This window comes from Arachis hypogaea, chromosome 17, assembly GCF_003086295.3.
Source record: "Arachis hypogaea cultivar Tifrunner chromosome 17, arahy.Tifrunner.gnm2.J5K5, whole genome shotgun sequence".
Lineage (NCBI taxonomy): Eukaryota > Viridiplantae > Streptophyta > Magnoliopsida > Fabales > Fabaceae > Arachis > Arachis hypogaea.
Window position 1 is genome coordinate 69,654,387 of NC_092052.1, and position 72,089 is coordinate 69,726,475.

Below are 72,089 nucleotides of genomic sequence, written 5' to 3' on the forward strand. Positions count from 1 at the left end.
AGCCATGTTGATCTCCTCTACTAAAGAGTCAATAAGATCAACTTTCACGTAGTCTTTTGGTGTGTCTGGATGCTGCATGGCTTTGACAGCATTCAACTTAAACTCATCCTCATTGACTCTCAGGGTTACTTCCCCCGTTTGGACATCAATGAGAGTTCGTCCAGTTGCTAAGAAAGGTCTTCCTAGAATGAGAGTAGCACTCTTGTGCTACTCCATTTCCAGCACTACAAAGTCAGTGGGGAAGGCGAATGGCCCAACCCTGACAATCATGTCTTCAATCACGCCTGATGGGTATTTAATGGAGCCATCAGCAAGTTGGAGAAATATCCGGGTTGGTTTGACTTCTTCAGTTAAACCAAGCTTTCTGATAGTAGATGCAGGTATTAGATTGATACTTGCCCCAAGATCACATAAAGCTGTCTTGGTGCAATTACCCTCTAATATGCATGGTATCATGAAGCTCCTGGGATCTTTAAGCTTTTCTGGGAAGCTTTTCAGAATGACTGTACTGCATTCTTCAGTGAGGAGAACTCTTTCAGTTTCTCTCCAATCCTTCTTATGACTCAAGATCTCTTTCATGAACTTGGCATAAGAAGGTATTTGCTCAAGTGCCTCTGCAAACGGAATCTTTATTTCAAGAGTCCTGAGATAGTCTGCAAAGCGAGCAAATTGCCTATCCTGCTCCTCTTGGTGGAGTTTTTGAGGATAAGGCATTTTGGCTTTGTATTCTTCAACCTTGGTTGCTGCAGGTTTATTTCCTACAGAGGTGGTTGGAGAAGCCTTTTTAAAGGGGTTGTTATCAGCGCTTGTGTGTGTCTGATCTCTCACTGGCATTTGAATGCCAGGGGTGGAAGCTAGATTGGCATTGGACGCCAACTCCTTACCTGTTCCTGGCGTTTGAACGCTAGAACTGAGCTTCCTTTGGGCGTTTAACGCCAACTCCTTGCTTGTTTGTGGCGTTTGAACGCCAGAACTGAGCATGGGTTGGGCGTTTAACACCAGCTCTCCATCCTTTTCTGGCGTTTGAGCGCCAGAATCATTCCTCTCTGAGCTCTTACTGTCCTCAGAGGGATTTTGGATGATATTTTGCTCATCCTCTGTCAGTTGTTCTTTCCTTGGCTTTCTGTTGCTCTGAAGCGAGGTATTTAATGTTTTTCCACTTCTTAATTGAACTGCCTAGCACTCTTCTGTTATCTACTTTGATAACTGCTGTTTTGTCTGATTCAATTGTGCCTCCATATTTTTATTAGCATTTTTAGTGTCTTGTAGCATCTCCTTGAATTCTGCTAGCTGTTTTGTTAGAAAGCACAATTGTTGATTGAGTTCAGCAACTTGTTCTGGAGGACCAAGTTCAGTAGATACTGCTTTGGCTTCTTCTTTTATGGAGGACCCATTACTTATGTACAGATGCTGGTTTCTGGCAACTATATCAATAAGCTCTTGAGCCTGTTCAATAGTTTTCCTCATGTGTATAGATCCACCAGCTGAGTGGTCTAGGGACATCTGAGCTCCTTCTTTAAGCCCATAGTAGAAGATGTCTAACTGCACCCACTCTGAAAACATTTCAGAGGGGCATTTCCTTAGCATCCCTCTGTACCTTTCCCAGGAATTATAAAGGGATTCATCATCCTCTTGTTTAAAGCCTTGGATATCCAGCCTTAGCTGTGTCATCCTTTTTGGAGGGAAATATTGATTCAGAAATTTGTTTGATAACTATTTCCATGTCCTTATGCTTGCTGTGGGTTGGTTATTTAACCACCTTTTAGCTTGATCTTTTACAGCAAACGGAAACAGTAACAGTCTGTATACATCCTGATCTACCTCCTTGTCACGTACTGTGTCAGCAATTTGCAAGAATTGTGCCAGAAACTCAGTAGGTTCTTCCTGTGGAAAACCGGAATACTGGCAGTTTTGCTGCACCATGACAATGAGCTGAGGATTTAGCTCAAAACCGCCTGCTTTGATAGAGGGTATACAGATACTACTCCCATATGCAGTAGTAGTGGGGCTAGCATATGACCCCAGAGTCCTTCTGGACTGTTCATTTTCACTTAGATCCATGACGGAGAAAGGGAGATGATGTGAATTGCAAGTAAAATATATTTTTATTTTTATTATTATTTTTTTGTTTTATTTAATTAAAAATAACCGAAAAAAATGAAATAAAATAAAGTAAAATAATTAGAAAATAAAATATAGATTTCAAAAATTAAAAGAAAATAAAAAGAAATTTGAATGTTGAATTGACTAATTAATTGAAAAGATTTGAAAATTTTTGAGTATGATTTTTGAATAAGATTTTGAATTTTGAAAAGATTTGATTTTTAAAATAAAAATCTGAATTTTTAAAGGTAATTTTCGAAAAATCAGTTAAAATAAAGGGAAAAGATATTTTTGAATTCAATGAGGAAAGAGAAAAACAATAAAAAGACACAACTTAAAATTTTTAGATCCAATGCTCCTTATTTTCGAAAATTTTGGAGGGAAAACACCAAGGAACACCAAACTTAAAAATTTTATACAAAGAAGACTCAAGAACACCTTGAAGACTCACAAGAACAACAAGAACAAGATTCAAAGATTCAAGAACATAAAAGGGAACACCAAACTTAAAACTTTTAGAAAACTAAGAATAACTTTTCGAAAATTAAAGAAAAATAAAAAGAGAACACCAAACTTAAAAGTTTGGCACCAGATTTAATCAAAGAAAAATTATTTTTGAAAAAGTTTTAAAAGGAAAATTCCTAATTACCAGGAACATAAACACAACGCTCTAGCCAATTGAGTTATAAATTTAAAGTGTTTTAATAAGGTATTTAATGTATAAATTTTTTTTTGAAAACTGATATTTTGAAAAAGCACAAGAAAAACAAGAAAAACTAAAGATCAAATAAGGAAAATAAACAAGAACAACTTGAAGATTAAGAAAGAACAATGAATATAAATTCGAAAATTTAAAAGAAAATAAAAACATGCAATTGACACCAAACTTAAAATATGAAACTAAACTCAAACAGGAAAACTCAATTATTAGTTTGTAAAAATTTTTGAAATATTTAAAAAGAGAAAATAAGAATTAAAAAAAAATTGAACCAAAAACAATGATAGAAGACTCTAAACCAAAAAAGAAAAATTTTTCCTAATCTAAGCAACAAAATAAACCGTCAGTTGTCCAAACTCAAACAATCCCCGGCAACGGTGCCAAAAACTTGGTGCACGAATTGTAAATCACACTTTTCACAACTCGTACCACTAACCAGCAAGTGCACTGGGTCGTCCAATTAATACCTTACATGAGTAAGGGTCGAATCCCACGGAGATTGTTGGTTTGAAGCAATCTATGGTTATTTTGTAATTCTTAGTCAGGATATCAATTATAATTATCAGTTTGGATTGCAAAAAATAAAAGAGCATGAATTAAATACTTGTTATGCAGTAATGGAGAAGATGTTGGAGTTTTGGAGATGCTTTGTCTTCTGAATCTCTGCTTTCTCCCAGCCTTCTTCTTTACGCACGCAAGGTTCCTCCTATGGCAAGCTGTATGTTGGTGGATCACCGTTGTCATGGCTACTATCCGTCCTCTCAGTGAAAATGGTCCATGTGCGCTGTCACCACACTGCTAATCATCTGTCGGTTCTCACTCATGTTGGAATATGATCCATTGATCCTTTTGTGTCTGTCACTACGCCCAACCTTTGTGAGTTTGAAGCTCGTCACAGTCATCCAATCCCTGAATCCTACTCGGAATACCACAAACAAGGTTTAGACTTTTCGGATTCTCAAGGATGCTGCCAATGGATTCTAGTTTATACCACGAAGACTCTGATTAAGAAATCCAAGAGATACTCATTCAATCGAAAGTAGAACGGAGGTGGTTGTCAGGCACACGTTCATAGGTTGAGAATGGTGATGAATGTCACGGATCATCACATCCATCATATTGAAGTGCAAATGAACATCTTAGATTGAAACAAACGTGTTTGAATAGAAAACAGAAATAATTGCATTAATTCATCGAGACACAGCAGAGCTCCTTATCCCCAACAATGGAGTTTAGAGACTCATGCCGTCAAAGAGTACAAAGTTCAGATCTAAATTGTCATGAGTTACCAAATAAATCTCTAAAAGTTGTTTAAATACTAAACTAGTAACCTAGGTTTACAAAAAATGAGTAAACTAAGATAGATAGTGCAGAAATCCACTTCTGAGGCCCACTTGGTGTGTGCTGGGGCTGAGACTTGAACTTTACACGTGAAACTAATAAAAATATACTAAAACTAACTAAAACATGCTAAAAACTACATGAAATTACCCCCAAAAAGTGTATAAAATATTCGCTCATCAAGTGCCAGGCTACAAGATGCACTCTGGGCATATAGAACAGGGTACAAGACACCCATTGGGATGTGCCCCTTCCGCTTAGTATACGGAAAGGCTTGCCACCTTCCAGTGGAGGTGGAAGACAAGGCTTTCTGGGCTGTGAGGGAGTGCAACATGAATTTTGAGGAAGCTGGTGCTGAAAGAAAGCTGCAACTAGCAGAATTAGAGAATCTTCGCCTAGAAGCATATGACAACTCCAGGAGATACAAAGAAAAGATGAAGGTTGTCATGACAAGCATATAAAAAAGAGAGAATTCAGACCAGGGGAGTTAGTTCTTCTTTATAACTCAAGACTGAGGCTTATGCCAGGTAAACTGAGATCAAGATGGGAAGGTCCCTACAGAGTAGAAAAGGCAGAGCCATACAGAGTTTTCACCTGCGTCATCCTTCTAGCTCCAAATTTCTAAAGGTCAATGGACATCGTCTAAAACTTTATCATGGTGAGAAGACAAAGGATCACAAGGAACTACAGGTCTTCCTCTTGGAAGACCCACCAACAGAAGCAGAATGAGTCTGAAGAGCGTCAAACTTAAGGACGTAAAAGCAAAGTGCTAGGTGGGAGGCAACCCACCATGGTATGATCATTCCGTTTCAGTCTTAGTTTTATTTTACTTTATTCTATTTTTGTTTTTGTTAATGACTCTTCTTATAATTTCTGCATATAGCCTGCATTCACATTTGCATTCGTATTCTACATCAAAAAAAAAAAAAACGCAAGCGATGTTTAAGCGTCCGCGTTATAGTTGCGTTAGGAAGAAAAGAGAATTGAGCAGAAAGTCACGCGAAAGCGTGGCCGGCTACGTCATTTTGAAAAATAGCCTGCCACGCGTCCGCGTCACCCACGCGAACGCGTGCCCCGAAAAAATCGACGTAAAAGAGATGTATGGCAGCAAGTTACGATGGAGCTGGGCTGGAATGATGCTGGAAGCACCAGCCCCATCACGCGACCGCGTGCCCCACGCGGCCGCGTCATCCTCAAAATATGGCCATTCACGCGATCGCGTCACTCACGCGAACACATCACCCTAAATGTTGGCAAAATGAGTTTGAAACAGAGAGTCGCCCGAACACGAGGCTGCACTCGCGCCAATCGCAAAAATCAGGCCACGCGATCGCGTGTTCCACGCGTCCGTGTCACCTGACCTTATCGCACAACACGCGACCGCGTGACCCACGTGTCCGCGTCACATGCGGCACACAGCTTATCCAAATCAGCCAAATATCATATCTTTTCTTCCCAAAATCCTAATTTTTCTTTTTCCCTTCTTTTTTCTTTCTACTCCCTTCTTCCCTCTTTACTCTTTCTCACCTTTTACTTTCTCCTCCCTTATTTTTCACATCTATTATCACGATTATTTTCATTCTTTCTTTACTTTTTACTTTTTCTTTATTATTTTTATTTATGTTTTCTTTCTCTTTTCACTTTCATTATCTATATTTTCCTTTTCTTTATTTTCTTTTCTTTTAATTCCTTTAATTGGTGTTAGAATTTTAAATTGGGTGATTATTTTCTTCTATATTTTGCTTGTGAGTCTATTAAGGAATTGTTTGACAATCAATATTACTTCTTAAAGGGTTACTTGCATGTTCAATTTAATATTTTCAATAAGATATTTACTATGCACGCTATGTGTTTATGAAAAAGCCCGTATGGCATTACGCATTATTTTAAATCTTTTTATTCTACTACTCTAATGCCTGTTTTTTACAAAACCCCTTTTATATTTTATTAATTATATATAATTGTCAATACAAACATATTATTAGTTTGAAAGGCTTGGTAATCTAACTTGGACATTGAATGCTTGATCTATGCTACTCATGCCTTTGCCAGCATGCCAATAAACATCTTGCATTTAATTGCCATCACATGCACTTGCTTTATCACCTTTGATGAACTTTTCACATGTAGTCTAGACCATGTGTTAATGACATCCTTCTTTACCGTGCATTGATTATCACCTATAATGTTCGCTCCCTTGCTCGAACCCTTAGCTTTACATATTACTTTCTCTTTCCTTTTTCAGGATGGCCACCAAGAAAGGCAAGGAGAAAGTTACTCCCAAACCACCAGCAAGGAGAGGAACAAAAATAGCATTAGTGGAAGAGCCATCTTCAACAGCGGTGAAACCCTAAGCAAAATGAATCAAGAGGATCATTAAGGTCGATGAAAAAGAAAAAGCCTTTCCAGTAAAGGACACTGCGCGGTTCACTAACCGCTACTGTGAGCAGATGTTCCCCATCCTGGCAGCAAGGAACTATAACAATGAGCACCTTCTCATCCTCCCAACCAACATTGCTAAAATTGTTGAGCCCCGCATCGAGCAAAGACAATGGGGATTCCTACAGAGACAGTCACGGCAGGTTAATCTTTCATGGGTAGTTGAATTCTACTCCAATTTTCACATGCCAACCATGTAGTCTGTCTATGTCCGTCAAAAGCAAGTCCCCATAACCGAAGAAGCCATTCAACAAGCTTTAGATCTTTCCCCTGCTCCAGAAGGACTGGACGCATTTTAAGAAGCCTTATTCAAGCGTCAGACATACCAATTTGACTAGGACACCGTTCTCAGAGTTATCGCACGACCTGGCAGCATATGGATCTACAGATACCATCGTTCCCGACCTAAGGGCATATTGGCTTCCGCACTCACCTTGGAGGCTTGAGTATGGGCACAAATTATGTCCCATTATGTCTTTCCGAGCACTCCCGAATCCTCCTTCACTGCAGACATGGCTGTTTTATTCTGGTGTATCCTTACAGACCAGCACCTCAATTTACCAAGACACATTCGGCATGATATGGGACACGTACAGATTGCGGGTAACTTACCTTTCCCCACCTTGGTTTCAGATCTAGTCTCGGTAGCCGGAGTCTCCTATAGAGCTGGGGACACCAAGGCCATGATTCCACGAGATGATCAATACGTCCCTAACGGGAAGTATATCAGACCTCCAGCAGCCACTATCAATCGGAGCATAGAACTAGCAGAAGATACCCCTTCTTCTTCCACATCACAAGCACCTTCCACATACCAACTGCTCTATCAGATACTTGAGAGGTTAGACCGGCTTGACCGGAAAGGAAAGCAAAGAGAGCGCCGTAACAAGCGCAGATTTACATACCTCAAGGAGCTACTTGTTGGTAACCACCCACCTAACGAAGACCCAGACACCCCGGACTCCACTTCATTTACCAGCACAGGGAGCCATGACGGTCCCGATGGTGGAGATGCTGCTACCAACCCCCCCTTTGTTCCTGACAGATGGCACCGAGGACAGTGCAAAGCTTTAATTATGGGGAGTTCGGTCAGTACCTAACTTCCGGAGGTAATTTCTCTTTCCTAAACACCAATAAAATAGGATACTTAGTTAGTTTTTCTTTAGGATAGATTGCATAGTAATAATTAGTTGCATGCACGTTCTATTTGGTTGAAAAATAATAAGTTTCTCTTAAGACCCTAATTTTGAAAAAATTTCACTAATTTAAATCAAAACTTTTGTGTTAAATTTTTTTGAAGTTGTAATTGGGACACAGTTTAAAAAGCTAAGAACACACAACCTGTGAGACTTGAGCCTAATTACATGGTTACACTATTTAACCATAATATTTTATTCTTGTGTGTTTTCTTTCCTATGATTGTAATCTTTATTTTGTTCCATCCTATATGTCCAATGTTTAATGTGTTATATGCATGCATATGATTGAGGCCATCAATTGTTTAGCTCACTTATTCCAAATAAGCCTACTCTTTAAATTACCTTTATTAGCCACTTTGAGCCTTTTAAATCCCATTTGTTCTATATTTTACCACATTACTAGCCTTAAGTGGAAAAATAATTAAATATCCCAATTAAATCTTTGGTTAGCTTAAGATAGAAATTTTGTGTTAATTGAGTATGGGAAGATTGTGGGAACATGGGTTAAGGAGGGAATGTGTCATGATAAAATAATGGGAATTTGGGTACCTACTCGTGTGAAACTAGAAAAATTGAAAAATTCATGTGCATTGATAAGCTATGTTTATTTTTCTAGTTAAAAAAAATATTCATTACATAAATAAATAAATAAGGGGACAAAATTACCCCAACTCTAAGTTAAGTTAAGTTCAAGGATCAATGCATATGTGATAAAAAATTAAAAGAAAGTTGATGCATGAGTATGTAATGTAAAAGTGGGAAATTATGGGTAGCTAGGCATGAATTAGAATTAAATAGAGTATGTGTATGTTAGGTGAAAACTTAGGTTAGTCAAAGATTCATATTTTAGCTCACTAAGCCATATATATACCCTCACCCTAACCTTAGCCCCACTACAACCTTGGAAAAGACCTCATGATGTTGCATTAGTACATTAATTATTGTTGATTGGTTAGGTGAAGAATAAAGTTTAGAAAGCATGATTAGAGAAGAGTAGAGTGATTACCCTATACAATTGAGAGGCTAGAGTGTATATACACCATCAGTGAGGGTTCAATGCTTAATTTCTATGTTCCCTGCTTTCATGAGCTATCTTCTTACAATTTTACCTGTTTTTACTATATAATTTGAATTACTGGAATTTGATTTATGTTTGTCTTAAAGAACTTATTTACTTTTAACTAAGTAGACAAAAATCATATAGTTACATTCATATATATAGGTTGCATTGCATTGCATGAGTCTTACATTTCCCTACTCATTTATTTTATCTCCTTAAGCTAAGCATGAGGACATGCTAATGTTTAAGTGTGGGGAGGTTGATAAACCATTATTTTATGATTTATATTGTGTTTAATTGAGTGGTTTTATCAAGTCTTTACCTACTTATTCATATGGATTGCATGATTTTATAATTCCTTCCTAGTATTGTTTATGGTTGAAAACTTTCTTCCTAGAGACCTTTAATTTGTAGATTTTAATTCTCCTTTATACCATTCGATGCTGTGATCCATATGTTAAGTGTTTCAGGCTTCATAGGGAGGGAATGGCTTAGAGAATGGAGAGGAAGCTTGCAAAAATGGGAGGAACACAAGAAACTAAGGAGATGACTAGCGAACACTGACGCGAGCGCATGGCTCACGCGAGCACGCGAAATGAAGAAATCGCAGCGACGCGAATGCGTGCCTGACGCAAACGCGTGGAGTAGAGTCTGCACGAATGACACGAACGCGTAAACGACGCGAACGCGTGACAAGAAAAATCGCTGAATGACGCGATCGCGTGAACGACGCGTACGCGTGACCTGCGCGATCTGCAGAAATTGCAGAATACGCTGGAGACAATTTCGGGCCGTGTTTTAACCCAGTTTTTGGCCCAGAAACACAGACTAAAGCTAAAGAACATACAGAGACTCAAACACGCATCCACACGCATTCAGATACATTGATATTAGGATTACTTTTAGTTTTAGATCAGAATCTAGATTACCTTTACATTGATAGTTTATGCTTTTGCTTGGATTTCGGATATTGAAGAGTCATTACCTCTGTGAAGACATCACTTTAGTTTGTTTCCATATTCCTTTACTCTTATTAGTTGCTCATTGACCCTATTCAAATAAGTATGTTGCATTTAGGATTTATTAATATATAGAGTTACTTTTATTTTTAATTAATTTTAAATCTCTATTTTATTTTATTTAATTATGTCTTATATTTTTATGAGTATTAATTCCATGTCAATGGAGTAGATTTTCTACTTGACATGGGGGTTGATTAAGAGGAGACACTTGAGTTGGAATGCTCAAGTGCTTAGTTAAATTGGACGTTGTTGGCTAATTCTGTACCTACTAACGCTAGACCTTCCCAAGGGAGAAGACTAGGATTTGCGGGTAAGAGTTAGCTCAATCACTTGACTTTCCTTTATTTAGTAAGGGTTAACTAAGTGAAAACAACAACCTCTTTACACTACACTTGAGAAGATTCCAACAAGGATAGAACTTCTAATTAATCGTTCCCCCAATCAAGGCCTTTTAATATTAATAATTATTTTATTTTAATTACTCATTATCCAACTCAAACCTTCTGGAAAATTTCTGATTAATAAATTAGCACGCTTTCCTGCAACTCGTTGGGAGACGACCTGAGACTTATACTCTCAGTATTTTTATTTCTAAAATTTGTGACAACTTTTCTAAATTGACGAGGCGGATCTTAGCTGGTTAAGAACTATACTCACAACGTATTCCATGTTTTGATTTCTTAATTAGCCAACTTCTGCCTGCCGTTCACTTATGCATGCATGAAACATTTAATTAATAATGCCAAGGAATGAACGCTAAAGATAAGCAAATGGCATTACTAATTAAATTAGGAAAATGAAAGCATGCATGCATTTAAATTAATAATGCCAATTAAGAATGAATCTACGTAATTGGCATTAGGAATTAATAAGGCTTGCATGCATGAATCATTTAATTAATGCCAAGGCCAAGTGAAAAGGAATGAATGCATTGGCATTATTAAAGCCAATTGGCATCAGCGCTGCGTTCAAACATAAAGAGAGCGCTACAAAGCCAAGGAGCAAGCGTTTATTAACCAAGCAAGGGCGCTACGTTGAATGTCCCAACTTACCGCTACAAGGAAGCTCAAAAACAAGGCACCAGCGCTTAAACCAAAGGAGCGCTACATTAAAATATTTCAATGTTTTCGTGGCCTCAACAAAGAAAAACAAGGCGCGGCACTCCCAAAGTGAAACAGCCAAGGTTCAAAAAGGGAACCTCACACCAAGGGAGCGCTATGTTGCAACTTCCAACTGAGCACTATGGGCAAAAGGAAATTGGCACAAGGAGGATCAGCCAAGGCTCGAAGGGAGGCACACAAGGAGCATGTAGCACTACGTTGATAATCCTCACTGAGCGCTCCGCTGGAGCCTCAATAAACACACCCTGACCCACCTGATCCAAATTCATCCAAGGCCAAATCCAAATCAATCACTCTTCTTCAAGCCCAAAGCAAGCAAAACTCATGGACATCACTCAACGGAACAAGACACAGAGAAGCTAGATTAGGAATTTTATTTTATAATTTGTTTTGAATTTCAATTTTATTTTTATTTTTGAAAAAGCCTATAAAAAGGCATCTGTTCTATTTTAGAAGGAAGGCTGGCTCTGCTAGAGAGCATTAGGAGTAGGGTAGAATAGAAATTCCTCTTTGAAACACTTTCAATTTTCTGCACTTTTACATTTCAAGTATTGAATTCAAATTGGCTTATGCAAGTTTCAAATTCCTTCTCTGCTACAAATCTCCCTTTCTGCAATTTTACAATTCAATTTACATGAGCTTGATTTTAATCTTCTATTCTCATTACTTTCTGTTCTCATTGCTCTCAATTTACTTTCCTGCAATTTAATTCCTCTGCAATTGTTCCATGATCTACTGCTTCATTTAATTTCTAGCACCCAGCCCCCCTGTACATTTTGCTGCAATTTACTTTTCTTGCTCTCTAAACTTTTGTCCAATCTACATTCTGCTGATTTACACTTGATGAAATTTACATTTCTTGTTCTTTAAGCTTCATCTAATTTACATTCTGCTCTTTACTTTTATTGCAATTTACTTACTGCATCTTTAAATTCCTAGCAATTTCCTTTCTATTGGTTACATTTCACTTAATTCACCAATGTTATCTTGACTAAACTAATCACCCACTAAAGTTGCTTGATCCATCAATCTCTGTGGGATCGACCTCACTCTAAGTGAGTTTTACTACTTGATGCGACCCGGTACACTTGTCGGTGAGTTTTGGTGTGGAAATTGTCTTTCCACCCATCATAGAGAGAGCTCACATCGCCATCACTGCTGCCGTCGCCATTGCAGTTTATCGCCTCTCCAGATTTGGTTGCAACGCCCAAGCCTTTGAGGATGTTCCGTTACGACCTCCTCGACGAGATGCAGAACAAGCTCGATTACATCCTCTCTCTCACCGTCGAGAACTTCCTTGAACGTCGCCTCCATATTCTCGTCTTCAAGTCTGGTATAGCGAAGTCCATCCACCAACCTAATTTTCTATCACTCATGTTTCGTTGTTTTTTTGTGCTTCCTGTAAAGTTTAGAATCTAACTTTCTAAACATTCAAGTAGTTCAAAATTAAAGCCGCAGAGGAGGTTGATTGAGCTGGAGGCTTTGGAGAAAGTCATACATGAAAGAATAGGTTTGCTACTTGCTTTGGACATCTAAATTGAAGCAATGTAGTTGTACTAAAGATACATGAAAGAATAGGTTTGTTGTCTGTCATATAGCTCAAAATCTTACATATGTCAATTTCTAAGGTAATTGTCTTGCAAATAAGTATCTGTATAAATTTGCTGCTACTGACTATGTAACCCTGTTGCATTCTACAGATGCTCCCGGAGCACCTAGGCAGTGGTGGTTTGGCGGGGGGATTGACTTGACTCCTTACATTTTCGAGGAGGATGTTAAACACTTTCATTCGGTATATTCTCAATGCAAAAAATTATTAGTTCATGACATTTTTGTGATTTAGATTTAGAGAAGTTGCAACACACCTACAATGAGCTGGTAGAATATAAGCTTATTTTGGAGAAGGTAAGGTTTGCTAAGTACAACAATAATAGATACAAATCGTCATCACCAAATTCGATATGTGCTTCTATTTTTGAATTATATGCATATTGTAAGTATAGATGGAAACATTATGCTTAGGCTCTTTCTTATCCTAGGTTGAATAAGGCTACTGATGGCAAAAGCAGGTCTGTATTTTTGTTTATCATTTCAGGTTGGTAAATTTTTCTCTTCAGCACAAAACAATGCTGTAGCTCAACAGAGGGAGCATGATGTCCAAACAACTGTTAAAGGGTCGATTGACAGCCCATTATTACTAGAACAAGTATCCTATATACCTTTACATATTCAGATTATTACTTTCGTGCTCTGTTCTAATTCTCTTGCTGGTGACACTTGGAAAATTATGTTTTGTAGGAGACAACAGTGTTTTTGGCTAAGCAGGTTAAGCTGGGTTTTACCAGTGGTCTTGTTCCGAGAGAAAGAATATTGTTTCAAGAAAGACCACATTTGTGAAGAGACATCTTACTGGTGAATTCGAGAAGAAATATGAACGTGAGCTAGCTAGTTTCTCATTTCTTATTTAATACAATGATTTAATTTAAGAATATATGTAATACTTAACGTAATATTAAATATTTTTTTTTGAACAGCAACCATTGGTGTGGAGGTCCACCTATTGGATTTTTTCACAAACTGCGGGAAGATTCGTTTATATTGCTGGGATACTGCTGGCCAAGAGAAGTTTGGTGGTTTAAGAGATGGATATTAGTAAGTTCTTTCTATCGACTTCTCTATATGTGAAATTTAATAAACATCCCCTGGAGTCTGAATAGTGTTAAAATTGTTTTTTTGTAAGGTTGTGAAATTCTATGTTGCTTTTTAATGCTTAGAAGTAAATTTAAAGATGTAGGTTATATCCATTTACTTGTGCAAGGATACTTTCACAGTTTGTTGTCTATGCTTTTGAATTACATTTTCTATGGTGACTTGATATGGTCATGTTGTGGTACTTAGATTTGAACTATTAGTTAATTTTACAATCTCTTTTTTCTTCATCATAATTGATAAATTAGAATTTGTTAATTTCTTGGTCATTCTTTATTCTTCTATCTTCAGTTTAGCTGTTATGCATGCCAATTATTTTATGTACACATTTAAATGAATATTTTATTCTGTGTTGGAATTTAGCTTTTAGGAATGGTATTGAAATGTTAATATTTTTTTCCTACCAGAATATTTGTATAGCCTTTGTTTTCTCCCTTCCATTCTACTTGTACAGATTTCTCTTTGTTTAGGTATGGGTTTTGTTCCCTTTGTGTATTGTGTTTAACATAGTGTGTTATGTTTTAGTATCCATGGGCAATGTGCGATCATAATGTTTGATGTCACTGCTCGATTGACTTATAAAAATGTCCCTACTTGGCACCGTGATCTTTGCCGATATTTAAATGAACTTTGTTAAACCCTTTATTTGCTTTGTTTCTTGTCATTTAATGCCTAGTCAGAGTACCTTACTTAGTGCTTTCTTTGCTCATCTGATTTTTTATATTCCAAAATATGCTGTGTTGAATATGGTTTGCTGGACTTGACAATTAGTGGGTCTATACGATTCCTTTCTAGTTAGAGAACTAACATTACATGTAAGCTTGCCATTATGGAGATCATATCTCTGTAGGATTTTATATGTTTCTAGGTTCCATGGTTGCTAAAATTTACTAATATTAATGTTCCAACTGATTTGTTTGTTGCAGGATTATATTGAAGAAAGTGATAATTTAATCTCTCTCCATAATCAAATTCGTGATGTCACATATGAAAACTCTTCTAAGTGGATTTCAGGTGTGTTGCTTGACTCTTTGAGAATTTTAAAAATTGTGTTTATTTTGGATACATGTGACAGAATCTATTTTGAGTACTGCAATTGGTAAACAGTTTATTTCACCCATAAGGCAGTTGCATTAATCTGGAGGTGTCATCTATGTTATCTTGCTTATATTAATTTTTATTACATTAATTGATTGCACTATATAATTGTGATGATTATCTACAAAAGTCTTTGAGCATATAATGGCAAAAAAATTATTGAAATATGAGATGGAACCATAGTTCAACAAATCGGCTAAGTGCCTGTAATAATATGGAGAACTTATTCAACTGTTTGAAGTACATGCTCTGTGGATATTGAATATTAAATAATGAAATACTTTGTGCTCTTTAATCAGGCTGAGATTGGTTCCATGATCTTTTAATTTTATTATAACATAAGATATCTCATCTTTGCTATCTTATCTTGTAATCTATAAATTGAATAGCTTCTATTTACTGCTTTTAAATAGGAACAAATATTTGATGCTAGAAGATCAGCTGGTGATAGCAACGGACATCCGAGGACAAATATTTGAGATTTTTATGTAATAGATGATATTGAAATATTAAAGTTGTTTTATTTTACTTTTTAAAGAAAAATAGTAATAGTTATGTAGAACAATATCATATGCAATTATGTTTGAAACATTGAGATTTTTTTATATATAGAATTATGTCTTATATTGAGGAATTATGTTAAAAAATATTTAACTTTTAAATTTTGATATTAAAAAATAATTTTTTAATTTAAAAGTATGTAAATGAGATGAGATTAATGAATGTTTTGAAATTAAGAAAAAAATACAGGCACAAACCCTGTATAAACTAAAACCTTGTAGTGAATGAAAAATAACTATTACAAGAGATTTATCATTAGAATAATATAATGCATCCAAGTGGTCCTTAACATGTTCCACACCTTACAAAAGATAAGTGGATCCAACTTGCACTAGTCACAAAATAAATGCTCCACCTAAAATGTACCATGAAAAGTGGTTCACCCACAAAGCAACATAAATATAAAAAGTGATCTTTTCAATACCAAAATATTTCTACAGTAGAATAAAATACACAAAAAACCTACATAAATCCACAATATATAAACCTACATAACCCTAAATGCTTCAATCATCTGTGAGGTCTACCTGTTTAGCAGATTTGGTTGTTGCCTTTCTTGTCCCAATCTTCAGTCTTTTACTTCTCCCCCCCCAAAAGTCTTAGTCTTAGGCAAAAGTTGTGTTACTAGTGTAATTGGTGGAGTTGATTGAGTGAGTGGTCCAATGGAGGGAGTTGGTTGAGTTGCTAGTGGATGAGGGGGAGCTTGAGAAGTTGCTGGTTGTGCAAGAAGGATATTTGGTGTAGTTGGAGGAGCAGTGTTAGTTTCAATTAGGTTAGATGGAGGAGGATTTACAGTAGCTCTAGTAGTAGGTGCACCAGATCCAGCAGCAGGTGAGTCATTTGTAGTACCAGATCCAGCCGCAGGTGAGCCATTCGTATCACCAGATCCAGTAGCGGTAGTAGTTGGTTCAAGAGCTAATGCAATATCAACCAAAATAAAAAAAAAAACATTTTAGAAAACAACAGTTGCAATCATCTATTATAAAACAACAAAAATTAAAAGTACCTATGATAATAGTTGCTCTTCCTCTGCCTTCCTCTACCTAGTCCCATACCCCTTCCTCTGTCTCTCCCCCTTGCAGCAGCTCCAGTAGCAGGTGCACCAGATCTAGCACTAGGTGATTCATTTGTAGTACCAAATCCAATAGCAGGTGAGCCAATTATAACACCAGATTCAGCAGCAGCAGTAGTTGGTTCAGAAGCTGATGCAATATCAACCAAAACCAAACAACATTTCACAAAACAATAATTGCAATCATCTATTATGAAAAAACAAAAATTAAAAGTGCTTGTGACAATAGGATTTGGGCAGTGTGATGCACGGAAACTTATCTCTCAATATATTTCCCTCGCCAAGTATACCGAATTATCGTCAAGTAAAAACTCACTATAGAGTGAGGTCGAATCCCACAGGAATTGATTGGTCAAGCAACTTTAATCAGAGGAATGTTCTAGTTGAGCTAAGCAAAAATTGAGTTGAGATTTACAGAAAAGTAAATGGCTGGAAAGTAAATAGCAGAAAATGTAATTGCTGGAAGTAAATGGTAGAATGTAAATAACCGAAAGTAAATTGCAGAATCTTAAATAGGAGTTTGGGGAAATGAACATAAAAGTAAATGGCAGAAAGTAAAGAGAATGGGTAAGATCAAAAATGGGGGATTCATTGGGCTCAGGAGATGTTGTATTCTCCGGATCAAGTTCATTCTCATCTCTTCCTCAATCAATGCATTCATTGATCTCCTTGGCAATCTTAAGTGATTGGATTCCAATTCCTTGGTAATTCAATCTCTCAAATCTTGATCAATAGCCAATTCCTTGGTCTAATTGCTCATGAGAAGAGATGAAGTATGGTCACTGATTATACCACATGTATTCCCAAATCAAAGTATTGGTAGGATTATATGTCACTATATCCATCCAAACCCCAATTTGGTCCAACATGAGAAAGCATTTCTAGCATAATCTCTTCATTCCTCTTCCAAGGTTCCGAAGAGATCCAAGTATGAATAACTTCTTTTCCAAGACAACTACCCAATTGGATGAAGATTGAAAGCTTTCTAGTAAAATCAAGAGAAAAGAAAGAAGAAGAATAATGAAAACTATTATTGATCCATCAAATTACAACAAAGCTCCCTAACCCAATGAAAAGGGGTTTAGTTGTTCATAGCTCCAGAAATGGAAGAAGATAAAGAAGAATGCATTGTCAAATTAACTAGGAATTACAGAGAAAGTAAAGTATACATAGTGTAGTTCTCCAAATGCCAAAAAGCTCCCCTACTAGTTCAAAACTACTCCTATATATACTACTCTTCTGATCTTCTAGTTGGCTCTTCAAGTGTTGGATATGGGCCTTTGATCTTGAGTTGAAGCAGTTATAGTCTTCAGTGGGCTTATCTTTTGCTTGCAGAAAAAGTGTGAGTTAGGCATGGACGTTAGTTAGGACGTTAGTGGTGTTAACGTTAAGTGAAAATGTGGGTTCGAGAACGTTAGTGACGATCAACTTTTTCACTAACATTCCAAGCCAAAAATGATCCACGTTAACTTCAACGTTAGTGTGGCACTAACGTGACCACTAACGTTGCCTCTTGGTCCTTCGCAAATGTTATTAGCATTCACCTTTTCCAATAACGTTGCTTATTGCCTCTTTTCCCCATGTTAGAGTTCACGTTAGTATAACTAACGTGACCCTTAACGTGGGCATGCCTAAGCTTTGAGAGCGTTAGTGACACTTACCTTTGTCACTAACGCTCTAAACGCCCCTCCTTCCCACGTTAGAGTTCACGTTAATTAGATTAACGTGGCCACTAACGTGGTGGTAATTGCCATCTCCAACGTTAGTGACAAAGGTTAGTGTCACTAATGTTGGCCTATTACTCCTTGCTCCACGTTACCCTTCACGTTAGTGGTCTTAACGTGACCACTAACGTGGGCAATCTTGGCCTATTCCAACGTTAGTGACAAAGGTGAGTGTCACTAACGTTGGCGATCTCCTCTAATCTCCACGTTAGAGTTCACGTTAATTAGATTAACTTGGCTCTTAACGTGGCTTATGTATGGCCTTTTAGAATGTTAGTGGTGTTCACTTTTACCACTAACGTTGGAGCTCCTCTTTTCTTTCCACGTTAGCTCCCACGTTAATGTAACTAACGTGGCAACTAACGTGGGTTATGATGGCTTCGAAGGCGTTATTGGCGATCACTTTTCTCATTAACGTTACAAGCTTATGCCCATTCCACGTTAGTGGTCACGTTAATTAGACTAACGTGGCTACTAACGTGGCTCTTCTTTGCTTCCTTTGTCCTGAAATCAAGCAAATAAAGTGCATCAAAGCTCTATTCCAAGTCATGAGATCATGCATTATCCAATTTGTCATTCAATTCATGCATAATTCTCATGAAATCATGTAAAGTTCACAATGTTTCTTGAATCAAGATGTAAGTGTATTTCTACCCAAAACTTGCTTATTTACTAAGAAAATGCATGAAACTACCCTAAAACAGTAAAGAAAAGGTCAGTGAAGCAGACCAAAATGCACTAGCATCACAACACCAAACTTAAAGCTTGCTTGTCCCTAAGCAAGTACTGAAACATCAGAATGATGAATGAAAGAACAAGAGAAATAAGTTCTTATTATAGAAGTAAAGTTCTTGGTTTATGGGGTTTATGGGGTTTCATGCATAGCAACTTAGGTTCATTCCCTTATTGGTCTCTAGGTCCTTATCATACTCTTGAATACTTGCTGATTGCATCCTATGAGATCCTTATTCCTTGATCCTCCCTTTTCTTTCTCAGGGTTTATTGCATCCTTAGGCTAAGTGCTCTGTGAGGGGACGACTCTTTAAAATAAGCTTTCAGCCAACACTCCTGAACCAGTTGGTTCAAGGTGCTAGGTCTTGAAACACCCCTAAGGACTTACTCCCTCAAGTCTCTCTCCCCCATACATGCACACCACAGGCACATGGTTTGTTATTTTCTTTCCTTGAGGCTTTGGTGTCCAGCACCTCTTTGGGTTACTAAGTGTTCTATAGCAAAGATTGCTCTTGATAGTGGACTTTCAGCTGATAATCCCGGGTTAGTTAACCCAAGTTACCAAGTGATAAGGCACCCCTCAGAGCTTAGTCATCTAAGCATATCCTTTGTACAGGAGCACCACAGACATATGCCTCAGTATTCAAACCCTTGGTGCCTAGCCTTATTTCTTATTATTTTTCTTTCTTTTTCAAACTCTTATTGTTCTTTTTCTTTTTCTTATTAGGATCTTGTTGTTTGGCTAATCTCATAGGATGTGTTTCAAGCATGTAATTCAATACTTATGAGTGCCCTCAAACCTTATAGGTGATCCAACTTAGCTAATCTATTATCCCACCACAAACCTTGAGGACTTACTTCACCATATGAACCCTACTCTAGTTTCTTTCATAACATTCTCTTTCATTAAATTCAAAGGGCAAGCATACAAGTAAGTAGGATGAAAATGAAAACAGGTAACTTGGACCAGCACACATAGACTTAATAACTGAAAATGCTAAAGACAGAATTGAAAATTCCTAAGCTACTATGGAAGCATGTTTTATTTCATACATGATTTTCCTTATTTAGACTTGAAAAAGATAAAATGAAGAGGGAACTCCACCACTTTTTACTCATGGGGATGCCCATGCTCTCTCTCTTGTTTGTCCTCTTTGTGTCCACTTGTGTTTCCTTGTATCTGTGTCATTCTGGCTCTTTTCCAATCTTCAAGTGCTTTCCTTACTGATTCATGACTCCTTTCGACTTTTTCTCTTTCTTCTCGCACTAATTCATCCTTCACTTCTTTATATCTTGTGATTCCCGGATGCAATATAGGCAGTTGTCCGACTAAGTATTCGAGCCTGGCTTGAGTGTTCACATGATGTCCAGTCTCAGTCATGTAAACTCTTCTGAGAATGCCCTGTATTCGTCGAAGAGTTCTGCCTGTTCTATTTTTTTCTGATGCATCTCATGTATGTGTGCACCTTGATGTGCTTGGATGTTGATTAGCTTTTGGATGGCTTCTTGTTGTTGATCTTGCTTTTGATTTATCCTTTGGAAAGATTCATCCCATTGTCTCCCTTGTTCCAGTTGCTGCTCCATCAATTGCTTTTGCCACTCATCCTGTTGATTCATCCATCTGGAGAATGATTTTTCTGGGCGGTTCATCATTTGTAGTTGAAGCTCTTTCTGTGCCCTTTGATTCTCCACGTATTGTTTAGATAAGCCATCAATGGCTTCCTATAATTGGTGCATGTCCAAAGTGGCTGGGGCTTGCTCTTTTGGGTCTTATTCTTCTACAACTTGATTGGCTGTCCTCTTTCTTATTCTTCGTTGAGGTAGGGGAGATGCAACAGCATGCATCCGTCGAACAGTAATTGGAATGCCCACTTTTATCCACTCGGGGTCCCCGTCTTCGAATACCACCCCAGCCCTGTCACACAGACGGAAAATAGTGCTGGGGTAGCCCAACTTTCCTCCAGAATCACTTTTCTCAGCCATCTTCCTAATGCCTTGGGCTATGAGTTCGTGAACCTTGATCTCTCCTCCTTTGAGTATACATTGCACCATTGTTTCTCTCTTAAGGTTCACCTCTGAATTGTTTCTGGTGGGTAGGATGGATCTTATCTTCTTACAATTTCAAACCACCCCTTTGCTTCAGGAGTGAGATCCCCTCTCTTAATGAATTTGGGCTTCCCATGGGGATCTCGTACCCAATCAGCTCCTTGTATGCAGATATTTTTCACAATCTGGTCGTAATTGGGACTGCTATCTATTTTGGACTGATAGCTCTCTTCTGCAAATGGTATGGTTCGTAGCTTTAATGCCCTCATGATACTAATGGGACTAAAATTCACGGTCATCCCTCTTACAAAGCTTATATAGGACTCATCTGCCTTATCATACTTGACTGCATTTGCATAAAATTCTCTTACAAGAGTTGCGTTTACTTTTGTTACCGGATCAGTGAGGAGCTCCCATCTTCTCTTTTCCACCTTCTCTGCAATTTCGAGGCACTCAGTTTTCTTGACTTCTAAGCCTAGCTCATATATGATCTCTTTATCAGCCATCCACCCAAATTGTAATGCATAGTGAAAGGTTCTGAACTTCTTCTCATCAAAAGGGCGTTGCTCCATAGGCTCCTTCCCTTTTCTTCTTTTAGAGCTGGACGAGGCCATGAGTGACTTTTAAATTTGAATTTGTCGAAGTATGGATGATTGGTGAGAGTGCTTTCGATGGAATAAGAGGTGTTGAAGGTGTGTTCCGAGAGTAAGAAGTATGAAGAATTGAGAATTGGAATGTGAAGGGGTACGGACTAGGAACCACTTATATAGAAAAGTGGTGAGTAAATGAAAGGTGTGGATTGATGGTGTAGGCATATGATGAACGGATGGGGTTTAGCATGGGATGGGTACAAGGATCATCACTTTTATGATGGGGTTGGTTCGATCTCCAAGGGTATTATTCTTCCAATGTTGCATGGCAACATTTCCCAATGTATTCCCTTTGAAGACATGTGTATAGTCCCCTTTGTGAAGTGGCTAAACCCTCCTTATTCAATTGTCCCATCAATTCCTTCCAATCTTCCCTTCATTTCTCCTACAAGATAAAAGGAATGTAACTAATAAATTTTGGATAGTGGCGGCAAAAATAAAAAAATGGGGTAACTACTTTTTAAAATTTTTGTTTTTAACTAACTAAGTGCTATTCATGAATGCAAACTAACTGACTATTTAACTGTCCATGTATGCAACATTGGTGACACCAAACTTAGTTTGTGGCCATGTGGTGTAAAAAGATTTGTTCAAGGTTCTAAGAGTGACATGATATGAGTTGCATTTATGTTCTCTTAGTGTGCCTTGAACACCAAACTTGTTCTTCACTATATGTTGCATACAAGGATTTATTTAAGTGTACGTCAAAGTTGATTTGGAATTCATGAACCTTACATTATTAATTACTTTAAAAACATATAAAACATGGGTTGCCTCCCATGAAGCGCTTCTTTAGCGTCACTAGCTTGACGTTCTGCATTTGTCAGGGTGGTTGGTAATGCTTCAAATCTTCCCCCCTCGCAGTGAATCTATCTCCATTGGCTTCATTAAGGATCTCCACATGTTCTAAGGAGAGAATTCTGCTGATGGTGAAGACTTTAGGCAGCTGAGATGGGATGGTGGGGAGATGAGGTGGGATAGCTGGGAGATAAGCTGAGATCACTTTATCCCCTAGAGAGAAATCCTCTGTAGGGATCTTCTTGTTCATCTATCCCCTTGGTGCCTTCTTCCTTGTTTCTTTTAACGCTACCCTGCTCCTTGTGGCCTCTTTTTCCAAGGAAATTTTGTTGCTGGTCTCATATGACTCTGGTGGTTTTAGCTCTTCTTGGGTTTCCTCTAGCTGTGGCACCTTCTGACTGTTTTGCTTACCAACCAAAGGGATTCCCAGGTATACAGTTTGTGCTTCACTGCTTGTTTCTTCCACCAGTGCCTTGTTGTGATCTTCCTTTGGTTCCTTATTTTCTTGATCTGCTTCTTGGGAGGGTTTGAAGACATTGAAGGTAAATTGTTCATCATGTATCCTCAGTATTAGCTCTCTTCGCTCCACATCTATAAGCACTCTAGCTGTAGCTAGGAATGGTCTTCCCAATATGATTGGATGGAGGTAACTCTCTTCCATTTCCAATATGACAAAGTCTGTGGGAAGGAAGTACTTTCCAACCTTCATCAACACATTTTCAACCACTCCTACTGCTTATTTTTGAGATTTGTCAGCCAGCCTGATGACTACGTCTGTGGGCATTAGCTAATTGATCTGCAGCTTCTTCATGAGAGATAGAGGCATTAAATTAATGCTTGCTCCCAGATCACAGAGTCCCTTATCAATCAGTGTTTCTCCTGTGGCACAAAGGATGTCAAAACTCCCTGGGTCCTTCCTTTTTGTGGGCAACTCTGGTTGAATGAGAGCACTGCACTCCTTATTCATTACTATTGTTTGCCCTCCTTTGAGTGAACTTTTCCTAGTCAGCAGCTCCTTCATACACTTAATGTATGAGGGCATTTGTTGGAGAACCTTGATGAATGGTATATTTACATGGAGGGATGCAAACATGTCGAGGAACTTTGAGTATATTCTCTTTTCTACACCACCCTTGAGTCTTTGGGGAAAAGGTGCATAGAGGTTCAGAATCTCCTTCTTTGTAGTTTTGGTTTCTTGGTGACCCTCTTCTTGCTTCTCTGCTGAGGTATCTCTAGGTTGTTCTAAGGGTTTGTTTATCTCTTCCTTAGTCCTCCTATCACTTATAGTGACCATCTTGCATTCTTCCCATCTTACTATCTTTGCTTCACCCTCGGGTTTTTCTCTGTGTCACTTGGAAAGCTGTCAGTAGGTTTGGGAATCTTCTCAGAGAGGTATCCCACTTGAAATTCTAGCCTCTTGATGGTGTCTCCCTGGTTTTTGATATTGGCTCGCACCTCCTCCTTGAACACCTTGTTATCTTGGATTTCCTTACATATACCTTCAAGAAGAGTCTCAATCCTTGAGAGTCTATCTTCGGATGATGGTGAGTTGAGATTAGAGGGATGAGAAGGGCCATTTTGGTTTTGATATAGATGTTAAGAGGTATTGTTAGGTGGGTGCTGATATGATCTCTGTGTGGAATGTTGGTGAGCTGCATTGTTGTTAGGGTTGTGACGTCTCTGATCTTGGCCTTGATCTTGTTGATTTTCCCACCCAAAGTTTGGGTGGTTCCTCTAACCAGGATTATAAGTTTTGGAGTATGGATCATGGGTCTGCCTAGGTGAGTTCCCATTGTAGTTGGCTTGTTCCTGATCACCCTTTGCCTCAGCATTCACTCCTTCTTGAGCTGCTGATGAGGTGGTGATTGCTGCTACTTGGTTCCTTTCCATCTCTTGGTAAGGTCAGCCAACTGTTTGGTGATCAACTTGTTTTGAGCCAGCAGTGCATCCACGTTGTTCAGCTCCATCACTCCTCTAGTATTGCCTCTTTCAGAAGCATAGAAGTAGTCATTCTCGACTACAGTTTCAATGACATCTATGGCTTCTTCAATGGTCTTCTTCTTGTTCAGAGATCCCCTGGATGAGTGATCTTCTGCCTTCTTTGATTCATAAGAAAGACCCTCATAGAAAATATGTAACTGCACCCACTCATTGAACATATCTGGCAGGCACCTTCTTGTCAAGTCCTTAAACCTCTCCCATGTTTCATAGAGAGTTTCACCATCTTGTTTCCTGAAGGTTTGTACCTCAGCTCTCAACCTGTTGATTCTTTGAGGAGGATAGAATCTCGCCAAGAATTTGTTCACCACATCTTCCTAGGTTGTTAAACTCTCCTTCGGGAAAGATTCCAGCCATTTAGATGCTTTGTCCTTGAGTGAAAAGGGGAACAGAAGCAGTCTATAGGTGTTAGGATGAACACCATTAGACTTCACAGTATCACATATCCTCAAGAAGGTGGTTAGATGTTGATTGGGGTGATGAGCTGGGATTTTAGTTCAAAGTTATTGGCATGTATGGTTGGCTCTTGGATGCTACTTCCACAGTTTCCTGGGTTTGGATTGATATAAGAGCCTAGAACTCTTCTCTCTTGCCCAGCATGATGCACTGGACCTTCTCTGCCATGGTTATGAGCCTCTTCTTTATGATGGTTCTCCATATTCTCATCCATGTCTGGTTCAAAGTACTCTTCCTCCTCCTCAGCACCAACGACTCTCTTTCCTCTTGCTTCCCTCCTTAATCTAAGGAGGGTCCTCTCAGGTTCAGAATCAAAGGGAGTTGAAGCCCCGCTTCTTCTACCTGTCATACAACCAACAAAGTAAAAAAAAAGCCAAGAGAGAAATTGAATGGAGTTTACTCTTATTAGGAATGCTGTTAGGGTGAGTGATGCAATATATCAAATAGTTAGTGGGTTAGTGAACTGAATTGTAAAAAGAATGAAGATAACACCACAAACGAGTAAGGGGTAAAGGGAAGAAAATAGCTAGAACTGAAAATAAATCACTCAAATGAAATTAAATCAAACAAAAGAAAAATGCTCAATCTAGTTATCCACCAATTTAATCATTGTTGATACAAAATCAATCCCCGGCAACGGCGCCATAAACTTGATGCACGGAAACTTGTCTCTCAACAAATTTCACTCGGCAAGTATACCGAATTGTCGTCAAGTAAAAACTCACAATAGAGTGAGGTCGAATCCCACAGGGATTGATTGGTCAAGCAACTTCAATCAGAGGAATGTTCTAGTTGAGCTAAGCAGAAATTGAGTTGAGATTTACAGAAAAGTAAATGGCGGGAAAGTAAATAACAAAAATGTAACTGCTGGAAGTAAATGGCAGAATGTAAATGACGGAAAGTAAATTGCAGAATCTTAAATGGGAGTTTGGGGAAATGAACATAAAAGTAAATGGCAGAAAGTAAAGAGAATGGGTAAGATCAGAAATGGGAGATTCATTGGGCTCAGGAGATGCTGTATTCTCTGAATCAAGTTCATTCTCATCTCTTCCTCAATCAATGCATTCATTGATCTCCTTGGCAATCTTAAGTGATTGGATTCCAATTCCTTGGTAATTCAATCTCTCAAATCTTGATCAATAGCCAATTCCTTGGTCTAATTGCTCATGAGAAGAGATGAAGTATGGTCACTGATTATACCACATGTATTCCCAAATCAAAGTGTTGGTAGGATTATATGTCACTATATCCATCCAAACCCCAATTTGGTCCAACATGAGAAAGCATTTCTAGCATGATCTCTTCATTCCTCTTCCAAGGTTTCGAAGAGATCCAAGTATGAAAAGCTTCTTTTCCAAGACAACTACCCAATTGGATGAAGATTGAAAGCTTTCTAGTAAAATCAAGAGAAAAGAAAGAAGAAGAATAATGAAAACTATTATTGATCCATCAAATTACAACAGAGCTCCCTAACCCAATGAAAAGGGGTTTAGTTGTTCATAGCTCGGAAAATAGAAGAAGATAAAGAAGAATTCATTGTCAAATTAACTAGAAATTATAGAGAAATTAAAGTATACAGAGTGTAGTTCTCCAAATGCCAAAAAGCTCCCCTACTAGTTCAAAACTACTCCTATATATACTACTCTTCTGATCTTCTAGTTGGCTCTTTAAGTCTTGGATATAGGCCTTTGATCTTGAGTTGAAGCAGTTATAATCTTCAGTGGGCTCAGCTTTTGCTTGCAGAAAAAGTGTGAGTTAGGCATGGACGTTAGTTAGGACGTTAGTGGTGTTAACGTTAAGTGAAAATGTGGGTTCGAGAACGTTAGTGACGATCACCTTTTTCACTAACGTTCCAAGCCAAAAATGATCCACGTTAACTTCAACGTTAGTGTGGCACTAACGTGACCACTAACGTTGCCTTTTAGTCCTTCACAAACGTTATTGGCATTCACCTTTCCAATAACGTTGCTTATTGCCTCTTTTCCCCACGTTAGAGTTCACGTTAGTATAACTAACGTGACCCTTAACGTGGGCATGCCTAAGCTTCGAGAGCATTAGTGACACTTACCTTTGTCACTAACGCTCCAAACGCCCCTCCTTTCCCGCGTTAGAGTTCACGTTAATTAGATTAACGTGGCCACTAACGTGGTGGTAATTGCCATCTCCAACGTTAGTGACAAAGGTAACTGTCACTTACATTGGCCTATTACTCCTTGCTCCACGTTACCTTTCATGTTAGCGGTCTTAACGTGACCACTAACGTAGGAAATCTTGGCCTGTTCCAACGTTAGTGACAAAGGTGAGTGTCACTAACATTGGCGATCTCCTCTAATCTCCACGTTAGAGTTCACGTTAATTAGATTAACGTGGCTCTTAACGTGGCCTATGTATGGCCTTTTAGAACGTTAGTGGTGTTCACTTTTACCACTAACATTAGAGCTCCTCTTTTCTTTCCATGTTAGCTCCCACGTTAATGTAACTAACGTGGCAACTAACGTGGGTTATGATGGCTTCGAAAGCGTTATTGGCGATCACTTTTCTCATTAACGCTACAAGCTTATGCCCATTCCACGTTAGTGGTCACATTAATTAGACTAATGTGGATACTAACGTGGCTCTTCCTTACTTCCTTTGTCTTGAAATCAAGCAAATAAAGTGTATCAAAGCTCTATTCCAAGTTATGAGATCATGCATTATCCAATTTGTCATTCAATTCATGCATAATTCTCATGAAATCATGTAAAGTTCACAATGTTTGCTTGAATTAAGATGTAAGTGTATTTCTACCCAAAACTTGCTTATTTACTAAGAAAATGCATGAAACTACCCTAAAACAGTAAAGAAAAGGTCAGTGAAGCTGGCCAAAATATCCTGGCATCACAGTGCCCCCTATTGTGTCTATACTGGCCATAGTTGCTGCAAGTCACAGAGGTACCTGTCCTTTTATATTTGGTTTGAGATCTATTTTCATCAGGTTCTCTAATCCTCACCAGTCTTAGTCCGCCAGGTTTAATCCTGAATATTGGAGGTATAATGGTATTACAGTTGACTTTCGGCCACATGTTTTCTCCATTAATTGGAGAAATTGGCTTTTCATATGTTGCAAGGTATGCTGCTGGGCTATAGTAGTTGCTGCAATACTCTTCAGGGTTATCTCCTTTTTCAAAGATGGCACTACACGCATATGGGAATGGGATACCACTCAAGCCCCAAAATCTATAGCTACAAGTTCCATTTAGTAGATCCACCACAAACCTCTCCATAATCATCCTATTTTTGTGATGAACCTCAAATTTCATCTCACCTTCCCATCTAGCTTACCATTCCATAGCTCTTGTTGCAATAACATCCAACCTTTTCTTTGATTTGGGTAGAATCGATCCTTCATACTTCTCAGCATTTTTCTTCTTCTTTGCAAATTTGACATCCAGTAGCATCTGATCCATTTAAACATGGTCAAAATGGGTTCATCTCTTGCCTCAAGAATCCTGCCATTGAAAGCCTCTGACATGTTATTCATTAACATATCACTCTTTGCCATAAAATTGAAATGGCTCTTTGTCCACAACTTTGGGTCCAATCCCAGTAGTTTATCATAGCATTCTCTATTTTCCTCCTTCAACGGATTTATTCTTCTCTCCCACTCTTTCACATAGGTAGCTTTAGTAATAGAAATGATTAGATCCCTCAAAACTGTACCTCCTTCATATGTCTTCATATAGTTGGCATACAAATGCCTTAAGCATAATCTATGCTCAACAGAAGGTACCATCTCAGCAAAAACTTACATCAAATCCTGTAGCAATAAAAACAACAGTTCCATAACTATCATCCAATTAACAAAAAGTATGCAACTAGAATGAAATTGTTAGAATTAGATGTCATATAACTCTTACCTTTTGTTGATCTGACATAAAAACTCATCTTCTTGATTCACCAATATCATCCAGCAACAAATCAAAGAACCATCCCCAACTGTCCTTTGTTTTTGCCTCTATTGCCGCATCAGAATTGGAAAATAGTTGTCACTAGGATCCCTCCCTACGTCAACTAGCAGCCGTTGGCCATGGTCCCCTTTCAAGTGACACCTATCCACTCCTATAATCGGCCTACAACCAGCCAAGAAGCCTTGCTTCACTGAATCGAGACACATGTATATCCTCATAAATCTCAGTTGGTGTGTTAAAGTTGGCTGATGGTGGAAAAATCATTGATAAAGAATTCACAAAAATAAGTGCGTTGTAAGTATAGATCTAAACCGACAATTAAACCTCAATCAAATTTAATTTGTTTGTCAATAAAACAAACCCAATAAAAATAAACCGAAGTATTTAAACCTCGGGTCGTCTCTCAAGAAATTGCAGGGAAGTATGTCACTATTGGTTATGAGATAGTATATTTTTGGATTTTTGAAAGGTTGAACAAGAATGTAAATGATAAGAAAATAAACTAATAATTATGAAAAGTCCTAGCAAGAATTGATGATTGGAAGTCCTATCCTCATTATCATCATCGATTGTGACAAGAATCGTCCATTGCTCCACTTAGTCAACCTCTAACTATGAAGGAAAGTCAAGTGGAAATAATCAATTTGATTCCTCAAGTCCTAGTCAACTCCTAAGGAAAGACTAGCTTTAGTGGAATTCAAATCAACTAGCAACTTTCAATTGCTAATCAACAAAAGAGTTTGATAACTCAAGAGTCTCCAATTACTCAATCTAAGCTAAGAACATAAAAAGCTAATTTAAAATCCAACCAAGCATTTTATCAAACACTTGGAAGGCACAACATAAAAGCATAGAAAACCAATAAGAGATAATAAAATCCAAACAACCAATTGAAAGCATCAATAATATAAATCGAAGAAAGAAATCATAAATATAAAATACCTCAAATTGCATTAAATAGAAAATCAAATCTAACATAAGAATTCATAAACTAAAGTGGATAAATAAATAAATCACCAAGAGGAGAGAAACTAAAGTGCTAGAATAAATAAGAGTAGAAGAGAAACTAAATTCAAGTAAAGTAGAAATCTAAAATTGAAAATAGCTAAACCTAAGAATCCTAAAACCTAGAGAGAGGAGAGAGCCTCTCTCTCTAGAAAACTACATCTAAAACCTAAAATTATGTGAATGAAAGTTGAATTTATGAATGAATGATTGATTCGCCCACTCTGCAGCCTCTAATCTGTGTTTTCGAGCTTGGAATTGGGCCAAAAACAGCCCAAAAATCGCCCCCAGTGATTTCTGATATGTCCAGCATGTGGCTCTGTCACGCGTACACGTCGCCCACGCGTATGCGTCGCTGAACTTTCGCAAGGTCATGCGTACGCGTGATGCACGCGTGCGTGTCACCAAACTGCATGGCAACTATGGCAAATTGCATATTATTTTGAAGCCCCGGATGTTGGCTTTCCAACGCAACTGGAACTGCCTCATTTGGACCTTTGTAGCTCAAGTTATGATCGATTTAGTACGAAGAGGTCAGGCTTGACAGATTAGCAATTCCTTCAATTTCTTGTATTTCTTCCACTTTTGCATGCTTCCTTTCCATCCTCTAAGCCATTCCTGCCCTATAACCCCTGAAAACACTTAACAAATATATCACAGCATCGAATGATAATAAGAGAGGATTAAACATAGCAAATTTAAGGCCAAAGAAGCATGTTTTCAATCATAGCACAAAATTAGGAAGGAAAATGTAAAACATGCGAATTCTATGAATAAGTGTGAGAATAGTGGATAAAATCCACTCAATTAAGTACAAGATAAACCCTAAAAATGGGGTTTCTGAATGGCCTATCCACAATAATACTCAACTTGGACCTCGGATTTACCCTTAAAATCTCTGCACAATAATTCCTTAGTTTGGCATATAGTAGTATGGCCCTTCCATGCACTTCTTCCTTTGCTTTTCTCCTTGCCCAGTAAGCCTTTCCTATACTAATGTTTGGCATGTACTTATCCTGAATGGTGTGAATAACAGTGGCCAGTCACATCTCTTCCCCATGACTAATGTTGTTGACAGTCATTTTTTATTTCCAGTCAATTGATGCAAGCCTACCACTGTAATTCCTCCCACAAGTATGCTTGTCATTCAAGGTCTTTATCCGAAAAAAGTCAGATCCTCCAACCTTACTTGCAAAACACATCCACTTGCACTTTTCTTTTTGTCCCTTACAAACCACTCTACACCTCAACTTGTCATTCTTCTTGTACCTGATGTCTCTTCTATTCAATAAGGCATGTTCCTTAATTGCATCTTTAAACTAGGAAAGTGATTTGAACTCCAAGGCCACCTTAAACTCATACTCTCTACACATTTTTGCCTTATTATAATTAGGAAACCTTTTTTTCTTAATTGTGTCATCAGAATCTCCCTCATAACTATCAATATCTTCAATTTCATAACCATCAGAAATGTCTCCAACTTGTTCATCCATCTCTCCAGAAGCTTGATTATCCTCAGCACCCTTCTCTGTAGTCCCTTCTTGATTAAGCGAGCCATTGAAACCACCAAATGCATTTGATTGTCCACTATCAACACCATCCTCTACATCAAACCCAAAGTAATCCTCATGTTCACCATTATCAGCACTATCATCAAATCTATTCTCCTCGGTAGAAGGCTCTGACTTAGCATTGACTTCTACTTCTATCAGCCCACTATCTTCACATTCATCTGGGACATAATCTGTATCAATTGATGTAATTTCAATCCCATTACCTTCTCTATAACCATGAACAGCAAACACTATACCATGTTTCACAGAATTTGTTACTAAATCCCTAGCCATTCTAACGGCATCCCCGTCTGACTTCAACTCTTTGAGACCTAACTTTAAGTCAACTTCAGGTTTCTTCCACCATAGCTTTGCATATCCCTTGTAGCCTAAACCCTTTAGCAAACTCACTATCTCTTGCAAATACCATTCACCTAGTTCATAATGCAAGTCTTCCACAACTACCCCACCTAAATATTCTAGCCCATATCCCATGTCAAGGAATTTTTCACCATGATGGAGCTCTATTGTGAACTCTGATTCTCCCATTACTACACAACAAGAAACAAAAAATACAAAATAGTAAACACCTAATCAAACATCACCAACAACGCCAATCACGTTAAAGCCACAAAATTCGGCAAATTTTGAAAGAGTGGAGAGTCGGAAAAAGTGTAACTCGTACCTAAACGTGACGGCAACAACAACTTCTTCAATAATAAAGGCCACAATAGAGAATAATCAGCTTCGATCACACAATGCTAGGTGAAAACGCGTTAATGGATCCACACAATTTAAAACGGAGAAAGGATGAAGAACAAGGGTTTTTTTGCCTGAGTGAAAAGGGAGGAAGAAGGGTAGGGGCTATTTTATCAACATGGAATAACTAGAGACACTGTAGATTACACTAAATATTTTTAACTTGGTATATCCAATTTGGGAATGGAATATTCCGTTAGTCCAAATATTTTTTGGTCACCGTAGGGACCAAATTAAAAACAAAATTAGTATAGGGACCCAATTGAAAAGAAAAAGAGTATAGGGACCTAATTAAAAATTTGGTGAAACTATAGAAATTAATAGAATAATTAAACCTAAAAAAACAAAATAAACAAAGCTTAACAGTGAAAATATAAAGAATACATTAAATATGCATTAATGAATGGAATATCAAACACCCTCAAAATCTTCTGCAAATATGATTAGGAATTCTAAATTAAAAATATAGTCCTAAGATACAAAAAAATAGTTTCATGAACTCCAGTATAATAATATCAATGAAAGGCACCAATATCCGTGTGAATCGAAGTCAATTTTACACAATTGAATTTCTCAAAATTAATCTAACATTTGTTATCATGTGTCGCATCCTCCTAAAATTTTAAATTAGACTCAATTCACGTTTATTATAAATTTATTTTAAAAAATTAAAAAGATAGATATTTATAATTTATAGATTTTAAAATTTAGGATCTACCAGTCACAAAAAGGAGATTCATTATCAACATGCATATATTATAAGAGTTAAAAAGTCATTTGATGATATCAATGTGTAATGTCACACATTCACACTTATCCTAGGGCAGCCAATGCATGAGGCTCCCACTTGGTCGATGCATGTAGCCTTATCCCCACAAACAAAGTGATTGTTTCTAAACTTTGAATATTATAGAAGCAATACAGCTTTGTTATAGTATTGTGTATTTTTTCCCTCTTTTTTCTTTTAACAGAAAATTAAATAAACAGAATTAACCATCAGTGAAAAAAATGCAATCTAACCCCAGAATTAAAAAAATACAACTTTAAACCCCCAAAACTTTATTTCTTTATCATAAATTTGACATTCTTTTAATCGAAGGTAAATACATTTTACTCCCTTGGACTTCTACTTATTTAACTTTAGTCTTTAAACCATATAGTTCAAGGGAGGCAAGATGCATTTTCTCTAAAGTCCAATTAATTTGAATAGTGCTCTAGTTAGCTTGATAGAGTGACAGGTGAAATCCATCTCTTTGTATAGTTTGAATTGTATAATTTTTAAATTTTAAGTGAAAGTACAAAAGTTCAACAGTTCAAGAGGGACCAAAACACATATTTCTAAATGTTCCAATTAATTTAAGTAGAAAAAAAATTCAGCAAAACAAGAGTTACACATATCCAATAATTTGCCTTTTCCATCGTGACCATTCTACTAAAGAATATTAATAAATTTCTGTATAAGAATCTTATACCAATAGTTTATCTATTTCAGCGAGAACATTGTGTACTTAATTTACAATGCACACACTAATTACTCAACACGAAAAATATAATTATGGCAATATACCTTATGCAACAGATAAAAGTGCACTATCTTATCTGAATTTGCAATGGAATGAGAAACGAGGAAAAAATCAGTGATTTTGGACTACCAATAAACCGAAGTAAAAGGAGATGACGACTGCGAGTTTCGATCAGGCCTCCATAGCCAAGAGCTCGATTTTGGTTTCGCTGCTGCTTTGGGATGACGCGGTGATGGTGAAAAAGCTTCTACTCACCGTATCTCAACACAATCCGGCTCATCTCCACCCGTTCTGCTCAGAGAGGCTACCTGTGTCACTACAAAAAAAAAAAGAGGCATAAAATGGCATCAACATAATGGAAGTTCTACAAAATCGCCGATATATTCATAAATTAAGGCAATTTATGCGGCTGCCGTAATTTGCTGGTAGGAAGCAGCGGTTTTTTTGCGCTTTTGGTGGTTTTAAATGCCATTACCTGCTCCTGCTACTGCTTCATTGATATAAAAAGTAAAAACTCTTCTATTTCATTAATAAACGTTGTCTATTTGATCGAGCCTCCATCCCAATGTGAGAAACCAAGTAGTTCCTCCATCGCAACATGAGATCTGCAATCTCATCCACGAGGCTCTCTTCTGGCAGCAAGCTCCTCCATCAACACTTTTCTTCTAGCTGTGATCTCCTCCATCAACGTTTCACTTCAATTAATGGATCTGCTGTGTGATTTTTTCTGCTCCACCGTGTTGTCCTCTGTGAAGCTTCTCCTTCTCCATCTTCGTTGAATTAGGTTTATATACAAATCCACATTCTCTTTTTTTAATTACTCATATTTTGTTTTCCAAATTGTTCCTACTTCTATTTCTGTAATTTTAGGTTTTGATTTTCTTCCTTGTTAGCGAAAATTGGGGGTAAGGTCTTCATGTAATTTCTTCGATTTTTTCTTACATGTGTGTATACAAATTTGCATTCTCTTCGTGGTTTTGATTTGTAAATATGCTCGTGGTTGGTAATTTACTAATTTTCATAGCACGTGTTTGATGAATTGCTTGAATGCTTATTTTTTTTATCTATGCATTTATTCAATCATTGTTGTATGTGACATATCTCTTTTGCAGACAAATCAACAAATTCTTTTATTAGTTTGAAACTTGTTTTTGTGCTTTGTTAAGTTATTTGCTTTAGAAAACAATGAAGTTGTTAATAATGAGGTTGTTTTCTGTGCAGATGATGAAGATAAATTGATTTGGAACTATTTAGAAGATGGAAGCTACCTAAATAAGAACCACTTGAAGATAGACATCATCTTTTCATTCATCTAGTGAGTATTAACATACTGAACTTAAATAGTGCTTGTGACCTTGAAATAATTAGTTTAAATTTTTTGATATTTATTGTTGTGAGATTCTTTTTATTAGTATATAGACGATCTGTAAATAATTTTGCAAATATTTATTTATTGTGATACAATTTATCCTATAATTTTAGTAAGTAAACTAATACCAAATTTATCTAAGTTTCTGTTAATAGGAAAAGTTGAATAAAGTTGCTAGTAATAAGGCCGAATTTATGTTGTTATACATGTGCAGTTTACTGGATTGGATTGGAAAGAAACAAATGCTTCTCTTTTTGTGTTGCCCGTTGTGCTCTTGTCTGCTCATTAAAAGGGACCCATTTAAAAAGAAGTCACTTTTAGATAATTGAGTTATTCACCATGTTTCCACAATTAAGAGTTTAAGACTATATATGGTACTTTCCTAGCTCACTGATGGTGGTTTCAATTTGCATTGTTGGTCCATGTTTAGACATTTTTATAGGATCGGAGGAAGCTGAAAACTGCATGTAAAAATAATTGTTAAAATAAAATTGTTAAATAAAGTACAAGAAAGATGAGTTTGATTTTGATTGTACAAGAAATTGTTAAAATTTCAAGGTTAGGTGGAAGTAATGAAGAAGGAGTTATTCAGTTTCAACAAGTAATATAAGTTGCACAAGATAATTGGTTCATATATAAATATTTTACAATTTTTAAATCATGTAGGAATTTGATCACTATGTACATTTAATTATGTGCTGGCTGGTAGTAAACTTTGTAAGGGTTGTTTATCACTATTGCACACTTTGTTAGTAGCGATGACAATGAACCATCTAGGAGCAGAACCATGTGCAGGATTCACGGTCGGTAAACTAAAAAAAAATATTGAGAGTCTTAATTTATTTTTTAATTGTTTTTTAAATTTTGCAATTAAAAAAAAATTTAACTTTGTTTATCTTTTCAATATTTTGAGAGTGCTGTTAGAAATTATTTTGAGGAGGTTGGGTGTTGGTGTTTGAATATGGAAGAGAAGAGAAGATGAAAAAATGAATAATTAAAATGAAGGAGAAAACAGAGTCAAATATAAGAGGGAGAAGGAAAGTGTATTCTAAAATTCTAAATCAAGTTGTGGTAGCTAGTTTTAGTTTACCAAAAACATGACTATCACGTTACTTCCATGGTTCCATGGCTTTCTTGCTAGTGCTCACTTAGTGTGATTTTTTCATCCCTTGTGTTACAGGTATATAAAAAACACTTTCATGTATATTTTACTTGATTGATTTCATGTTAAAGCTAGCATTAAATGTATTTCTTTTTTAAATTTCTTGAAGCTGCATCTTTTAATTTTGGATCAGCTAATAGATGTTATTTTTCTCTTTATTTTTGTTGTAATTACTGAATACCACTACAAAAAAAAGGGCACAAAATGGCAGCAACATAATGGCGGTTCTATATTATTGAACTGTAGGGACTTGTCATTCAACAAAGGTTTAAAAGGTCCTCTGTCTCCAGAGATAGGAGACTTAAGCAATCTAAATATTCTGTAAGATTCCTTAAGAAACAAGATCCATTTTCCTTATATTCACAAAAAAAATGCATACTAATACTTTCTTTCCTTAATTTGTGTCAGCATCTTGGCTGGTTGTAGCTTCAGTGGCAGCATTCCAGATGCATTGGGAAATCTTTCACAGCTATCCTTCTTGTAAGAACTCATGAGAAGCACAAAGAAGTGCTGATGCGGCAATTATAGATGGCTTGAATTCCAAAAGCTTTATCTCTGCATTATCATAGCATAAGAAGCAATCACTATTATTCATTATTATTTGGTTTTCGGCAGGTTTGTTCACTCGTATTGACGATCCATATGAACCACCAAGTAGTTATGAAGTATGTATTTCAGTATTTATATGTAATTGTTATGTTGTGTGTATACCTGGTATCTTTGAAGGAGGAAAATATTAATTAGCTGAGAAAGCACTTCGAATGCACTTAGTCCTTTTTCATTTGCTGCACCAGCAAATTCTAGATTTTCCTTTAAGAATATTGATGTCACAGCTGTGGTGTCCATGACAAAACAATTAAGGAGAATCCATAAGGCACTGGAATTACTTGGGTGATCTTGCTTGTTTACAAAGGACTGTATGGCGAAGTTGACTCAGTGAAGCGAGAGTTTGCAGCAGCTTCTAGTTACTATTTACAAGCTAATTCTTTATGGCCTTCTAGTGGAAATCCCCATCATCAGGTACTTTGTGGCATTCTTCAACTGTTTGTGCCTCTAATTTATTTTTGGTAGATTAACATCTCATATGTGAAGTGTGCCTTATAGGTATTGTATGCCATTTTGATAAGTATTTCTTCTTCTTCCTTTTCTTTTTAGCTTGCCTTATTGGCTTCATATTCTGAGGATGAGCTGGCAGCTACTTATCATTATTTTAGGAGTTTGGTTGTAGAGAGTCGATTTTCAACTGCCAAAGATAATTTGATTGCTGCATTTGAGAAGGTAATGTGACCATGGAGGATTTTTTTTTATTATATTGTTTCATAAGGGTTAATTGTTATCTTGTTCTTTTTTTGTAATGTGACATAGCTTTTTATCTTCTCGTATATTTTGCTTGTGCATAGGAGCAACAATTGTGCTTTTTGACTTGATCTTCCCATATTTTTTCCCTGTTATTTGTTTTCTTTTTCAAAAAATAGCAAAAGAACCCTCCATTTATAGATTTTTGGAAGATAATAAATAGCTCATAACATACTAACGACTCTTTGGTTTAAGAAAATCGTGAAGACCATACCAAACCGCCTTGAAAAGTAGCGTATTTTGATGAGCTTAGTTTTGTTGAGTTCAAATATTTGTGTAAATGATTTCAAAGTGAGTGAGATTTTCTATGTATCATTATTTCATCTATAAATGTTAATTATTTTATGTTGGTAGGAATTAACCATTGGATCTTTCTCTATAACTGTGTAGGTGGGTTGAATTCAAGAATAAAAGTCTAACAAAAGGGTTTCCAATATGTTGAATGGTGAACAGATAGGTATGTATGTATGAATTTGAGTTGTGCTGGCTCTTTGTTCTTGATTCTCAAATGGAAAATTGGGATGACTTCTCATTGATTCTATAATATAAGGTTCGTTACATCACATCCATTGCTATTATATATGGTGCTTAGTTTTACCTATAGTAGGTAGTAGTAGAATTATTATATACTTTCTATGGAATTGGGAGTATTGTCCTATCAAGGCTTGTCCTATCAACCTTTTTGGCAATAAGCTTAATAAGATGGAAAAAGAAAGGAGGTCAAGATACAATTATATATATTCTTAGACCATGCTCAAATCAGAGTCCTTAGGTTTTTAGACTCTCTATTGCTCAGTTCATGATTTCTTAAAGGACTTTACTATTTTTAATTTAAATAAAATTGAGCTTCTGTTATCCACTTTATGGAGGACATCTTATACTCCTGCCTTTGTAAGTCTTTTCTTTATAATTAAATTTCTTTCAGTAAAAATATACAGGAAATAAATAGTACGTGATGTGTTCATTCTGGAGTCCAATTATGAGCAGGCAGCTTGTTGTTATAATACTCAAAAGTTCATATATTTTATTTTATTTTTCCAAAAATTGGTGTTATAAGTTTGTGATGTCATCCATTTTACCATTTTTAACAACCTTTTCTTTTTTCTTACAGATTATTTGATGAAAATGATTTATCTGGTTCTATACCAAAAATATTAGGACTAGTTCAGACACTTGAGGTTCTGTAAGTAATTGCCTCATATTTCAGCTTTTTAATAAATTTTCTCGACTCTTTCTACCAATCTAATTTTATTTTTTTCTCTTTATATTATTTGACTAGCTATATATTGTTTCTAATGACATCTTTTCATTGTTATAATTTCAATTTATAATTGTTGGCTGGATAGAAATTTTCTGACAGAAGAGGTTCCTACAAATCTCTTGTAAGAGATGAGTTTGGATAATGAAGTTGGAGTGTTGGAGCAAGAAACAAAGATGTTGTAGCAAGTTTCCGGGATGAAACTCACACAAGAGACCAAGAAACTAAGGCAGGCTTGTTTGAAAGTTAATTACAAAAGGAGGAAACTTTTGGCCTCCAAATCTTATTTATCATCACTTACTTAAGCTATTTGTCTTGTATATTCATATTCTAAGTAATAAAAATAGCACTTATTAGATGGTTTAAATACATTATTAGATATTAACATAGTTTAAGAAACTAGATGGTAGATTTGACTGATTAGTGTTTATTGCAATGCTTGTATTTTGGTAAGTTTAGTAAGACAAGGTTTTGTATAAGAGTTATTAATTTTGATTTTCAATAATAAAAAATTATATATTATATTAATATTTTGTTTATGAGTTATATAATATTTCATTTATGAATTATGATTTTTTGCTATTGTGAAATTTTAATCACAAAATTATTTATTTAACGCGATAAAAATGACGGTAAAAATTATTTTTTTAAACGATAAAAAATGTCACTGTCAGGGTAAAACAGCGGTTCAAAAATGTCATTTTAACCAACCAAAATGCTACTGTCAGGGTAAAATTAGCGGTTCAAAAATGCCGTTTTAACCAAAAAAACGCCGCTCTGTCAGGGTAATAATGGCGGTTCAAACCACCGTTTTAACCTATTCAAAAACCGCCATTTTAACCCTGGAAATAACGGCGGTTTGAACCGCCGTTTTAACTAACAAAACGCCACTCTGTCAGGGTAATAATGGCGGTTCAAACCGCCATTTTAACCTATCCCAAAACTGCCATTTTAACCTTGGAAATAACGACGGTTTGAACTGCCGTTTTAACCTATTCAAAAACTGCCGTTTTAACCTAGGGAATTGTGGCGGTTTTCAGAAAATCGCCGTAATAACCAGAATGGCGCCCAGAATTATGTCGCTTAACGAAACCGGCATTATTGATAATAATGGCGGTTCAAACCGCCGTAAATACCAAAAAAACCCGTCGTTTTTACCAGAATTTTCTGTAGTGTCCGCCATCACCGAATACACTGTTATGGTTATCCGTTGAACTGGTTATGGCAGTACAAAATCCTATCGCCGTTCCCCACAGTCAGGTTGAAGATCCAGTGCTAATAGCTCAGTTGCAATTCTTCCATGTCTTGTTTCCTAACACTATCAATGGATCTCTTAATCCTACTCAGCTCCAATACTCACCGAGTCTGAAATCAAATCCACTATTAATTCTACCCTTCAAAAAAGTTCATCCAGCCCATAACCGCAAACGGAATTTCTTCCCTAACAATTATCAAGTCGAGCCACAACTGGAAGGTGTAAGCGCCACTTTCACTAAATCTCAGCCCATATCTAGGAGAATATCCCACATACGACACGTATGACCAGATTCCCAGAAATAGAAGAATCTCTGTAAAATAGTCTGTGAACCATAGCGTGCACCACAAGACTAGTTACGATTTGGGTTGGTGATCGAAGAATAAATGAATAATAATAAAAATAAAAAGAAATGGGCACCGCTTCCTTTTGGCTAGCTTGAAGACAGAGAGAAGTATATATTTGTCACTTTATCCTCAATCTCGCACCTTTTTGGAATCCACTCACCACCCTACTCTCTGTTCAACTTACTATTTGGAGAAGTGACCCTTAGACCCACTCTCTCTCGAATCAGCAAACCCACCCACCACCCGGCCCCCACATATCTATATTTACCAGAAAACGGAAAAGTCTTGTAATGGTTCATGTTTGTTTATGCGTGATTGTAGAGCTACATCTCCGCGCGTACATTACGAACAGAGGACTGGGAATAAATTCATTTTGGTTGTGCAATACTCTTGTTAACTTTTATTAACCAACCAAATATTATATTCCTGTATAAGAATCAATCTATTTAAAATAAAAAAATATAAAATTATTAGAATTAAACGTACCCGTAAATTGCACGGTAATCTATACGAGAAAATATACAAAAATATAAATTTTTTTTAAATTTTTTAAATAAAAATACGCATAATAATTTTGTGATAAAAAATTTATAAAATTAATTATTTTTAAAATTAAAAATAATAAAATAAATAAGTAATAACTTTATATATTTTTAAAAAATAACAATCTTTATTAATAATAATATATAATATGTAATTAAATTAAATATTTATATTAAAATTCTATTTTTTTAAATTATCTTTTAAATAACATTAGTAGTTGAATTTGTAAATATTTTTTTATAATTCATAATTTATGAGTAAAATTTTTAAATACTTTTATTTTTACGTTAAAATCGATTTGAGCAAATACAATCTTAGCATGAGATAAAATTTATTTTTGAATTACCTTTTCTATTATCATGGCCGAAGAAACTATTATGGAAAAATTATTTTTATTAAAATCTACCTAAAATTATTTTATATTTTAATATTATATTCATTTTTAGAATCAGAGTAATATGATAAATGTTGTTATCTGTTAAAATTTACCAACATATTTTATCTATTCTTGAATTGAAGTAGCTGTATTTGAAGTTAGAAACGATTTTATATTTTTTTTGTTAGTTTAAATACCTACCGAAACAGTTAAAGATAAGAGAATTTTTTTTTGAAATAAATTAAAAAAATATTTATTTCCAGAAACACATTATTTGAACTTTAATTTTTTAGATACGTTTTTTTTTTATTTAGGGCAAGTTCACCGCACCCCTAGCGAACTTCATAATTTATATGAAGTTCGCTGCACCCTTGACGAATTTCAAGTTGAGTTCGCCCATACTATATAAATCGTTGGGCCAATTCAGTTTGTCACTTTCTTCCTTTCAAATCTCTCTTCCAAATCTATTTTCTTCCTCCTTCGCTTTTGATATTCAGAATTTTCTTTACGAGATTTTCTATCTTCCGACATCCATGAAGTTCGTTATCCATTATATCGTCAGTTTCAAGTCAGTATATAACATGTTAGTTAGCATTACTGTTTACTGTTTACATGTTAGTTAGAGTATATAACATATTAGTTAGATTTTTTATATTATTGTTTTGAAGTACATTTACTGTTTATAACATGTTAATTAGAGTAAGTTATTAGTTAATTGTTAATTAGTTTAGTTGGAGTAGTTAGTTTAAGTTGTGAGTTAGATGGTAATTAGTTGAATAATTAGTTAGAATAGATTAAAATGATACATAGTTAGTAAAATTAAGTTACCAGTTAATTATTCATTAGTATGTTTATAGAGTTAGTTGACGGTCTCATGTAGTTGGTTTACATTTTAATTAGTAAGTTTATAAAGTGATTAAGATCTAAGGTAGACAGTTAGTTAGTTTAAATATGTCTTTTAAAAATTTAGTTAATGTGAAAGGAACTGAGTTGATTTTATGTTATTTTATTTTACTATAGTGTAGTTAGATGGAGCAGCAGTTATTCGGGTACGAGCATACGCTTTACAGATTGGATTAGGCTGAGCACATTACCGGCAGACTTGATTGATTGGTACACTTTTATTACTCTTGTTTATTGATGCGTGAGCATCTTTTCTATCTTTTCCTAGTGAATTGAATTTGCATGTAATTTGTTAAGTTTTATCAAGAATTAATTATCTTTTAGCCACTATGAATGCTACTTTGAGTCTTGTGCAATTTTATTTATTTTAGGTAGCATTCGGATGGATTTGATGGAGTTTCTGCAGAGAAAGAGAAGAAACCAAGGAGATAACCAGTGAGGAGCGACGCGTGCGCGTGATTTTGGAGCTATTCATGGTGACGCGTGCGCGTGCTTGACGCATACGCGTGAAAAGCAAAGTTGCTCAGCGACGTGTACGCGTACCTGACAAGTACGCATGACACGCGAAAAAGGCCATCGACGCGTACGCGTGACTGACGCGTATGCGTGACATGCGCGACATGCAGAATTTGCAGAAAATGCTGGGGCAATTTCAGGCCAAGTTTCGACCCAGTTTTCAGCCCAGAAAGCACAAATCAGAAGCTGCAGAGTGAAGGAAACAAATGGTCCCCACCCATCAACTGAAGACTTGTTAATTAATTCTAATTTAAAATTCAAATATTAATTTTAGGAAAAGATATTATTTTAGTTTTGAAAGATAGATTTTAAATTAATTAGGATTAGATATAAAAAGGGATTCTAACAGGGGGGTTCCAACTCAACATTATTCCATTCCAATTTACAATCCTTATTTTTCCTCTCTGAACCATGAGCAACTAATCCTCCATTGTTAAGGTTAGGAGCTCTGTCTATTTGTATGGATTGATTTTATTGCTTTTTCTATTCTAATTTATGTATGGATTTATAATTTAAGAATTGTTTTCACTCTTTATCTTATGAATTTGGGTGGAACGGAAGTATGACCCTCTTTCTATTTGAGTTCTTGTATAACTTGAAAAAGCTCTTTAGTTGAACAACAGCTTGAAAATATATTCTCCTAAATTTTAATTATCTGGATTTAACAGGATACGTGACATATAATCCTTTTATTTTTGGGTAATTGGAGTTTTTGTGGCATATAAACTGGAATTTGATCATCACCCTCTAATTGAAATTAATTGACCAAGGAATTGGTGGTTGATAAATTTTAGAGGAGACTAGAAAGGTCTAAGGAATTAAGGTGTAACACCCTACCATACAGAGTCTTATGCTTAAGTCATAATTCAGAGATGGCAAGGTATTACGACCTCTAAAACAAAAATTTAGTACGTATAGTAGTATGAATAATTGATTATAGCTAGGAGCCTTTGTAGAAAAAGGGGTAAACAAAAACCGTAACTCGAACGCGCAACACTCCGATTGATAACGTAACGAGCAAAGGATAAGCTAACGCAAGATCATATATATAAGGAGTGTCAAAAACGGGAATATCAAGACTCAAAATCCGGCTGCGAAGATAACTGGTCCGAGCATAATAATATATACATATAATAAAATAAGGAAACCCCAAAGGAAACCCAAAGGGACACAAATACATACAACCTATTCTCCAAAATCCCCTCTAGAAGGAGTCATCATAGTTTGTATTATTTAATGGAGATAAAAGTATCTAAACAAGATATATAAACCAAACAGAGTCCCAAGAACAAAGGATCTTCGCTAATCCAGGAGTCTCCAGCATGCCTCAACGAGAAGCCTCGCGTCCTGCATCTGAAAACCACAAAATCCGCATGGGTGAGAACCAGAGGTCCCCAGTACGGTAACAGCTTCCACATATATAATACATAATAATAGAGGAAAGCCGAAGGCAATCCTAGAACTTCCTCCAGGTAATATCAAAGCTTATAAACAAGCTAAACCGTAAGTGGCAACTGACTAAAGATCCTTCATTCTAACTAATACTTCCCTTTCCAATTCCTTCAGACCTCCCAACCACCAGCAGGAGTATAATATAGCAAACACAGTTATATCAGACAAGAGATTTACAAATAGGAACAGATAAGGCATTTAGGCAATTAGCAAGTAATATGCAGTCAATAGGCAATCTCAAACAATTCATGTAGTATGCTTATGATGCATGCCTGTCCCTAGTGGCTGATGATATCATCTGTCGGTTATAGAGCCAACCCGACAAGTCCTGGTAGCTAACCATTGGACTGTCCCTCTGTCGTGCATCCCCAACTCGAGTTATACTCATCATAAACTTGATCATAATCATGATCCATATCCATCACCCTCACTGGTGAATATTTACGGGGGCGAGCTCATCCGGGCCTTTCACAGTGCCCGGCCACACTTACGACATTGGGTTAACAGAGCTTCGAGTCTCAACCTGGAGCACATGGTGGCTAGCCATTGCTACTACCCAGGGAAACCCTCATCTCCAATGGTGGAAGTGCAAACATACACAATTCAATCAACAGCATATATGCATTTATACTTGGCCATAAACATGGCTCCGCCGTAACACGGCAATAATCTAGCCATCCAGCTCACGGTTAAATCCATAACCAGCCAATTCATTAACAATTATGGCCCTTCGGCCCATGGCATAACAAGCACTTCCACCGCCATTCTCCGCATCTCACATAATCATCTTTGATCCTCAATGACCATTCATTTTTCCCCTTGCTTCACTCGCAAGTTACCACAGTCACTAGCCCTTTTTCTCATGCTAGGCATATCATAATGATTTAAGACATAAGTGGTGAGATCGGAGGCTTAGAAGTATGAAATTTGGCTTTTAAAACTCAAAAATCAACTTTGGGATGAAAACAGGGCCACGCGTACGCGCACTTCACGCGCACGCGCGGATGGCCTTATAACTCATCTACGCGCAAGCGTCATACGCGCGAACGCGCGGGTTGAAAATTAGCCAAACAACGCGCACGCGTCAGCCATGCGTACGCGTGGGTACTCTTGTGCCCCAGGCACAAAACGGGCACAACTCTGGCACAACTCTCTGGAAAATGGCTGGGCATTGGGTGCAGCACATTCGGCGCGCCCGCGCACATCACGCGCACGCGTGGATGGCGCTTCCTGGAAGAACGGCGCGTACGCGCCAAGTGCGCCTACGCGCGGGGGGTCATTCTGCTAAAAATTTTCTAAGTTAAAAACTGCAGAATTCACAGATTCAACCCCCAATCTTCCGACGGTCATAACTCTCTCATTTTAAATCATTTTTCACCCGTTCTTCAAACGGCATGGACATCCCGGATTCAATTTCATTTCTAAACAGATTTGGCACAAATCAGAGATCCGTAGTCCAAGTTATGTCCCGTCAAAGTATGCCCAAAAACCATGTTTTCATTCATAACCACAAAGTGCCATTTTCAAAACAAGCCACTTTCAACTCTTTTCAAAATCAATCAAAACATGCTAATTTCAACCCTTCTCTTTGAAATCATTCGAAATGTACCAAAATCAACAACAAGCCATCCTCAACTCACACATTGACATTTTACCAAAATTTCCAAAACTACCTCTAACCATTTTAACACTTCTTAATCAATGACTAAAGGACAAACACAATCTCATGTCATACATCCTTCTCATCCCAATTTCCAATAATATTAATTTCCAAATCAACCATCATTATACATGATCAACATCATACTCACCATCAACATGGTACCACCCATCAATTCAACCTCAATCACCCATCAAGCATATATCACAACATGCATTTCTCATACATCACACAATCAAGGCATCAATATTCATAATCACATATATGAACACATCATATATCTCAACTATTCAATAACACCAACAATTCAATGCCTATCTTAGGGCCTCTAGCCTAAGTATTTCCTACCACATTACATATTAGATACGAGAAACCGAAACCATACCTTAGCCGATTTCCCAAGCTCAACCGGAGCACTTCCAAACCACTTGTCCTCAAGCTCTCAAGGTCTCAACACCTCCAAGAACAGATTTTGTCACACAAAACCCTCTTCCAAGCTTTCTAAAATCACCAATCAAGCTCCAATATTCACATATACACAACCTAAGCCACAATCATCATACCCATACACAACATCTCAATGCCCAAACCTCATAGAACAACAAATTACACTAGGGTTGAGAATCTTACCACACCCAAGGTCCAAGGAGACAAGATTAACCTTCTCCTTCAAGAGAGTTGGGTCCTATAACATCAAAGAACCCAAAATCTCAACATTTTTGCTCATGAAACTCGAAATCAAGGGCTGGAATTTCGAACAGTAAAACATGGCTTATCTCAAGATTAATTGTATGGGTTTTGTAGAGCTCTCCGCGGTGAACGCGTGGCCACAAACGGAGCGGCAATCGGAGCTCTAGATCAAAAGTTATGGTGGTTTTTCAGATCAAGTGAGAGAAAGAACTTGAGAGAGTGTTCTTCCCTCCATAGCCTCCATTTTCAGCGTGTTTAGTGTGTTGTGAGGAGAGAGAGTGCTGAAAACTAGGGTTTTGGTTTAGTTTAGTTGGGCCAAGGGCCCACTTTGGGTCCGGTTGGACCGGTTTGGCCCGTTTGGTCCAATCTTGGTCCGATTTCTATAAAATTGGTATCGAAATTCTCGTCTCAATCTCCTCTATCACATTTAGCCATAAAAATAACATTTTTGGCTTTCTAGAATAAATTCTCATTTATGGGTTAATTAGCCGTTAATTAACTGGGTCTTACATTCTACCCACCTAATTGGGAATTTTGCCCACAAAATTCAAATGCAATTACCTGAGAATAAGTGCGGATAATCCATTCGCATCTCCGACTCAAGTTCCCAAGTGTGTTCCTCAACACCGCCTCGACTCCAAGCCACTTTGACTAATGAAATCTCTTTTCCACGCAGTCGTTTGATACTAGTATCATCAATTCTGACTGGAGCCACTGGAAGCGTCAAATCTTCCCTTAACTGAACCGATTCGGGTTCTAACACATGGCTAGCATCAGGGGTGTACTTCCGAAGCTGCGACACGTGAAACACGTCGTGCAGGTTCGAAAGATGAGGTGGTAGAGCCACGCGATACGCCACCGGCCCAATCCTCTCCAGGATCTGAAATGGACCAATGTATCGAGGATTCAACTTCTTTGCTTTAATCGCTCTACCTATTCCTGTGGTCGGAGTAACCTTAAGGAAAACATGATCTCCTTCCTCAAATTCCAAGGGCTTCCGCCTCTGATCGGCGTAACTCTTTTGGCGACTCTGCGCCGTAAGCATCCTATCTCGGATTTTCTTAACTTGTTCAGTAGTCTCAGCTATCATTTCCGGCCCCAACAAGCCTTTCTCTCCAGTTTCATACCAACATAGCGGAGATTGACATTTCCTCCCATACAATGCCTCACACGGAGCCATTCCGATGCTCATATGGTAACTATTATTGTATGCAAACTCCACTAACGGCATATACCAATCCCAACTTGCCGGTTGATCCAAAACACAAGCTCTCAACATATCCTCTAGTGTTTGGATCGTCCTCTCAGATTGACCATCTGTTTGAGGATGGTAAGCTATACTCAAGCTTAATCGGGTTCCAAAAGCTTTCTGAAATGCACCCCAGAATCTCGAAGTGAAACGAGGATCTCTATCAGAGATTATAGTAGCAGGTACACCATGGAGTCTCACAATCTCCTTTATGTATAACCGAGCTAGCTCCTCAAGGGTTTAAGTCATCCGAATGGGCAAAAAGTGAGCTGACTTTGTCAGTCGGTCCACAATCACCCAGATAGCATCAAAACCAGTCCTAGTCCTTGGCAATCCCGACACAAAGTCCATTGCAATACTTTCCCACTTCCATTGCGGAATCTCTAAAGGTTGCAACATCCTGGAAGGTCTTTGATGTTCAATCTTTACCTTTTGACAAGTTAAGCACTTTGAAACATATTCCGCCACATCATTCTTCATACCCAGCCACCAAAACATCGCCTTTAAATCATGGTACATCTTAGTACTTCCCGGGTGAATGGAGAATCCGCTTTTGTGTGCCTCCTTTAAGATATCTTGCCTCAAAGTACCAACATCCGGCACAATGATCCTACCCTTGAATCTCCATAACCCATATTTTTCTTCCGACACTCTCCACTGTTTTCCTTGCTCAATAGCCAGTAACACCTTCCATAACGCTTCATCATTTTCATGAGCCTTTAGGAGTTCGGACTTAAAGTCACTTGAGATTTCTAATCGGCTTAAACACAAGGTTCCAGATACTTCTCGAGCACCAATTTTTAGACTCTCGAATCCCTTGAGCAACTTCTCCTCTTGAAGCATCATCCAAGACGCATATAACGACTTCTGACTTAACGCATCCGCCACTACATTTGCCTTTCCCGGATGGTAATTCAACTCAAAGTCGTAGTCTTTCAATAATTCCATCCACCTCCTTTGCATCATATTAAGCTCTTTCTGATCAAAGAGATATTTCAAGCTCTTGTGATCAGAGAAGACTTGGAACTTAACCCCATAGAGATAATGCCTCCACACCTTCAAGGCAAACACAACCACAGCGAGTTCCAAATCGTGCGTAGGGTAACTAACTTCATGAGGTCTTAACTGTCGTGAGGCATACGCCACCACATTATGATGCTGCATCAGCACGCATCCTAGACCCTTTAGTGAGGCATCACAGTACACCTCAAAAGGTTCGTTCGGCTCAGGTAACACTAACACAGGTGCAGTGGTCAACTTTTTCTTCAATACCTGAAAGCTCTCCTCACACTCAGGAGTCCAAACAAACGGAGTGTCTTTGCGGGTTAACTTTGTCAATGGCAAGGCTAATTGCGAAAAGCCTTTGATGAACCTTCGGTAATAGCCAGCTAAACCCAGAAAACTCCTTATCTCAGTTACTGTGGTTGGTTTCCTCCAATCCATCACAGCTTCCACCTTAGTTGGATCTACGGCTATTCCCTGCTTACTCACCACGTGACCCAAAAACTTTACCTCACTCTTCCAAAACTCACACTTAGACAGTTTCGCATAGAGTTTCTTCTCCTTTAAAATCTGCAACACGGTCCGCAAGTATTCCGCATGCTCTTCTTCAGTCTTGGAGTAAATCAGTATGTCGTCAATGAAGACAACAACGAATTTATCCAGAAACGGACGGAATACTCTATTCATGTAATCCATAAACACTGCAGGAGCATTCGTCAACCCAAAAGACATCATAGTATACTCGTAATGACCATAACGAGTCCTGAAAGCGGTCTTAGGGATATCCTCACCCCTCACCCTTATTTGGTGATAACCGGATCGCAAATCGATCTTAGAGAAAACCCCAGCTCCTTGTAACTGATCCATGAGATCATCAATCCTTGGCAATGGGTACTTATTCTTTATAGTGACCTTGTTCAGCTACCTGTAATCCACACAGAGCCGCATACTTCCATCTTTCTTCTTTACCAGTAACACTGGAGCACCCCACGGGGAAACACTTGGTCGGATAAAGTTCTTACCCAACAATTCCTCTAACTGAGACTTTAGCTCGGCCATCTCTAACGGTGACATCCTATAAGGAGCACTTGAGATTGGTCCCGCCCCAGGCACCAACTCAATAGCAAACTCGACCTCTCGGTTAGGTGGAAATTCCTCAATATCATCGGGAAACACTTCCGGAAACTCACACACTACCGGAATCTGATCCAACTTTTGATCATCACCCGAAACACCAGCGGTTAACAACAGGATATCCTGACATTCGATTCCAGAATAGTTCACCATCATCGAATTCAAGTAATAATTATTCACCACGACCGGCCCTTCTGTATCTTCCGGCATAAAGTACACCGACTTTGTAGAACAATCAAGCAGGACATGGTTCTCAGATAACCAGTCCAATCCCAAGATAAGATCAAGACCGATCATCGGTAAGCAGATTAAATTATGGACAAAATCACGCTGCTTGAACCTAAACGAAACTTTCGGGCATCCTAGCCTAGTTACCATGGCCTCATGGGTAGCATTATACACTTTTAAGTCATAACCTAAGGTTACGATCTTCAATCCTAATTCATGGGCTTTCTCAAATGCAATAAATGAATGTGATGCTCCCGAATCAAATAAAGCATTTAAAGTTTGACCAGCCATTTCACAGTTACCTCGAATGAGTGTCTCAGATCCCTCTGCACCCACAGCTGAGGTGGTGAACACCCGACCAGTCTGTTGTGCTTTCCCAGCACCTTGCTTTTGCTTCTCCGGACAACTTGTGGCTTTATGCCCCGCTTTTCCACAATTGTAGCACAAACCCCATTCGGCCTTCATGGTACTCCCGGATGGTGACTCCCACACCTAGTACAAGCTTGATCATTCTGAGGCTGCTTCCCAAACCTTTTCTCTTGGGAGTAGTTGTTGGGCCTCCTAAAAGAACCTCCCCTCTTGAAAGACGGACCTCTAGGTGCAAAGCTCTTCCCTCGGTTCTGTGGAAATGATCCTTTGTGACTTCCTTTCTCAGCGGCTGCCCTCTTCACACACTCTTCAGCAACCCTACACTTGTTCACCAATTCGGAGAAAGTCCTAATCTCCATTGGCCCCACTGAACCGAAAATATCACTCCGGAGTCCTCCTTCGTACTTAACACACTTCTATTCCTCATATTCCACCAGAGTCCCTTGACACATACGAGAGAATCTGAACAGCTCCTCAAACTTGTCAGTATACTCAGATACGGACATAGTACCCTGCTTCAGCTGCAACAATTCAAGCTCCTTGGCTGTCCTGGCAGAAGTCGGAAAGTACTTCTTATAGAACTCCTCTTGGAAGACGTCCCAGGTGATATAATCATCACCCTGCTGCAGAAGGCGTCGAATACCCTGCCACCAATGCGACGCTTCAACAGTGAGCAAATAGGTAGCAAACTCCACACGCTGCCCTTCAGGTACCACCTGCGCTTGCAGTGCTCGTTCCATAGCCTGAAACCATGTATCGGCCTCAGTCGGGCTAGTAGTTCCCTTGAACTTTGGGGGATTAACCTTCAAAAAGTTTGCCAGTGTCATTGGGCCCTGAACTCCACCTCCGTCATTACCATGGTTATTCATCTGTTGACCAAGAGCCTCAACAGTGGCTTGCATAGCAGCAGCCATATTCTCCAACGTAGTCATAAAGTTCACCGGGTCATTAGGGTTAGTCTCCGGCGCACGAGCATTAGTACGACCTCTCCCACGACCTCTACCGCGTACACGAGACACCATCTGGTTCCTCTACACACCAAACAATCGATATTAAGTTGATCAGTCTCAATATCGGAAGTCTAGTGCTTCAAAGTCCCAAATGTATGCTCATGAACGTTTATGCCAATTATATCAAGTAGATATACTAACAGTACATAACACACACACAGAGAATGCACAGAAGCATAGTCAGTCCATTCCTCAGGCTCTACAGGAACGAACTGCTCTGATACCATAATGTAACACCCTACCATACAGAGTCTTATGCTTAAGTCATAATTCAGAGATGGCAAGGTATTACGACCTCTAAAACAAAAATTTAGTATGTATAGTAGTATGAATAATTGATTATAGCTAGGAGCCTTTGTAGAAAAAGGGGTAAACAAAAACCGTAACTCGAACGCGCAACACTCCGATTGATAACGTAACGAGCAAAGGATAAGCTAACGCAAGATCATATATATAAGGAGTGTCAAAAACGGGAATATCAAGACTCAAAATCCGGCTGCGAAGATAACTGGTCCGAGCATAATAATATATACATATAATAAAATAAGGAAACCCCAAAGGAAACCCAAAGGGACACAAATACATACAACCTATTCTCCAAAATCCCCTCTAGAAGGAGTCATCATAGTTTGTATTATTTAATGGAGATAAAAGTATCTAAACAAGATATATAAACCAAACAGAGTCCCAAGAACAAAGGATCTTCGCTAATCCAGGAGTCTCCAGCATGCCTCAACGAGAAGCCTCGCGTCCTGCATCTGAAAACCACAAAATCCGCATGGGTGAGAACCAGAGGTCCCCAGTACGGTAACAGCTTCCACATATATAATACATAATAATAGAGGAAAGCCGAAGGCAATCCTAGAACTTCCTCCAGGTAATATCAAAGCTTATAAACAAGCTAAACCGTAAGTGGCAACTGACTAAAGATCCTTCATTCTAACTAATACTTCCCTTTCCAATTCCTTCAGACCTCCCAACCACCAGCAGGAGTATAATATAGCAAACACAGTTATATCAGACAAGAGATTTACAAATAGGAACAGATAAGGCATTTAGGCAATTAGCAAGTAATATGCAGTCAATAGGCAATCTCAAACAATTCATGTAGTATGCTTATGATGCATGCCTGTCCCTAGTGGCTGATGATATCATCTGTCGGTTATAGAGCCAACCCGACAAGTCCTGGTAGCTAACCATTGGACTGTCCCTCTGTCGTGCATCCCCAACTCGAGTTATACTCATCATAAACTTGATCATAATCATGATCCATATCCATCACCCTCACTGGTGAATATTTACGGGGGCGAGCTCATCCGGGCCTTTCACAGTGCCCGGCCACACTTACGACATTGGGTTAACAGAGCTTCGAGTCTCAACCTGGAGCACATGGTGGCTAGCCATTGCTACTACCCAGGGAAACCCTCATCTCCAATGGTGGAAGTGCAAACATACACAATTCAATCAACAGCATATATGCATTTATACTTGGCCATAAACATGGCTCCGCCGTAACACGGCAATAATCTAGCCATCCAGCTCACGGTTAAATCCATAACCAGCCAATTCATTAACAATTATGGCCCTTCGGCCCATGGCATAACAAGCACTTCCACCGCCATTCTCCGCATCTCACATAATCATCTTTGATCCTCAATGACCATTCATTTTTCCCCTTGCTTCACTCGCAAGTTACCACAGTCACTAGCCCTTTTTCTCATGCTAGGCATATCATAATGATTTAAGACATAAGTGGTGAGATCGGAGGCTTAGAAGTATGAAATTTGGCTTTTAAAACTCAAAAATCAACTTTGGGATGAAAACAGGGCCACGCGTACGCGCACTTCACGCGCACGCGCGGATGGCCTTATAACTCATCTACGCGCAAGCGTCATACGCGCGAACGCGCGGGTTGAAAATTAGCCAAACAACGCGCACGCGTCAGCCACGCGTACGCGTGGGTACTCTTGTGCCCCAGGCACAAAACGGGCACAACTCTGGCACAACTCTCTGGAAAATGGCTGGGCATTGGGTGCAGCACATTCGGCGCGCCCGCGCACATCACGCGCACGCGTGGATGGCGCTTCCTGGAAGAACGGCGCGTACGCGCCAAGTGCGCCTACGCGCGGGGGGTCATTCTGCTAAAAATTTTCTAAGTTAAAAACTGCAGAATTCACAGATTCAACCCCCAATCTTCCGACGGTCATAACTCTCTCATTTTAAATCATTTTTCACCCGTTCTTCAAACGGCATGGACATCCCGAATTCAATTTCATTTCTAAACAGATTTGGCACAAATCAGAGATCCGTAGTCCAAGTTATGTCCCGTCAAAGTATGCCCAAAAACCATGTTTTTATTCAAAACCACAAAGTGCCATTTTCAAAACAAGCCACTTTCAACTCTTTTCAAAATCAATCAAAACATGCTAATTTCAACCCTTCTCTTTGAAATCATTCGAAATGTACCAAAATCAACAACAAGCCATCCTCAACTCACACATTGACATTTTACCAAAATTTCCAAAACTACCTCTAACCATTTTAACACTTCTTAATCAATGACTAAAGGACAAACACAATCTCATGTCATACATCCTTCTCATCCCAATTTCCAATAATATTAATTTCCAAATCAACCATCATTATACATGATCAACATCATACTCACCATCAACATGGTACCACCCATCAATTCAACCTCAATCACCCATCAAGCATATATCACAACATGCATTTCTCATACATCACACAATCAAGGCATCAATATTCATAATCACATATATGAACACATCATATATCTCAACTATTCAATAACACCAACAATTCAATGCCTATCTTAGGGCCTCTAGCCTAAGTATTTCCTACCACATTACATATTAGATACGAGAAACCGAAACCATACCTTAGCCGATTTCCCAAGCTCAACCGGAGCACTTCCAAACCACTTGTCCTCAAGCTCTCAAGGTCTCAACACCTCCAAGAACAGATTTTGTCACACAAAACCCTCTTCCAAGCTTTCTAAAATCACCAATCAAGCTCCAATATTCACATATACACAACCTAAGCCACAATCATCATACCCATACACAACATCTCAATGCCCAAACCTCATAGAACAACAAATTACACTAGGGTTGAGAATCTTACCACACCCAAGGTCCAAGGAGACAAGATTAACCTTCTCCTTCAAGAGAGTTGGGTCCTATAACATCAAAGAACCCAAAATCTCAACATTTTTGCTCATGAAACTCGAAATCAAGGGCTGGAATTTCGAACAGTAAAACGTGGCTTATCTCAAGATTAATTGTATGGGTTTTGTAGAGCTCTCCGCGGTGAACGCGTGGCCACAAACGGAGCGGCAATCGGAGCTCTAGATCAAAAGTTATGGTGGTTTTTCAGATCAAGTGAGAGAAAGAACTTGAGAGAGTGTTCTTCCCTCCATAGCCTCCATTTTCAGCGTGTTTAGTGTGTTGTGAGGAGAGAGAGTGCTGAAAACTAGGGTTTTGGTTTAGTTTAGTTGGGCCAAGGGCCCACTTTGGGTCCGGTTGGACCGGTTTGGCCCGTTTGGTCCAATCTTGGTCCGATTTCTATAAAATTGGTATCGAAATTCTCGTCTCAATCTCCTCTATCACATTTAGCCATAAAAATAACATTTTTGGCTTTCTAGAATAAATTCTCATTTATGGGTTAATTAGCCGTTAATTAACTGGGTCTTACAAAGGTCTAGTCACATATAGTTTGTTATGAATTAAATCTTGCATGATTAAAATAGTTAGTAAGAAAAGTTAATCCGAAAAAATAGATAACTCTAAAACCTTAACTGCCTTCTCCATACTTTACTCCCAATCCATTTACTTTACTATTTTACTTTCTGTACGATTGTTTAATGCTCTTTGAATATTCAAACATTCTTTTTTGTTTATCTAACTAAGCCAATTAATCAATCATTGTTGCTTAGTTCTTCAATCCTCGTGGGATCGACCCTCACTCACCTGAGGTATTACTTGGTACGACCCGGTGCACTTGCCGATAAGTTGTGGTTGTAAATTACCGCACCATTTATTTTATTGTAATAAAATGTGAATTGGTAATTTTATGTGTTGACTCTCTTTTTTTTTAACTTATTTTTTTGGTTCGGTAGGTGCCTCGGATCTTGCACACCAAACGAAATTCGATGAGACGCCCGCCTGAGTAGATTAGGCCATATCTCAAGCAAGCCGAGTTTGAGCATGTGGCATATATGGTGGAGTTCAAGCACGATTGGCCATTGGGATCATCGTTTATAGAGAGGTGGAAACTTGAATCCTAAACATTTTATTTGCCATGTTGGGAGATGACTATCACTCTATAGGACGTGGCCTACCAGTTAGCACTCAAGATCAATGGTGATCTTGTTAGTGGCTGCATCGGTGGGTGAGAACAGCACCATGATGGATGGTCTATTGAGGACTTCTGCTAGCAGCTATTGGGTGTTATTCTTGGCCCAGAGGATAGACAGTCATAGACCAAGTGGACTGTCAAACTCACATGGTTTCACAATACCGTTTGCAGAGAGCTGGAGTAGGACGCCACTGAGAAGCACCTGTTGCAGTACACAAGAGGGTATATCATGCAAGTGATCGAGAGTACACATCAGGTGGCTCCCCCAGCTAGAGGACCTTAACAGATGTGGCAGGTTGTCATGGAGCTCAGCTATGCTAGCATGGCTGTATCATCAGATATGTCATACCACAGAGCATAGTTAGCGCAATCTGGGTGGTTGCATCAGTTTGCTGCTCTCTTGGGCCTTTCACCGTATTCCACTGCTAAGGCCAGATGGATTTGATACTCGTCGATTTTCGCTAGTTGAGAGGTATTAATCACTTTTATACTTTTCTTCATTAGTTAATGAAATTGAGAATAATGTGTAATCATTCGCAGTATTATAGGTGAGTTGAGTACCGTCTAGATAATGCCAGAGGCGAGCATAGGCTTAGCCATTATAGGCATATGCTGAATGGGATGGACATCCTCAACGTAAATGATAAAGATTTAACAATTATAATTTTATGTTAATTGACTTTGAAACTTGTATATGATGGATTTCGTGTTTTGTGAACAGATTAACTGGACGCCGTATGCTGACCTACATCTGTAGGGTGTAGTTCTACCAGGGATAGCTGAGGCTGAAGCCTTGGTGGTGGTTGTATGTCCTCTCCTTTTCTTCGCTATCGTCGAGTGGCATTAGGTTGATTGGGTTGTGTGTCAGTTCGGTGGCCTGCAGCACATTCTGACCAGGCCTCTGAACATCGACAAGATGCATTGGCATGATGGTAGGTTCGGACGAGGTGAGTGGTTGCCACATTTTCTAGGTGGTTGGCATGAGATGTGCGATGCTCGTGCAGACCATCGATGACGGTGAGGCAAAGGTTGGCTAATTAAGAAATCAACATAGAGAATGCGTTGAGAGTATAGTTCTTAACCAGCTAATATCTGCCGTGTCAATTTAGAAAAATTGTCACGAAATTTAGAAATAAAAATACTGGGAGTATGAGTCCCAGTTCGTCTCCCAACGAGTTGCAGGAAAGGGTGCTAACTTATTAATCAGGAATTTTCAAGAGAGTTTAGGTTTGGGTAATGAGCAATTAAATAATTATAAATTAAAGCAATAAAACTAAGAACTATTATTATTATAAAAAGCCTTGACTGGGGGAATGATTAATTGGAATTCCTATCCTTGTTAGGGTCTCTTAAGTGTAGTATCAAAAAGGTTGTTGTTTTCACTTAGTTAACCCTTACTAAATAAAGGAAAGTCAAGTGATTGAGCTAATCCTTATTCGCAAATCCTAGTCCTCTCCCTTGGAAAGGTCTAGCGTTAGTAAATATAGAACTAGCCAACAACTTCCAAATTAACCAACACTTAAGCCTTCCAACTCAAGTGTCTCCTCTTAATCAACCCCATGTCAAGTTTGGGAAATCTACTCCATTGACATAAATATAATACTCAGAAAAATATAAGAAGAAGACATGATAAATTAAATAAAATAAAACTTCAAAATTTATTAAAAGTAAAAGTAATCCTCTTCACTAACGATTCATGAAAATAATCCAATTACTATCTTAAGCAAGAATTAAGAATATGTTATAAATAAATAAAAGAGTAAGTAAAGAAACAAACTAGAATAATGTCTTCAACGGAGGTAATGACTCTTCAATATCTGAAAGCAAAAACAATGAATGTAAAGTGAACCTAGAGGGAAAGTAATCCTCTCTAAATTCAGATCTAAAAACCTAAAAACTATCCTAATGTATCTAAAACTGTATGTCTATTATGTCTAAGATGTGTGTGTTGAGTTTCTGCATGTTCCCTGGCTTTATTCTGTATTTCTGGGCCGAAAACTGGTTCAAAAAGTGGCCCGAAATTGCCCCCAGCATTTTCTATGAATTCTGCAGATCGCGCAGGTCACGCGTACGCGTCATCCACGCGTTCGCATCATTCAACGATTTTCCTTATCACGAATACGTGTCATCCACGCGTTCGCGTCATTCGTGCAGATTCCGATCCGTGCGTACGCATCAGGCACGCGCACGCGTCGCTGCAATTTTTCCATTCCGCGCGGTCGCGTGAGCCATGCGCGCGCGTCAGTGTTTGCTGGTCATCTCCTTAGTTTCTTGTGTTCCTTCCATTTTTGCAAGCTTTCTCTCCATTCTCTAAGCCATTCCTGCCCTATGAAGCCTGAAACACTTAACACATGGATCACGGCATCGAATGGTATAAAGGAGAATTAAAATATACTAATTAACGATCTCTAGGAAGCAAGTTTGTCAACCATAAAACAATATTAGGAAGGAATTATAAAATCGTACAATTAGTATGAATAAGTGGGTGAAGACTTGATGAAACCATTCAATTAAACACAATGTAAACCATAAAATAGTGGTTTATCAACCTCCCCACACTTAAACATTAGCATGTCCTCATGCTTAGCTTAAGGAGATAAAATAAATAAGTAGGGAAAAGTAAGACTCATGCAATGCAATGCAACCTATGTATATGAATGCAACTATATGATTCTGTCTACTTGGTTAAAATAAATAAGTTCTTTAAGACAAAAATAACTCAAACTCCACTAATTTAAACTATACAGTAAAGACAAGTAAATTCGTAAGAAGACAGCTCATGAAAGCAGGGAACATAGAATTAGGCGTTGAACCCTCACTAGTGGTCTATATGCACTCTAGTCTCTCTAGTGTATAGGGTAATCACTCTACTATTCTCTATTCATGCTTTCTAAACCTTGTTCTTCACCTAACCAATCAACAAATATTTAATGTACCAATGCAAACATCATGAGGTCTTTTCAAGGTTGTAATGGGGCCAAGGTAAAGGTGAGGGTATATATATATGGCTAAGTGAGCTATAAATTGAATCCTTGATTAACATAAGATCATACCTATATACACTCTATATACTTTAAATTCATGCCTAGCTACCCAAAAGTCTCACTTTTGCATTACATACTCATGCATTAACTTTTCTTTTAATTTTTATCACATATGCATTGATTTTTCATTAACTTAACATTGGGGTAATTTTGTCCCCTTTATTTAATTACTTGATTACTTGAGTATTTTTGGATTTTTTTATGAAGCATAAAAATAAACATGACATTATCAATGCACATGGATTTTCAACTTTTCTAGTTTCATATGAGTAGGTACCCAAATTCCCATTATTTTATCATGACACATTCCTTTATTAACCCATGTTACCACAATCTTCCCAAACTCAATTGACACACCATTTCTATCTTAAGCTAACCAAAGATTCAATTGGGATATTTAATTATTTTTCCGCTTAAGGCTAGTAATGTGGTAAAATATAGAATAAATGGGATTTAAAAGGCTCAAAGTGGCTAACAAAGGTAATTGAAAGGGTAGGCTATTTTGGGATAAGTGAGCTAAAATAATTAATAGCCTCAATCATATGCATACATATAATACATTATATATTGGACATATAGTTCCACCAAGGATAGCTGAGGCTGAAGCCTTGGTGGTGGTTGTATGTCCTCTCCTTTTCTTCGCTATCGTCGAGTGGCATTAGGTTGATTGGGTTGTGTGTCAGTTTAGTGGCCTGCAGCTCATTCCGACCAGGCCTCTGAACATCGACAAGATGCATTGGCATGATGGTAGGTTCGGACGAGGTGAGTGGTTCCCACATTTTCTAGGTGGTTGGCATGAGATGTGAGATGCTCGTGCAGACCATCAATGACGGTGAGGCAGAGGTCGGCTAATTAAGAAATCAACATAGAGAATGCGTTGAGAGTATAGTTCTTAACCAGCTAAGATCTACCGTGTCAATTTAGAAAAGTTGTCATGAAATTTAGAAATAAAAATACTGGGAGTATGAGTCCTAGGTCTCCCAACGAGTTGCAGGAAAGGGTGCTAACTTATTAATCAGGAATTTTCAAGAGAGTTTAGGTTTGGGCAATGAGAAATTAAATAATTATAAAATAAAGCAATAAAACTAAGAATTATTATTAATATAAAAAGCCTTGACTGGGAAAATGATTAATTGGAAGTCCTATCCTTGTTAGGGTCTCTTAAGTGTAGTATCAAAAAAGTTGTTGTTTTTACTTAGTTAACCCTTACTAAATAAAGGAAAGTCAAGTGATTGAGCTAATCCTTATTCGCAAATCCTAGTCCTCTCCCTTGGAAAGGTCTAGCGTTAGCAAATATAGAACTAGCCAACAACTTCCAAATTAACCAACACTTAACCCTTCCAACTCAAGTGTCTCCTCTTAATCAACTTCCATGTCAAGTTTTGGAAATCTACTCCATTGACATAAATATAATACTCAGAAAAATATAAGAAGAAGACATGATAAATTAAATAAAATAAAACTTCGAAATTTATTAAAAGTAAAAGTAATCCTCTTCACTAACGATTCGTGAAAATAATCCAATTACTACCTTAAGCAAGAATTAAGAATATATTATAAATAAATAAAAGAGTAAGTAAAGAAACAAACTAGAATAATGTCTTCAACGGAGGTAATGACTCTTCAATATTTGAAAGCAAAAACAATGAATGTAAAGTGAACCTAGAGGGAAAGTAATCCTCTCTAAATTCAGATCTAAAAACCTAAAAACTATCCTAATGTATCTAAAATTGTATGTCTATTATGTCTAAGATGTGTGTGTTGAGTCTCTGCATGTTCCCTGGCTTTATTCTGTGTTTCTAGGCCAAAAACTGGGTCAAAACGTGGCCTGAAATCATCCCCAGCATTTTTTGTGAATTCTGCAGATCGTGAGGTCACGCGTTCGCGTCATTCAACGATTTTCCTTGTCACGCATACGCATAATCCACGCGTTCACGTCATTCGTGCAGATTTCGATCCGCGCATACGCGTCAGGCACGCGCACACGTCGCTGCAATTTTTCCATTCCGCGCGGTCGCGTGAGCCATGCACTCGCGTCAGTGTTCACTGGTCATCTCCTTAGTTTCTTGTGTTTCTTCCATTTTTGCAAGCTTCCTCTCTATTCTCTAAGTCATTCCTCCCATATGAAGCCTGAAACACTTAACACACGGATCACGGCATCAAATAGTATAAAGGAGAATTAAAATATACTAATTAAAGATCTCTAGGAAATAAGTTTTCAACCATAAAATAATATTAGGAAGGAATTATAAAATCATGCAATTAGTATGAATAAGTGGGTGAAGACTTGATGAAACCATTCAATTAAACACAATGTTAACCATAAAATAGTAGTTTATCAACCTTCCCACACTTAAACATTAGCATGTCCTCATGCTTAGCTTAAGGAGATAAAATAAATGAGTAGGGAAAAGTAAGACTCATGCAATGCAATGCAACCTATGTATATGAATGCAACTATATGATTCTGTCTACTTGGTTAAAATAAATAAGTTCTTCAAGACAAAAATAACTCAAACTCCACTAATTTAAACTATACAGTAAAGACAAGTAAATTCGTAAGAAGACAGCTCATGAAAGCAGGGAACATAGAATTAAGCGTTGAACCCTCACTGGTGGTGTATATGCACTCTAGTCTCTCTAGTGTATAGGGTAATCACTCTACTATTCTCTATTCATGCTTTCTAAACCTTGTTCTTCACCTAACCAATCAACAAATATTTAATGTACCAATGTAAACATCATGAGGTCTTTTCAAGGTTGTAATGGGGCCAAGGTAAAGGTGAGGATATATATATGGCTAAGTAAGCTATAAATTGAATCCTTGATTAATATAAGATCATACCTATATACACTCTATATACTTTAAATTCATGCCTAGCTACCCAAAAGTCTCACTTTTGCATTACATACTCATGCATTAACTTTTCTTTTAATTTTTATCACATATGCATTGATTTTTCATTAACTTAACATTGGGGTAATTTTGTCCCCTTTATTTAATTACTTGATTACTTGAGTATTTTTGGATTTTTTTATGAAGCATAAAAATAAACATGACATTATCAATGCACATGGATTTTCAACTTTTCTAGTTTCACATGAGTAGGTACCCAAATTCCCATTATTTTATCATGATACATTCCTTTATTAACCCATGTTACCACAATCTTCCCAAACTCAATTGACACACCATTTCTATCTTAAGCTAACCAAAGATTCAATTGGGATATTTAATTGTTTTTCTGCTTAAGGCTAGTAATGTGGTAAAATATAGAACAAATGGGATTTAAAAGGCTCAAAGTGGCTAACAAATGTAATTGAAAGGGTAGGCTATTTTGGGATAAGTGAGCTAAAATAATTAATAGCCTCAATCATATGCATACATATAACACATTATATATTGGACATATAGTTCCACCAAGGATAGCTGAGGCTGAAGCCTTGGTGGTGGTTGTATGTCCTCTCCTTTTCTTCGCTATCGTCGAGTGGCATTAGGTTGATTGGGTTGTGTGTCAGTTCGGTGGCCTGCAGCACATTCCGACCAGGCCTCTGAACATCGACAAGATGCATTGGTATGATGGTAGGTTCGGACGAGGTGAGTGGTTCCCGCATTTTCTAGGTGGTTGGCATGAGATGTGAGATGCTCGTGCAGACCATCGATGACGGTGAGGCAGAGGTCGGCGAATTAAGAAATCAACATAGAGAATGTGTTGAGAGTATAGTTCTTAACTAGCTAAGATCTGCCGTGTCAATTTAGAAAAGTTGTCATGAAATTTAGAAATAAAAATACTGGGAGTATGAGTCCTAGGTCGTCTCCCAACGAGTTGCAGGCACTACAACAAATATGGCCTTTAGCAACGCCAATTTTTGCAACGGCTTAAAACCGTTCTTTTAAACAGGTTTAGACAACGGTTTTTTAAAGTGTTACTGTTGAATTCAGTTTGTCATCAATTTCTAGCAACAAATTAAAACCGTTCTCTTTGACTATTTTAAAGAACGGTTTTATAACCGTTACCATGATTTGGCTTTAAGCAATGGTATTTTATTGTTGTTTAAAGAATTGTACAAAAGAAACGCAATAAAAACGTTGCCGAAATGCTACACTTTAAAATCGTTCCATTAGATGGTCTTAGACAACAGTTTTTACAGTATTGTTGTTGAAGTTCATTTTTTCATTATGCTATAGTAACAAAATAAAACCGTTCTCTTTGACTATTTTAAAGAACGGTTTTACAACCATTACAACAATTATTTATGAAACAACTATTTTCTAATATTATTTAAATAATTATACAAATTAAACAATACTAATAAAAATAATTTCTGATAATTATATAAATTGAAACTATTTTTTCTATAAATACTGAATTTATAAAATACTCAAAAACTATTGTTATAAATAAATAACAAATATTATTTTAAAAAAATAAAATTAAAATAAATTTATTATAAATATTATATATTATTATAAATATATAAAAAATATTATATTTTGAACACATAAAGCTAAAATAAATTTATAAAAAATATTAATATAAAGAAATAAAATTAAAATAATTTTAAAATAAATATTATATATCTATTATTGATTATTATTTAGCAAATATATAGCAAATATTATTTTTGGAAAAATAAAATTAAAATAAATTTATAATAAATATTATAATTTTTATTATAAATAATTATGTTGTTATAACAAATATATATTTTTTGTTAGAAATAATTATTTGAATTCAGCAATAGATTGATAAATAACATTTTTAAAAAATTTTAATATAGTATATTGGATTTTGAAATTATTATTCTATCCACCCATTTTTATCTAAATATGTATTTTATCTATATCATTTTATAAAATCTCTCATTCCTAACTCTAAATTCCCAAATTAAATAAAAAATCCTAATTTCCAAATTCCAAAACCCTAAACACCCCCCTCACTGAGCACACAACTCCCCACTCATAAGCGTAACACATACACACACACACGGACAAGAGAGGAGGAAGGAGAAGAGGACGGCGCCGACGGGTTAGGTGCCGCCGTCGCCGTCGTTGCCAAGCCCGAAGGAGAAAGAGAGTCCGCAAAGGGAGAGTGAGGGACGGAGAAGAGAAGCCGCGCCAACCCCGCAACGCCACTGCGTCATCGCCTCCGTTGAGCGATCGCCATCATCGTGCGAGATAGGAAAAGGAGCCGTCGAGGGGTCTCTGAGCCGCTGCAATCGCCGTCGCGTTCGTTTTTGTCATAGAAGCTTCCATTTCCGTCACTTTCATGTTGCGAAAAGAAAGAACTACGCATGAGCCAGGGGCCAGGAAAAGGGAGCCACCACCGTTGCATCCTGGCTACGCCACCGTTCAATCCCATCCCCATCCATAAAGTCACAAGGAGCATTTGTCGTTGTTGATTGATGGTGCCAGCCTCGTTGTCGCGTCTATAAGGAGAAAAGGTCACGTGGAGGATGGAGAGCAACTGGGTGCCGCCGTTGTTTCACCGTGGCCATGGAGAGGAACGTGAATGGAAAAGGAAACAGGGAAGCTGCTACTTGGGATTTGAGGAAAATGGCTCTGTTCTGCCTTGCCTCTAGGTTCTGCAAGTTGCCAGAGTCTTCAGCCGCCGGGAACCAACACTGGAGCTGCCCAAAATCACTACTGCTACTGCCATGGGAGCTGGTATTGGAACCACTGATGGAGGTGCTGTGTTTAGTGATTTTCGCGAGTTGTGACATCGAGGTAGGGAATATTTTATTAAATTAAATATTTTAAACTTTGAATGTCTGAAAAGTTTACTGGATTATTACGAATAGTTGAATGCTTCATATGTAATAGATTTTGGTTGTAGATTAAATGTGTGACTGGTTGTGCCTCTTGTTGATTTTACGATAGTAAGGTAGAACATGTTGATATGTGTATGCTGTAGTCTGCAAGAGTGTGTTGAGAAGATACATGTCTAATGTTGTTCTGATTTTGATTTGGAAACTAGTTCTCTGAAAATGAAAATTCCTATAGCTGTTTAGATGTTCTCTTTACTAACTTTGTTTCTTATATTCTGATTCACAGTTTAAGATAGCCCTTTTTTCTACGTTTCATTTTCTTCAGGATTGAAATTGTAGATAAATGCTTTTGCTATGACACAATGGAACGGATTGTTGATTCTTTGGTGAGCTTTACATCTTCCATTAAATTTAAGTACCTCCAGCACAACTTTATATTAGAATTTCATTTATTATGCTGCTAAAATGTCTTTAGTGTTGCTCTTAGTTGTAGTCTCTTATCTCGTTAACTCTATTTGTACCAGCTAGTCTTGATTAACATCTATCTATTGTGAGTGGCTTAACTTTCTGGTAACAGTTTACGGTTTCTTTTTCCATCTAATTACTTAAATTTCCATTAGGAAAGAGTGGCAAGTGAAACAAATGATGCATAGTGCATTGCTACCCTAAATAGACTTAAAGAAGCTTTGCCATTGAGCTTGAAGGTTTCCCTGAGATCAGTGAGTTTCTTTTTCTTGTCAAAACTCATTTGAGTTCTTGATTACTATGCTTTCTTCCTTCCATACGAGAAGTTACTTACTATAATGTAAACCGTCTAACTTTTTCTTGTCAAAACTCATTTGAGTTCTTGATTACTATGCTTTCTTCCTTCCATACAAAAAGCTGCTTACTATAATGTAAATCGTCTAACTGATGCAAATACGAGAGGGTAGATTTTAAACTCTTGACCAGTGCTTGTTGCGTGAGTACCATACGACTTTACAAGCAAAATCTAAGCAGATTTCTGGTGACTTTTGTGAGGTAATGAACATTGCCAGCATTACAAATCCAACATCATTCAAAGATGAGGTTTCTTGGTGTTTTATAAATGTGAGACATTCTTCGCCTTTGAGCTAGCTTTGGGGTTGAGTTAAAATAGGTTATAGATTTCTTTTCTCTTGGCAATTTGTCCATCGATTGTTGTTACTTTTACATTTACAGTTGAGTTAAAGACTCCTGATATTATTTTTAATTTCTACTATTTACTTTGATGTTGTCAAATGATATATGTTTTTAGTCCAATTGTGTAGTTATTTTTTTTAATTATTCTTATTTTTTTTCAAATTAATATAGGCACATCTGCAAGCTGAGAATGAAAAGTCTAAAGAATCAGCAATTAGAGCTTTCCAATCCATATTTGGGAAAGAGAAGGCCGGGGGAGTGCGATGTGATGGAAGAGTTACCACACCAACTTTGTTGAAGAAAAATTAAGAAATTGTCAACCTTAGGGTATACTATTATGGTGTTTTGAAAAATGATGATGATATAAGTAAAAGCAGTTATGACCTAGACTAGTATTATTTTACAATGATGATATAATGCGATTGTAGATCTTACAACAATTTTTATAAGTCAAATTTGATGGTAAATGTTCAATAAGTTTTCTTTAGTAATTTGATTCAAATAGTTTAGGTTATTTATTGACACTAAATTAAAAAAATAAGTTGGAACTAATTTCATTAATGAGAAAACTATTGTAAATAAAGAATTATATCTTACAAAAAACCGTTGTCAAAAGTCACAAAAAGCAATGGTGTTAAAACCGTTGTCAAAGACAACTATAAAATGGCAATGGTATTAAAACCGTTGCCAAAAAATGACATCAATGGCAACGCTTTAAAACCGTTGACTTTGTGAATAATAAAATTACAACAGTTTAAAACCGTTGCCTATTCAATTATGGTTTTAAACCGTTGTCATATTAATAGGAACGGTTTGAAACCGTTGCTTATTGAGTAACGGATGAAAACCGTTGTTTAAAATTTTCCGTCAAAATCGTTGTCTATGCCACTAAAAAGTTGCAACGGTTTTTCTGTTACTGTTGCCTTAGGTAAAAAACCGTTGCCTTTGAGCATTGGCAACGGCCGCATACACCACAGGTCAAAAACCGTTGCCAAAGCGTTGCCTAAAGATTTGGGAACGGTTTTTCAATCTACGGCAACAGTTTTTGACCGTTGCGAAAAGCCTTATTTGTTGTAGTGAGGAAAGGGTGCTAACTTATTAATCAGGAATTTTCAAGAGAGTTTAGGTTTGGGTAATGAAGAAATTAAATAATTATAAATTAAAGCAATAAAACTAAGAATTATTATTAATATAAAAAGCCTTGACTAGGAAAATGATTAATTGGAAGTCCTATCCTTGTTAGGGTCTCTTAAGAGTAGTATCAAAAAGGTTGTTGTTTTTACTTAGTTAACCCTTACTAAATAAAGGAAAGTCAAGTGATTGAGCTAATCCTTATTCGCAAATCCTAGTCCTCTCCCTTGGAAAGGTCTAGCGTTAGCAAATATAGAACTAGCCAACAACTTCCAAATTAACTAACACTTAAGCCTTCCAACTCAAGTGTCTCCTCTTAATCAACCCCCATGTCAAGTTTGGGAAATCTACTCCATTGACATAAATATAATACTCAGAAAAATATAAGAAGAAGACATGATAAATTAAATAAAATAAAACTTCAAAATTTATTAAAAGTAAAAGTAATCCTCTTCACTAACGATTCATGAAAATAATCCAATTACTACCTTAAGCAAGAATTAAGAATATGTTATAAATAAATAAAAGAGTAAGTAAAGAAACAAACTAGAATAATGTCTTCAATGGAGGTAATGACTCTTCAATATCTGAAAGCAAAAACAATGAATGTAAAGTGAACCTAGAGGGAAAGTAATCCTCTCTAAATTCTGATCTAAAAAAAACCTAAAAGCTATCCTAATGTATCTAAAACTGTATGTCTATTATGTCTAAGATGTGTGTGTTTAGTCTCTGCATGTTCCCTGGCTTTATTCTGTGTTTCTGGGCCGAAAACTGGGTCAAAACGCGGCCCGAAATTGCCCCCAGTATTTTCTGTGAATTCTGCAGATCGCGCAGGTGATGCGTACGCGTCATCCACGCGTTCGCGTCATTCATGCAGATTCCGATCCACGCGTACGCGTCAGGCACGCGCACACGTCGCTACAATTTTTCCATTCTGCGCGGTCGCGTGAGCCATGCGCGCGCGTCAATGTTCGCTGGTCATCTCCTTAGTTTCTTGTGTTCCTTCCATTTTTGCAAGCTTCCTCTCCATTCTCTAAGCAATTCCTGCCATATGAAGCCTGAGACACTTAACACATGGATCACGTCATCAAATGGTATAAAGGAGAATTAAAATATACTAATTAAAGATCTCTAGGAAGCAAGTTTTCAACCATAAAGCAATATTAGGAAGGAATTATAAAATCATGCAATTAGTATGAATAAGTGGGTGAAGACTTGATGAAACCATTCAATTAAACACAATGTAAATCATAAAATAGTGGTTTATCAACCTTCCCACACTTAAACATTAGCATGTCCTCATGCTTAGCTTAAGGAGATAAAATAAATGAGTAGGGAAAAGTAAGACTCATGCAATACAATGCAACCTATGTATATGAATGCAACTATATGATTCTATCTACTTAGTTAAAATAAATAAGTTCTTCAAGACAAAAATAACTCAAACTCCACTAATTTAAACTATACAGTAAAGACAAGTAAATTCATAAGAAGACAGCTCATGAAAGCAGGGAACATAGAATTAAGCGTTGAACCCTCACTAGTGGTCTATATGCACTCTAGTCTCTCTAGTGTATAGGGTAATCACTCTACTATTCTCTATTTATGCTTTCTAAACCTTGTTCTTCACCTAACCAATCAACAAATATTTAATGTACCAATACAAACATCATAAGGTCTTTTCAAGGTTGTAATGGGGCCAAGGTAAAGGTGAGGGTATATATATATGGCTAAGTGAGCTATAAATTGAATCCTTGATTAACATAAGCTCTTACCTATATACACTCTATATACTTTAAATTCATGCCTAGCTACCCAAAAGTCTCACTTTTGCATTACATACTCATGCATCAACTTTTCTTTTAATTTTTATCACATATGCATTGATTTTTCGTTAACTTAACATTGGGGTAATTTTGTCCCCTTTATTTAATTACTTGATTACTTGTGTATTTTTGGATTTTTTTTATAAAGCATAAAAATAAACATGACATTATCAATGCACATGGATTTTCAACTTTTCTAGTTTCACATGAGTAGGTACCCAAATTTCCATTATTTTATCATGAAACATTCCTTTATTAACCCATGTTCCCACAATCTTCCCAAACTCAATTGACACACCATTTCTATCTTAAGCTAACCAAAGATTCAATTGAGATATTTAATTGTTTTTCCGCTTAAGGCTAGTAATGTGGTAAAATATAGAACAAATGGGATTTAAAATACTCAAAGTGGCTAACAAAGGTAATTAAAAGGGTAGGCTATTTTTGGATAAGTGAGCTAAAATAATTAATGGCCTCAATCATATGCATACATATAACACATTAAATATTGGACATATAGAATGGAACAAAATATAGATCACAATCATAGTGAAGTAAACACACAAGAATAAAAATATTTATGGTTAAATAGTGTAACCATGTAATTAGGCTCAAATTTCACAGGTTGTGTGTTCTTAGCTTTTTAAACTATGTTCCAAATACAACTTCTAACAATTTTAACACAAAAATTTTGATTCAAATTAGTGAAATTTTTCAAAAATAGGGTCTTAAAAAGAAATTTATTAATTTTTTTCAACCAAATAGAACATACATACAACTACCTATTTCTATGCAATTTATCCTATCCTAAATAAATAAAGATCCTATTTTATTGGTGCTAAGAAAAAGAAATTACCTCTGAAAGTCAGGTACTAACCGACCTCCCCACACTTAAAGCTTGGCACCATCCTCGGTGCCATCTGTCAGGAACAAAGGGGGACTGGTAGCAGCATCTCCACAATCGAGACCGTCATGGCTCCCTGTGCTGGTAAATGAAGTGGAGTCCGGAGTGTCTAGGTTTTCTTCAGGTGGGTGGTTACCAATAATCAGCTCCTTGAGGTATGTAAATCGGCGCTTGTTACGGCGCTCTCTTTGCTTTCCTTTCCGCTCAAGCCGGTCTAACTTCTCAAGTATCTGATGGAGCAACTGATTTGTTGTAGGTGCTTGTGATGTGGAAGGAGTAGGAATATCTTCGGTTGGTTTTGTGCTTTGGTTGACAGTGGCTGCTGGAGGTCTGATATATTTCCTATTAGGGACGTACTGATCATCTCGTGGAATCATGGCTTTGGTGTCCCCAGCTCTGTAGAAGACTCCGGCTGCTGATACTAGATCTGAAACCAAGGCGGGGAAAGGTAAGTTGCCCGCAATTTGTATGTGTCCCATAGCATTTTGGATGTGTCTCGGTAAGTTTAGAGGCTGGTCTGTAAGGATACACCAGAGTAGAACAGCCATGTCTGCAATGAAGGAGGACTCATGAGTGCTCGAAAAGATGTAATGGGACATAATCTGTGCCCATACTCGAGCCTCCAAGGTGAATACTGAAGCCAATATGCTCTTAGGTCAAGATCGATGGTATCCATAGATCCATCTGCTGTCAGGTTGTGCTATAACTCTGAGAACGGCATCCCAGTCAAATTGGTATGTCTGGCGCTTGAATGAGGCTTCTTGGAATGCGTCCAATCCTTCTGGAGCAGGGAAAAGATCTAAAGCTCGCTGAATAGCCTCTTCTGTTATGGGGACTTGCTTCTGATGGACATAGACAGATTGCATGGTTGGCATGTGAAAATTGGAGTAGAATTCAACTACCCATGATAGATTAACCTGCCGTGGCTGTCTCTGTAGGAATCCCCATTGTCTTTGCTCAATGCGGGGCTCAATAAATTCAGCAATGTTGGTCGGGAGGATAAGAAGGTACTCATTGTTATAACAGGATGGGGAACATCTGCTCACAGTAGCGGTTAGTGAACCGTGCAGTGTCCTTTGATGGAAAGGCTTTCTCTTTTTCATCGACCTTGATTATCTTCTTGATTCGCTTTATTGAGGGTTTCACCGTTGTTGAAGATAGCGCTGCCATTAGTGATCTTTTTTTTTCTTTCCTTGCTGGTGGTTTGGGAGTAGCTTTCTCTTTACCTTTCTTGGTGGCCATCCTGAAAAGGGAAAAAGTAAGTAACTTTAAAACTTCAAGGGTTAGAGCAAGGAAGAGGACATGATGCGTGATAATCAATGCATGGTAAAGAGGGATGTCGTTAACACATGGTCGCGACTACATGTGAAAAGTTCATCAATGGAAACATAGCAAGTGCAGGTGATGACAATTAAATGCAAGATGTTTATCGGCATGCTGGCAAAGGCATGAGTAGCATAGATCAAGCATTAAATATCCAAGTTAGATTATCAACTCTTTCAAACTAACAACCTGTTTGTATTGACAATTATATTTAATCAATAAAATATAAAAGGTGTTTTGTGAAAAAAAATAGGCATTTAGAGTAGTAGAAAGACATAAAAGTAATGCATGATGCCATACGGGCTTTTTCACAAACACATAGCATGCATGGTGGATATGTTATTGAAAGTATTAAAGTGGACATGCAAGCAACCCTTTAAGAAGTAATATTAATTGTCAAACAATTTCACAATAATTCAAAAGCAAAATGTAAAAGAAAAGAATCACCCACATAAATTTCTAACACCAATTAAAGGAATAAAGAGAAAAGAAAAGAAAGAAAAAAATATAGATATGAAAGTAAAAGGAAAAGAAGAAGAAAACATAAATAAAAATAATAATAATAATAATAAAAATAAAGAAAAAAAAAAAAGAAAGAAAAGAACTTGATAATGGATGTGAAAAAAAGGGCGAAAAGTAAAAAGTAAGAAAAAATAAAGAAGGAAGAAGAAGAAGAAAGAAATAAGAAGGGAAAGAAAAATTAGATTTGGGAGGAAAAGATAAGAATCAGGCGCTGATCTGGATAAGCTGTGGTCGCAGTGACGCGACGCGTGGGTCACGCGTTCGCTGGAGTGTAAGAGTTCAGTGACGCGGACGCGTGGTCACGCGGTCGCGTGGCTGATTTGTGCATTGGCGCGAGTGCAGCCTCGCGTTCGCACAACTCTCTGTTTTGAATGCATTTGCAAAAATCTGGGTGACGAGTGCGCATAGGTGACGCGCCGCGTGAATGGCCATATTTTGAAAAATGACGCGGAACGTGGGCACGCTTGCATGATAGGGCTTGTGCTTCAGCATCATTCCAGCCCACTCCATCATAAC

At 37.4% G+C, this 72,089-nt stretch overlaps 1 long non-coding RNA gene across 3 annotated transcripts; it reads left to right on the top strand.

Annotated features, from left to right (window-relative positions):
* The first annotated feature begins 33,000 nt into the window (after window positions 1-33,000).
* LOC112764860 (uncharacterized) lies at window positions 33,001-39,307 on the top strand. Of its 3 annotated transcripts, none has more exons than XR_011875297.1 (10): window positions 33,001-34,418; window positions 34,856-34,949; window positions 36,412-36,486; window positions 36,574-36,645; window positions 36,781-36,830; window positions 36,999-37,185; window positions 37,321-37,443; window positions 37,912-38,071; window positions 38,633-38,704; window positions 38,868-39,307. It is a non-coding gene; the product is annotated as an uncharacterized lncRNA (long non-coding RNA). The 3 variants fall into 3 exon arrangements; XR_011875298.1 differs by having other exon boundaries at window positions 33,602-34,418; window positions 37,912-37,978; XR_011875296.1 differs by lacking the exons at window positions 38,633-38,704; window positions 38,868-39,307 and having other exon boundaries at window positions 33,602-34,418; window positions 37,912-38,453.
* The last annotated feature ends 32,782 nt before the right edge of the window (window positions 39,308-72,089 follow it).